At 37.7% G+C, this 72,089-nt stretch overlaps 3 protein-coding genes and 1 long non-coding RNA gene across 4 annotated transcripts; all 4 read left to right on the top strand.

Annotated features, from left to right (window-relative positions):
• The first annotated feature begins 1,208 nt into the window (after positions 1 to 1,208).
• On the top strand, positions 1,209 to 11,915 carry LOC145782456 (uncharacterized). The gene is made up of 16 exons (XM_082594247.1): positions 1,209 to 1,393; positions 2,646 to 2,743; positions 2,900 to 3,010; positions 4,630 to 4,845; positions 5,625 to 5,723; positions 5,934 to 6,045; positions 6,378 to 6,543; positions 6,902 to 7,077; positions 7,439 to 7,521; positions 8,199 to 8,418; positions 8,793 to 8,958; positions 9,334 to 9,531; positions 9,923 to 10,046; positions 10,212 to 10,345; positions 10,938 to 11,118; positions 11,574 to 11,915. The coding sequence occupies exons 1-16, from the start codon at positions 1,213 to 1,215 to the stop codon at positions 11,799 to 11,801; spliced, it is 2,493 nt and encodes an 830-aa protein (XP_082450373.1). The 5' UTR covers positions 1,209 to 1,212; the 3' UTR covers positions 11,802 to 11,915.
• Positions 11,916 to 27,930: 16,015 nt separating this feature from the next.
• On the top strand, positions 27,931 to 30,120 carry LOC145782281 (uncharacterized). Its single transcript, XR_014290824.1, has 2 exons — positions 27,931 to 28,974; positions 29,507 to 30,120. It is a non-coding gene; the product is annotated as an uncharacterized LOC145782281 (long non-coding RNA).
• Positions 30,121 to 35,632: 5,512 nt separating this feature from the next.
• LOC145782042 (arrestin domain-containing protein 2-like) lies at positions 35,633 to 43,483 on the top strand. The gene is made up of 10 exons (XM_082593774.1): positions 35,633 to 35,799; positions 36,339 to 36,461; positions 36,664 to 36,756; positions 37,192 to 37,319; positions 37,624 to 37,800; positions 38,250 to 38,343; positions 39,346 to 39,446; positions 39,908 to 39,998; positions 40,682 to 40,805; positions 42,037 to 43,483. Exons 1-10 carry the CDS (start codon positions 35,685 to 35,687, stop codon positions 42,053 to 42,055), a joined length of 1,065 nt encoding a protein of 354 aa, XP_082449900.1. The 5' UTR covers positions 35,633 to 35,684; the 3' UTR covers positions 42,056 to 43,483.
• A 3,664-nt stretch (positions 43,484 to 47,147) lies between these two features.
• LOC145782481 (uncharacterized) lies at positions 47,148 to 56,728 on the top strand. The gene is made up of 3 exons (XM_082594277.1): positions 47,148 to 47,373; positions 48,644 to 48,818; positions 53,954 to 56,728. The coding sequence occupies exons 1-3, from the start codon at positions 47,192 to 47,194 to the stop codon at positions 55,415 to 55,417; spliced, it is 1,821 nt and encodes a 606-aa protein (XP_082450403.1). The 5' UTR covers positions 47,148 to 47,191; the 3' UTR covers positions 55,418 to 56,728.
• Positions 56,729 to 72,089: the final 15,361 nt, after the last annotated feature.

Raw genomic sequence — 72,089 nt, 5'->3', positions numbered from 1 at the left:
ATTTGAATAAGCTTAACTGAAGATGATCTAGCTACTAGCTGATCGAAATCGATTTTTAGCTATTTATGATTGAACTGACTCGTGTGAGAATAAATTCCTTTGCAAATCAAAAAAATCAATTTATTAATATTTGGAGCTTTCGCCACAAAGTGTCTTACGACTAGCGGGAGTCCCAGTGGCGGGAAATTCCCTTTCTTCATTCCCTGAGGCCTGAGCCCTGAATCCCTGGCTTGTTTCAAATTTTGGAAACATTTTGAGTATGAAAAACTTGTTGGATTGCACTTTGCTGTTTAGGCCAGTGGTTTTCAAACTTTTTTGATCTAGGCACACCAAACACTTCGGAATCTACCGCGGCATAATGGCTTATGATATTTCACATTTCAAAAAACAAAAATTCGGTAGTAAAGTATTTGCCAACCTTGGTCACTTCTAAATTGCAGTAACTTCTGGACCGCTACACCAGGCCCAAATTATCCTTACAATGGCCCTGTCCTTCACAAACTCTTCATTTTGCATTATCTTGTGTTCATTAATAATTTTGGTATTTTGTATTTGGTATCTTGTATTTCGCTTCTACCTTTTTCTCGATCTTTGCTATGTTGATGTGTATTGTTTTTGATATGATGGTCAGAAATAAAAACAACTGAACTGAACTGGTATACATACGGTAATTTAGTTGACTTCATGATTTAGGCTATCATGAAAAAGCCCATAGGTGTAGATGTGTTGGCAAATAAAAAAAATAATTAAGGTTTAATCACCAGTAAGCTGGGTTTTTTTTCGGTCATTTATCGGTCATTGACCGATTTTATAGCAAAATGTCAGAAAAAAATATAGTCAATTCGGTCAAAATGTCCGAAAAAATATATAGTCAATTGACTATATATGACCAAAAATGACTAAAAATGACCGAAATAAATAAAATTGACTGAATTTTTTCAAGTCATTTCGGACAAATGATCGAAAAGTCTCAGCGAAAAAAAAAAACCCAGCCAGTAAGTGTAGGTTTATTTTATAGCCTACTTGAATGAGTAATCTAGGGTTAAACGTAACAGCTGCCAAATGCTCTTTTAAACTGTTTAAAAAACATCACTGCAGTGAGTATAAATAGAGGCTGATTAATCATTTAGGAAATTACCGCACTAGCCTATGTTTATTTTGAAATGTCAGGTTTTTGTAGACCTCGGCTTGACAATATAATTAAGCTATACCATGACTGATGTTTCACCTAGACGTCCCAAAACATGGAGTAAAACCCGAAGGGGAAATGTTTCTTCATACGAATACAAAAGCATAGATGATGTGCAAAAAATGAAAAGCAATTGTAAAAAAATTATCAATATATATGGAGTTGTCAGTGATTATCGTCCAATAGAAAAATCAAAAGGATTAGGTAAGTACATATCTGTCACAATAATCTTTATCACAGCAAACAGTGTTTTTACTTTTAGAATTAACAATTGCAAAATCAGTGAGTGCAGCCCTCGAAATTAGCTTCCATCTACTATGGCAAAAACATTGCTGTTGCTAAATCAACAAACTTTGGATTGCGGCGGCAATTGCTGTATGCTTTGCGTCTGATCATGCTTCCTGCACTTTAGTGTCATTGATCCAGTTCTCTAAGCTTGTTTTTTAACGTTACCTCTTAAGATGTTTTGTTCAGATTGATTGATTGAATCTTTATTCTCGGACTCGGAAAGCTTCTTGCAGAGCTTAATCCTGGCCGTTTTGCATACTTGTAGAGGCTTTGAATCACTGACGCAGGCCCGGTCACCAAGATTGACAGAGTGAAGTTTCCGATTGTTGAAGTCTTATTGCCGGGAAATTATTCCATCCATTAGATGCCGCTGAATGGAGAGCAGTTCTTACGTGCGTTGCTCAAGCGCACGCCCCAAGAGTCGAACCAGCGCCGCTTGATCTTGAAGCTTCTTCATTCCAGAAGTGACGCGCTAACCAATTGAGCTATCGGGGCGGATGGATTACTTCCATAAAATTCTATGCATGCTTTACAGAAGATATTTGTAACTTTTCCTTCCTCAACTGTGTGTAACTTACAGCAGGCAAATTTCAACCTTTTTCTATCTTCTCTTTCACCATACTTAAACTTCCTCGCATACATTAAGCATTCAATAAGAAATGGCTTGGATACCGTATGCGTCGGTTTATAAACGTTAGCCACGCAAACTTCATCTACTACTATACAAAAGGCATTGTGGCGTATTCATTAGAATTGTTATATATTTGTTTGTAATGGAAATTTTAGGGAGTGATAAATTTTGGTTAGTCATTAGTTATTTAGAAGTTTGGACAGTTTGCTAATTTTATATCAATGCGACATTGTCATACGTTGAGTCGTTGATTTAACATGAAAATGAAGTAGTTACGTGTCTGGGGCACGTGAGTGTTCAAAGCAAGTGAAACAGTTTGAGCTGACGTCTTGGTGCGATGTTTCTGCTGATTAAAATTCCACTGTGAGTAAATAACACAGGAAGAAATTTTGATCAATTTTTGTTCTAATTAAGTGCTCAGTTTGTGACAGCATTTTTATTGCCTTAGCAAAATGGCCATTATGACGTTTGTGGCAGCATTTACCACGGCAATTGCTGTGTGCCACCGCTAACTGATGAGTGTGTTTTGTTTTATAGATTTCTTCTGTATTCTTCGTATTGTTGACCCTTCGCATTGTCAAGGGAAAGGTTTAAAAGTTGCCCTTTTTCATCGTGATGAAAATATGCTTCCAAAGGTATGTCATGTTAAAAAAGTTTGGTAGGAAGTGTTCATTTCTTAGACCTTACATTTATCTGCACACTTATTAACGTGTGAAAAGTCATTTTACATACCTAAGTAGCTTCAAAATATTGTAGTTTTGCCATTGATTTGAATATTTATATTTTTGAAGGTGAATCAATGGGACATCATTCGATTACATCGTGTTTGTCCAAGTATTTTTGAAGATGATGTATCATTGCTGAGTTCCCATGGTTGGTCATGGGTGTCTTGGCCGGCTGAGGTACTACAATGCCACATTGGTGCTTTGTTTCTGTGTGCAACTATGCATGTCAATTTAATTTTGAACACATCCGTTTGTCATATCATAAACATAAGACGCTACATATCATTTCATCTAGGGCAGGGGTTCCCAACCGGGGGTACTCGTACCCCTTGGGGGTACGAGATTAAACATCAAGGGGTACGAAGATCCTTGGGCCACAGAGCAGCTTTTCAAACAGATTTCACAGTACAGTTTATTTTGGAATTGTAAATGATATTATGCCATTACGGTCTTTGCTTTGAAAAAAAACAAAACAATTATCTACAAATAATTGTTGTTATTTAGTAGGCTAAGAAGCCTCATTGTCTCATAACGATGTGTTTTTTTACTTGCTGCTGCTGAACATGAAAATCGAAACCTTGCTACTTTTCCTTGTCTTGATCAAATTGCAAATAACTCTTTGCTGCAAAATGTCAAAAATGAAATTAATTCCCATTTAAAGATGCTGGTTGATTCTTTCCATGGTTACTTTTTTGCTGGTGAGTTGAATTATTTCCAGCATTGGATAATAAATCCATTTCTTTTTGATATAACAAAAATATCGGATGATGATAATTTGAAGGAGAACATCATTGAAATAAAAAGCTGCCAAAAATTGAAACTGCTATTTGACAAATCAAAGTTAGAAGACTTTTGGTGTTTTGCTATGAAGCCTTCCCAAGTCTTGCTATGGAAGCCATGATAGTGTTAATTCTCTTAATAACTTACTGTGAAAGTGGCTTTTCGACCATGATGTAACTTATATCAAGAATAAGTACAGGAATTGTCTGCAACTGGAAGATGATTTACGTGTTGTCTTGAGTAAAATCGAACCATCGTTTAAGCGAATTTTATCAATGAAGCAGCATCAAATGTCTCACTGAGAAGTGACAAACAAAATAACTGACATTTAATTTCTTTTGGTAATCTTTGCATTTTTGTGTGAAATATCGGTTTAGCTTTTAGCTATAAAAGCAATTTAATTTAGCACAATATAGCTGAAAAATTCAATCAGAATTTTTTTGGGGGTACGAAGAATGCTCTGACCTGACAAAGGGGTACGAACAGCAAAAAAGGTTGAGAACCCCTGATCTAGGGTGTTTTCATGTTTTGAATTGTATTGAAAAGTTGTTTGTTTGAAGTTTCTGTGGTCCTTGTTTTTGAATTTTAGAAAAATTTAGAAGAACCAGTTGAATTTGTTCATTCACACTAAAGAAATTATTTTTGCGAAAGATTTCTGAGAAAAATCAATGTTTGCTAATTGCACATGAGCAAGAAATTTCATGCTTTTCATATTATGCTACCAATCTCCACTACTGTGTACCGTGCTTCTGAAGAGCTAACATTCTGTGAAATAGTTGCTAATGCTATTTGTAATTTCAGTGATCTTGTGCTATTGTCAATGTTTTTTATGGTGGAGTTTTTCATACAAGGCAATTTTTTTAAAGGGAATATGCAACTCGGTTCCCATAATTTGTGGTTTAATTTTTTCCAGTATTTAGGACTATGCAAAAGTCTGGTGTATATATATAATATGCAAAATTCAATTTCTGGATGATAAATTCCGTAATGCTGCTGTATTTTCCTTGTCTTGTCAGGCATCCCTTGGTCTTGAGATTGAAGAAGAAGGCACTTCCATTTCAAAATCATGTACTATCTTAGATGAAGATAAAAAGAAAATTCAATCACTGCGTGATTGGCTTGCGAAGCGTCCTTACTTAAGCTTAGATCAAGCTCAAAATGGGACTGATGATTCCAAAAATAAAACATTGTCGGATATTGCATCAGGAAGTTTTTTCAATCTGGTTTGTCAGGTATTGAGTGCATCATTTTTATAACCAAAGCAAAAATCTTGTTTTTGCTGTTACTTCTGTAATCTGTGTATTTGCATTCTTATATTTTTCTGCCATATCATCAATTTATATTATAAAAACAAATTGGTTGGTGACAAAAGTTGTAGCATGGCATGTGTACTGGCATAAGTTAATTATGTGTATTATGTGAATGCATATTTGTAAATGTGGTGGTTAAGATATTATTCTGTTGTCGCACACATTTTAAAAGTGCGGTTTTTGAGGTGTAGCCTATGCTTGAGCAACGTATTTTAAGAACTGCTCTCCATTCAACGGAACCTATCGTAGTGAATTGAATAATTCACAAACAACAACACTTCGACAATCGAAAACTTCACTCTATCAATTTCGGTAACCGCCCCTTCGTCAATGGCTTCACATTGTGGTTCACTTGAAAAAGTATTTGCTTACTTGAATGATGTAGTTTACATTTGTCATTTTCCTTTATTATTTATGATCGTTATGCGAGCTGTGTCATTTCATGTTTATCCTTTATGATATTTCACAACAAAATAAACCAATCAACCAAGTGGTTCAAAGCCTTTTTACAAGTATGCGAAACTGCCAGGAATAACCTATCAGAGGCTTTCTCATTCCCAGGATAAAAATTCAAAACCAACCAAGTTTCTGTGTAAGCTCTTAATTAACTACACGATTAACTATTTTCTGTTGCTAAGGGTGTGATCGATCGCATAACTTAAAGCTGTAAACTCATTAACAAATGACCGGGTTTTTCGCAGGTAACTGGCATAGTAAAAGTAAAGCACGACCTCTTAATATTAAAAGTGTGGGATGCAACAATACCGTCACATAACATTGAACCTGGAGCCTATTTGGAGGTAACTGTCACATCCTTCTTTGACCATCATTGCTTAGACCTGTTTGACTGAAATACGGTTGATCGTGATGGTAGTCGGTCTAATTACAGTATTGTCCTGAGGTTGTTTGAACTAGCAGAGTAATTAATCTATTATTACTTTTGAAAAGCATAGGCTACGCTGTCATATGCGTCATTGCACATTTGTACAAATTCATCGATGTCATTTCAGAAAGATGAAATTCGGGTTCTCGAAGGTCTGGATAGCTTAAAAGATTACATTGTTGACGTCAGCATATTCGACAATCACGTGGAAACGATTGAAGATGCTCCGATTGAACTTGGTCAGTGGCAAAATACGGTTGTTATCTACTACCATGCGTTTTGCATGTGATGTTTCGTACACCTGCAATGCATGAAATTTCATTTAATGTATGATGTAAATCAACGAAAGCGTAAACTTGTCTTTGTGGAGTGTTTTTAATTGCAGTTTGTGATCAATGATGCCGAGTTATACGGCAAAGTGTTCTGGTTTATTACGTTGAAAGAAATTGTGTAGTAACCGCAGTGGAATGTGTTTGAATCGGAACCGATGCGATAACGCAACAAAATCTTGAAAACGGCGATAAGTTTACGATCGACACAGTTTATACTTTTAGCTTTCATAAAATTGCAGGTGGTTTTGTTCGATTTTGTAATTTACATGCTTCGCCGATACGTCCAACTGGCAACAGCCAAGGCCAAGAAGACGCCAGTGAGCTGTTCTTGCACAGCGGAACTTTATTCAACCGTGGAGTCGTGACATTGGATAGTGACAGCGAAACAGTCATAAATTTAAAAATGTATGTAAAGATTTCTTCTCTATATTAAAACATTACATTTTCATAACGGACAGCATAGTGGTGTGACTATGTAAGTTTTATTTTTCAAGGCATGTTTAATCAAATGTTGTATTTTAAGCACTTTTGCTGTGACGATGCGGAGACGCCCTTTCTGAGATAACCGCTTCGAAGACGCTTTGTCAAGTAAAATGTTAGTTGTTTCATAGCACAATCCACACACAGACCGCTGCGATAACCCTGCTCTTTTTTAGCATGACAGAGTAAGTCAAGCACCCTGACAGTGATATCCCTTTAAATATATGGAAAATTTTAAGTATGACTTGCTTTGGCGCAGTAATGGTACATTAATCATGGTTAGGGCCATGCGTAAAATTATTTTCGTGGGCAACGAAGTAAATAACGACGAAGAGGAACAAACAGCCGACGACCAAGGAAGTAACTCGAGGGAAAAACGGAAACGGTCATTTGAAGTTGAAGGTTCCCCATCCAGTGATGTGAAGAAGCAGAAATTGAATGATGCCGACACCACTCCAAGTACGAATGTCATTTTTATCTTGTGTTTATTCCTTACATGTCTTGCTTCTTCACATGCAAGTTAGGCTAAGTATTTTATTTTAAACGTTTTCTGTTGAAATTGTTTTTTACTTTGAAAAACAACAACCATAAGCTTAAGTTTTGTAGCCATCAAAAACAGAACTTATTTCAGCGTCGCATTATTTTCACCGATTGTTATCAAATATACTGCATATACTGTACAGAACCACTGTTTCACAACATCTTGTTGTTATAAACCTAATGCTGAACAAACGTGTCAAAACAACAACTTACCATTTCACTTAACCAAATGTAAGAAGCATGCGAGATTGATAAATTACCAATGCTGGATTGCTTTCAGAAAAGACAGCGCCACCGTCCCCAGAAGCAGAGTTCGTGACTCCTCCGCAACACATGACGAGAGGGAATGATATCTACAAACAGGTGATAGTGAACTTCATTCGATCAATTGTGTTTATATCAAGAAAGCAGTAAAACCACGTGAAATGCCAAAAAGTGATTCTAGAAAGTGGCAGTTTGAAATTTTTGTTCACTTCACAAAGATGAGACACTGCGTTTGTATTGTTGCAACTGTGACCTTTTTAAATATAATCTAGTTTTCCGACAGCATACAAAGCTAGATTTTCATTGCGTTAAATAAGTAAACTCCTCATTTGTCACTGGTGACTACTTTTCCCTGCCAGTAGAAATTGCCGCTTTATCGTCGGTTCACGTTTATCGACGATGAAACGACAAGATTTTATGTGAGTTTATTTTTGGCCTGGTCCTGGAACTTGGAAAATTTGATGTGAATTTTGTTGTTAAGTTAAGCGTTTTTTTTGGTTTGTTAAGCGTACTGTAACTAGCACATAATCATGTAAATTGGCATGAAAAGGGGAAGGCTTGCGCTCTGCAGTGGGCTCTCACAGGCTGAAAAAATGATGAAGCGTACTGTGTTTTAATTTCTAATACAACGTGTCATCGCTACTACTACTCTACGTGTGAGACGATAACTAGAAGAAAACTGAAGAGATAACTACGCGTGAGACGTTGGCAAAGTTAAACTAACCTCTCTGCATCAAAAGCATTGGCCTCACTTTACTTTTCTCAATTTCCCTCAGAGTCAAGATACCTTGTGCTTGCTGCATGGGATGGACTCCCCAGCAAAGTCACGCAGAGACCACGTGACACATGACAAGTCTGTCCAAGTAGAATCTGCTGAGTTGGTCCTTCACAACATGGAAAGTTCTAGTCGTGCCTCTGAAGACCCAAACAAGAGCCTTCTCATGGACAGTGAGGAATCGCAGGCCAACCCACGCTGTCACCAAACGTCTGCCACAGGTTGATGCTTTTTTCATAATGCGGTACACATTTTTGAGTCCGACAATTTTGACTTTACGGGTTAATTTCGGTAGATTTAGAAGCTGACATATTGAAAGTGTCAAACGGAAAATCATCATCATCCGAATTCATTTTTGCCTTCACTGGCGGAGGTAGCCGATTCTCGTCTTGCAGCGATTGCCTTCACTCCTATTCTTCATCTCATTCTGCCCATCGTATCTTCTTTTTTCAGTCCGATCATGTATTTCTTATTCCCCACCTGTTCTTTTTAAGCGTCATAATGAGATTTTGACTATTTTTCCAAGATTAAGACTAGGTTCCGGACTCTTTTTTTTGCTTTACTTGTTAACTCCATGAAGTTTACACTCTTCTAGTTGTATTCGGGGAGAATTCTCCTTTGCGGATAACCACCATCCGGGATCTTTTATCTGTTGACGTGGCAGTGGGGCAATCGAAGCTTTTCAGGATAAGAGCAAAGATTTGTAAACACAGCGACCTCGACAACATCGTCTTTCACTTCTGTCCTGCTTCTGGGTTGCGGTGAGATTTTTTTCTTGGCGTGTTTTCACTGTCTTGCAAGACATCTCCGCCCAGCCAGCCAATCAGTCCTTCTTTGCATTAGTTCAACGTTTTCAGACGTTGAATCAATGTAAAAAAGACTGATTTGCTAGCTGGGTGATATCAGGAAGGTTGTGTAACTGTGTATGTAATATGTACCCTGTCTGCATCTCTGCCAGTTGAATTCTTTGGATTTAAAAAAACTTAAGCTACGTGCTTAAGTCAGTTAAAAGATGCTATTTAAGCCAAAGAAGGATTTTAATCCAACAAAGCAGCCTTGAATTTATTTTTTCCGTCGTTTTCTGTGCTGTTCGGAGACAAAATTTATTGGACTACATTGTTCGTTTTTTGTCTCAGCATATCGGCTAAAAACGACGGTGGACGATTGGAATTGACTGACGAGGCATTTGAATTCATACGAGCATTCCGGGAAAAGAATGTTTGTGAAGAACTAGATGGGAATAAAGACCTCAACAACCACGCTGTCAATGAATATGGTGATGATGAAATAGCGGAAACGCAGTGGTTTGTTGTCAATCGCGATGAAGAGGAAACGTAAGTGGACGGTACCTTTAAGGGTATTGGTACAACAGGAGTGCTTTTGTAGTGTGCATGCGTGAACTTGATTTTATTTTGTAGCGTGAACTGTGATTGCCCGTTACGTGTTAACTTCTTCATCATCCGTTCCGTCGATTTCGACTCTCAGTCACCTCACAAACTCATCTCGCTACACGCCGATTCCTAGCAAATGTTTTCAGGTCTACTATGCCCAACTCGCTATCATGCATTATTGTATCGATCCATCTCGTTTTGGGACGAGTCTTCTTCCGCTAACCAAACCAAGCATGATGTCTTTTTCCAGTGACTTAATTTTCTTTTTGTAGCCACATTATGAAAGTTTTGCTTAACTTACTGATACATGTTTGCATCAAACTTGTCCGCACAGGATGAAGGTTGATTGCTACGAAAATCCAAATGATAAAAGCAAATGGGAAACGCTGAAAATGAACGAAAACATTACAAGAAAGCGAAAGCAGAACGACAAGCGATTTGTCATCCTCTACCGCGAGGTAGGCAAGCTCCAAACTTGCAAAAGCATCTTGCATGGTCTGTTTTGCGTCATTGGAACGTCTACAGATGTTAAATCAATGTTCAAGAATATAGAAAAATACGTTGTTTCTTGTGCAAATTTTTGGTACGTTAATGCAAAAATACTTCAATAGAACTTTTTTCAGGACCACGATTGCGTGAGCAACTTAAATGAATTCAAATCAAGCTTCAACCGAGTGATCCGGGTTTGTCCCAAAGAAACACTGATAGGAAAGACTTTACCACCGGTTGCCTTTCAAGACGGGATTTATTATTACTGGTCAGTTACTTCATAATTTAATGCAGTAGTTTCATTTTGTCTATATGCTTTCAAGATGAAACAGCTACTTTGGTGTGATGACAATAGCTAGCTTAAAGCATTCTTCCTCTATGATACAAAGCTTTACTAGCAGGAATCAATTGCTCCTTAAGGGACGCCAGATCAGTCAAAAGGTAGATACCAGACCAATATCAAAATACTCCAACTCTCCAGCGGCGGTACTGTCAAACGAACGCGTTCTTTCAACCGCTGTAAAGGCAGATGAAGACTCCAGCATGTCGCCAGTGGTCTTTTACTTTGCCATTTTTCACTGCTGCTGGCTCATCAACTTCACTTCGCTTTTTTATTGTTTGTCTTTACTCCCATCAAGAGCACACCCAGATGTCTTCGCTAGATTAGTCTTATTTGGTTCCTGCCTTGTCGAAGTCGTGAGCATGGTTGATTGGTTGAGTCATGCTTTCATTGATTTTCGTACTTTACCACATGCTTGCAAAGGTACCGTATGTTTCTTGTAAAGGGCAGGCAGACCTCTGTGTCACAACACGGAGTGTAAGCTACGGATTTTTTATTGCCAACCTTTTTTTTTCTACAGCTCCCCCGCCTGCGTTGGTGACACTGCAGTTCCATCGTTAAAAGCAGAAGCACACTTCTTTAACGCAGAACAACCACACACGGTTCTTGGTTCTCCTATCCTTCCTATTATATTCGATTTAAAATTTGTTGTTGAAGACCACACGGATGCGATGACAGTGACGCTGAGGCGTGAAAATGCGGTTGGTAAAATTAGCTGCAATCTTCGTTGTGAACTTATCTGTCGGTATTAAGGTTTTCAGATTAAAAAAAAGTTTCGAGTTGTAGATTACTGTTATCAGACCACGCTGCAATCAGGAACGGATTAACCCGCCGTTAATTTCGGAACTTCACCGTTGGGTTGTAGTAGTTGAGATGTATCGACTTTTTTTAGAGATGCAAACAGTCTCAATCAAAACATACCAAGTTTTATCGTTTAAAAGAGAGATGAAGAAAGTCTTTGTGTTAAAAAAGTCTGGTTTGAGATAAGTGTGGTTGCCTTTATTTCTAAATTTCCTGGCTGATCTACTTTTCTAACACACCCCTTTGCTGTCACAACCCATGAAACTCATAACTGCAAGCTGGTCATTGAAATTCTACCATTACATATAATACCTACAGAAAAACATGCTAATACCGTGATTATCTAACTGTTTAGGTGGTTTTCTTCAATGGTGTTACTCCAACGCGTTATTTGTTGAACAAAGATGGGTGCTACGATTCAATTTGTGATGATCTGAAGCGAATAACCTGCAGATCCGGCGTTGAAAACTCCGATATTTCCTGGGTGGAAATGGTGATTGAAAAGAAATCCCGTCATCCGTTGCCTGGCAACACAGAATCTGTGACGTTATTTGAACTACTCAACACTAGATTAGCTGAATAGGCTGAGGTTTTCTGGTGGTTGTTTTTGTGTATTCAGACTAACCTACAAAGCCACATTAAAGTACTTTACCGAATGTTTAAAACTTTAAAGGTTTCAATTCTGTGAAGTTGCGATAATATTTTTGTCAAAAGTAAATTATGATTGTAAAAAAGTGATTGTGGTCATATTTTAAGTTGTGGTGGTCATATTTTAGGTTAAAAGCAAGATAACAGAGCATGGATAAATTGTAGGCAGTGGCCTACGCAGGGAGGGCATTGGGCCATGCCCCCCAACTCTTCTAAAAATATATAAGCTTATTTGTTTAGCGTTGTTATGATTGTGTAGTGCAAACATGTTATTGTTTAAGAGTGGTCTTGGATAATAGGGCCGTATTAACCGCCCCTTGTACCTACCGGGGGAGGGGGCACAGCCGTTTAGGGGTCCACTCATTTCAGTTTTGTTTAAAGTCTTTTTGGCTACTTGAAATGAAAAAAATGTTGCAAATATTTAGTAAGCTCGATATTCAATATCACGCTAGACTATTTACCGCTTCCAAAATGCCGGTTAGTAAGCCTAGGCCCACATCTCTGTTTAGGAGCCCACCCATAGGCTATTCATATTTGGTTGGTGCAGCGTTTTTCGGCAATTTTATATAAAAAAAAAAGTGACAATATTGCTACAAAATCTCGACATTTTATATATAGCTTAGGCTGCATCAATAGGTGTTGTATTGCTGGTCATCATTAGGAATGACTAACTTATTTTATATCAGCGAAACCAGTAAATCTATGCTATTTTGTTGGAGTTTACAGAAGAAATAATACTACCCTCTCGCTTTCGTGGAAAACGTCTTTCAATGGTTGATAGCATAAGACTTGTCCAAACTTAAATGCTCGTAAAACGACGAATAGACTATGTTCAACAATGGCATCCAGAAGCGTTGACAAAGAATATCCAGCGTATACTTTTGCATTCGAGATGCTTTTTAGGAGGTGAGTCGGCTTAGGCAACATACGGAAGGAAACTTCCACGTCGCCAAATGTTTTGTGCAGGCAACTGCCTTGTTGAAGTGGCTTGTTTTTCATTCAACTCAGCGTCTCATTTTTTTTTTCAAGACAAGCCCTGTGTAGCCTAATTCTTTTCCTAAGTTTTTACTCTGTGGAACAATAAACTGGTATAAAGACACACGATTGATTAGGTTGGCAAGAAAAGGGGAAGGCCTTCAATCAGCAGAAGGCTACCACAGGCTAAAAATAATGATGATAAAAATCTTAGTTAAAACTCCATAGCCATTTGCATTGTAAGGCTATGGAGTCCCAACAGATTGTGGAGTCGGTGTGACGTTTTTGATTCGATTTACAACCTATATTTTGAAAAATATTTAGGCACCTTTATTTAGAAGTAAAGTTTGGAGGGGGAGGGATTGATTTTTTTAAATTTTACTTGCATTCAGGCTGTTCCCATAGGTCCACCGCAAAAAATTTCGCCCCGGTCCCACCATACCTAAATCTATCATCGGTTATAGGCTCAGGCTACCTCCACTTTTTCTGCATAAATCATTTATCGTAAACTGACATAGAAAATACAATATTTGTGTGTCCCCGTTTTATCCTGCAGTGAGCAAGCATCACAGCGGCCTGGTGTGATCCAGAAATTTATTACGTTTGGGGCAAGGAGCTTGTAGTGATTTTGTTCCTCTTTTGTCGTATTGCTTTCATTCTTCTTTCGGTTTCATTAACAGTAATTTGACAAAAATCAATGATCCAAATCAGGGTGGTCCAACTGCAGGCTCGCGGGCCAAGTTTGGCCCGCGAGCTCCATTTTTTTTGGCGCTTGAACTGATAGTCAGCTTTGCTTTAATCTAGCAATTATCACTTCAATTTTTGTTCTTGTAATTGACAAAAAAACTTTGTAAATGATCTGTTGTGATGCATACCTAACAATACCACTTTGTTCAAAAATATTTCCTATGGGCGTGAGAGTAGGTAGGCTACACAGCCCCCAGAGCTTCAACTCCAATTATGTGAACTTCAGAACGATCCGTTTTTGCTGTCAAAGAAAATGGAAAATCCTACCAGCTTTTAGAAGTTATTGTCAAAGGAGAAGTTTCCCCTTTTAAAAGATGCTCTTCTGAACCTGTAGGCCACTCGATGTTTGGAAGTAGGCCTACGGTACCGTAAGCTACATACATTTGCGAATGTACGCTTTCGGCAATGAACAATATTAAAATCGAAACCAGCTTGGAAACGAGGCTCTTTACGCTTGCGTTCGCATGGCCACAACTACGATTCTCGTGGATACCAACGCTATTGTCTAAAATTAAAATCTAAAGTTGATAAATTTAAAGATAATCCCCCTTTTAGGGTGAAACAAGCTGTAAAGGTTTTAGAACTATATGCCATAGGCTATGTACTGTATAAGAGAGAGAGAAAACTTTTATTTTGTCTGTTGCAAGAATAGCACGGTACAATTACACACAACATGAATAGAATAGCACCATCATAGCCATCTAGATACCACAACAGACAGGAAGCAGCGAAAGACTATATCAGTCATCGAGTCAACTGCTTTCCTGTTCTTAATGTGACAAATGTCAAGCATCGGTAAATTACGTTTTAGTTATTTTTCCAGTTTCCCTTATAATTTTCCATTATAATTTATAGTTTTCCCGTTAATTTGCTAGCAATAAGCCTACGAATCGCTATTTAAAAACATTGGCCCGCAAGATAAAAAAAAAAATGTTTTTGACCCGCGACGAAAAGAAGCTGGACCACGCCAGTGGCGTAGCTAGGTGGGGCGGGGGGGGGCGGACTGCCCCGGGCGGCACGTCTGGGAGGCGGCACTTTCAGACATGACGTTTTTTTTTTTGTTGATAATGCAAAAGTACACGGCAAATAAAAGCAAACAGAATGGCAACGTTCAAAACAGTGGCGTAGCCAAGGGGGAGGAGGGGTTTGGGGGTTACAACCCAACTTTTGGCACGCATGTGACGTCACGATATTGAGAATGATACTTTCAGTCTCTATGTCTCTAAAACAAAGTTTGCCTAATTTTAAACGAAACTCCATTAAAAGAGCGAGTTTTGCCAATACCAAACATTCAAATACCTCAGCCAGGAATTAGCAACAAGAAAACATAGAGACTTAGCTTTATTTCCGAAAAATTCCCAAGAAAACATGATCTTATCCTTTTGCTATGCTACCGGACAGCACCATTTTACAGGAATATTTATACTAGGGGATTTATACCCACATTTTTCTTGAAAATGCTCTCAGATTGCACCAAATTCAAAGTAATTTTTCAAAATTGTCTGGGGGAGGCCCCCAGACCCCCACCGCTGGGTGTCGTTTTTGGCGAGGACGCCGTCGGGCTTCGCCCGCCGGCCCTTAAAACCCCCCCTTTCAAAATTACTGGCTACGCTACTGGTTTAAAACATACAATAATTCCACTTTAAGTCAATTAAAAAAATTTCATGTTCACATGCTTTTTCTTGAAGGGAAAGCAAAATCTGAATCCGCCCCGGGCGGCACATTCCCTAGCTACGCCACTGGACAGCGCTGATCCAAAATTCCAAATAAAAGCAAATGTTAATCCTCTTTTCTGAAATTTCAACCTATGTATCTTGAGTGCCTCGAGTGGCCGATCTCCAGTTTTGAAGAGTGTCTTTATTAAATTCGCAAACCCCTAAAACTATATACAGCAGGGTTACCAGATTGGCCTTTTTAAGGCCAAATTTCTCGAATTTGGCTTTTTTTAAAGCCGTTTGGCCTTAGAAATTATACGTTTGGCCTTTTTCTAGATTTGGCCTTAAATTTGGCCTTTTTTTAATTTAATCTTCAAAATGCATAATAATCAATATTTCTCATATATCGTAACTTTACCAGATGAAAACCGTATTCACCATTGTTCAATACATGTTCTATACTTGTTAAATACTTGTAATGTGACGCCGAGTCAGACTGCGCTCCCCTCTAAGCCAGCCAGTGGTGCCAGATGTCACCACTGTAGCGGATTAAAACTCATCTGCTACAGTCCTTTTATTATATACCGTATATCCTACTTGCTACTTTTAGAATTATTTTTGCTATAATTTATTAAAATCCGCTACAAGTCATAAGATATCGATAAATATGAATGTTATAGACATTATTTTGGAATTACAATGTTAACGCTCAAAAGTAGGTAGCCTATACAGAAATGTAACGACTAACGTGTTCACTTTTCAGTTCAATTTCTTTTTGTTTTGTTGACGAAAAAGAAAGAAAAAAACAAAAATATGCAAAAACACAATAAACACAAATAAATGGCACAACAAGGATGGCAGCAAAAGACCAAAAGGTCACTAAAGTCAGCTGCATTTTCGATCGATCGGTAGTCCAACACAACCGCTGGCTTGCCAGCAGAGCATGCTTTCAGAAATTCAGTTGTTGAGCAATACAAGTGATTCGTGGTTGTGCAATTGAGTGCGTTTCAAATTACCATTATTGTGATGCTTTGTGATGTTATAAATAAATTTGTGATGAGCAAATAAATTATTGATCATAGACTTGTTACAAAAGAATCTCTTTTTAATAATTACTGTAGTAATGTTCACTTAAATGATACATAGCCTACATCATTCATTCATTTATTTTTAGTCATTAACGCGTCCGGGACGAAAAAGATACTAACTAAGTATAGTAACTACAATAGTCGATATAGGCCTACCAGGACATTAATGAACGGGAAATGGTGGCAAAACCTTGAAAGGTTTAAAACGTGCCTGAATAGTAAATCATGTAGAAGCCTGTATGTCTGTAGTTAGCACGGCCACAAAACCCAAAAAACAAACAGAAGCACACATGTAGCAATAAATGATAGCCTAATAAAAAGTGTTGTGGTTCGCATTTGCCAGTTCCAATATTGATGTGGATGAGCAGTCATCATAATAAAAATAGGATGGAGAAAGAAAACCGGACATAAAAGAAACCCATCCTTAGGCAAAAGCCCGTTTCGATGCGGCCCAGGAGAGCAAAGTGTTGAGCTCTTCCCATGGTCAGACTGCACATCACGCAGTAGCCTACGACGATTGAGGAATTTAGACGACATGAATTTGACGACATGAACATAAATTATTCAATTATGACGATATGAATTTAGCTTTATTCACTGACGACATTTTAATATTGATTGCCTTCATATTTGACCTTCTTATGAAAAGTGTTCAGCTCTGTTCGACACTACAGTAAGACTCTTTCCTGTTGGACCATTCCTTTCAGACCTTGCTAAGGTATTGCCTTTGTAGCGGACGTCGAGTGGTCTGAACATCCGCCCATACCTAGCTGTAGCTGCTACAGCAACATCCCGGGTACTAGCGTGTAGTGGGGATGATCTTGAGAACAATACCTTGCTTCTTTTGCGAGTAGGAGTTTATTACAAAGAAATGAATGAACTTCCACGTCGGAACGTTGTAGCCAAATAATGCCTTGAATTCAAATAGAACGCGCTAAACTAATTCAGAACATAAAAAACTACACTACAACCATAATCAGTGTTGGGCGCGATAACTCATTTTTCAGTTAAGCGATAACGATAATCGATAAACGAAAAATGCCTAAAGCGATAACGATAAGCGATAAATCAAAAAAAAGTTAAGCGATAACGATAAACGATAAATTATCGCCGATAATGTCCGATAACGATAATTTTTTTTTTCTTGATTAGCGCTGCCCCATCCCATGCAGCACGAACTGTTTTCATCAACATGACGAAAAATCGAACATAATATAGCCTACTGTAAAGGGACAAAACTTTTTGTAAGTTATGCATGAAAAGAATCGCAACAGCGGCAGTAGGTATCGAATCTTCAACCTCTTGATCCAGAATCAAACCACTGAGGTAACCGCCGTGCTTATAATTATACCTTCAGATACCAGTTGGATGCTTTTATCAATTGAGTTACACTGCCGCTTACGTGCAGTAGGCAAAATAATTAAATCAAATGAAAATACCATAAAAAATTCCAAACTTTGTAGGCTGTATCGCTTTCTATTTAGGCCTACAGCAAAGTCAGCAATAATTAAAAAAATTCCAAAAAACGCAAAATGCTTGAAAATTTATCACTAATCTTAAGCGTTATTGGCAGTAAAAGTGTGCATACTGTGAAATCCATCAAGCTTGTCAAATTAGTCGTGTTTGTTTAAAAACAATAACATAATTATCGTACCGGTAATTTACAGATAATTTCAGATAATTTTTTTTTTCTTTCTTTGTGAACACTATCATTAAAGCAATGGTAGAATGATGAGTTGTTGAGATAAGATATACAATGCAGGCACTGTATTAGTGGGAATAAAAATATTTGATTGAGGTAGGCTATGTCGCATAGGTAAATGAGAAAAGTTACTTTCGAATTTGGTTATTATTTTTGGATTAAAGTTATATCGCCAAGCTAGAAAAAAATCGATCTTACAGACTATAACCGATCTTGTGTTGTTATTGTGTGTGAATTTTGTCTTTTAAACTGAGTTTGTGACGTAACCGCACGTCTCAAGGCAAGTTCTTGCAATTTTAGTTAATCTACTCATCTAAAGATTTAACGCGCTTAAAACAGTAAGTTTCATGCTTTGACGAGAGAGATTTTATTTTTTTACGACAATTACTAAAAACACTTCCAACGAAAAAAGAAAACACAAGAATAAAATAGTTGATCGTGAGGTGGCGCGAAAGACCATGTTTCCGATGTACAGGCGGCCTCGTATTGCGACAGTTTCACAAACCACTTGCCAATTTCTTTCGCTTCGCTTCAAAGGAATCTGTACCGCCTGTGCGCTTACATTTTGTAAAATTCACTTGCGATTGCCGATTGCAGCAAAACAACAAGAGACTTGTTGCATGCATTTCATTGCATTGCAATTTGCAACTTTAAAAACTATTGTGTTGTCAGGGCCGTCGCTGCAGGGGGGCGTGCCCCCTCCCCTGACAACGACCTGTGGACACACACTTCAGGCACTGAAGAAGAAGAGGTTTTAATTTTAGTTTCATTAACTAGGTGGCTAGTCAAAGTATTACTTTTCATGGCCTTTCCACTTGTGTGTTGATCCGAAATAAAATTTATCGGCGATTAATTATCGGCGATAATCAAATATTGCCTTTGGCGATAACGATAAACGATAACTGAAAAAATAATTGAGCGATAACGATAAGCGATAAAAATTTATCGCCGATAATTATCGCCGATAAATTATCGCCGATAATGCCCATCACTGACCATAATTAAACTAACACCGTGACTTCCAAGAAAGGCATCCGTGACAAACTGACTGAGAAAATAAGGCACCACACAACTGGCCGACAGAAACCATACTGGAAACTCACAAACTGACTGTGTTTAACGCTGAACGATTGATTTAAAGGGGCTTATTGCTTCAAGCAATGCAGCATGCAGGGCCGTAGCCAGACCGTAGAGCAAGGGGGTCCAACTGTTTTTAGGGAGGGCCGAAAAAATTTAAATGGGCAAAATCATTATAATTGTGGCTGTTGCTCGAGAATGTTGGGATTTTGCCAGGGGGGGGGGCGAAATTTTTTTCAGGGGGGCGAGGCCCCCTGGCCCCCGGCTGGCTACGGGCCTGGCAGCATGTGTCAAATGCGCAACACCTACAACAACGTAAAACTACGTATGTAAAATCAAACCCTGATAGGTGGTGAAAATTCCGAGGAAACGCCCTAATTTTCAGCCAGCGTTTCAAATTCCTACCAAGCACAAATTTCACAACGGCAATTAGACTGTCTAAACTCTAAAGCAAACATGAAAAAAGACCGCAGGCGCTAGGCCTACACCCCCTAAGAAAATTTTCCATCGGATTTTTCTTGTATTATTTTGGCATTAAGACCTTTTCACAGTCTGACAACCCTGATTACAATGCTTATTTTATTTTGTTTAAGTTTGGCTTATTTTTGGCCTTTTTTCTACCTATTTGGCCTCAATTTGGCCTTTTTTCTTGTTGAGTTTGGCCTTTTTTTCAAATTTCAGTCTGGCAACCCTGATATACAGTACATACTAGGGTAAGCACTTTAACGGCAAAATTTCATTAACTGTCGAGAAAACCTCGAGCCAATCAGAAGCTACGTTCTCTGTGACGTGAAATCATAAAAAACGCGCGAAAACCCAAATGGAAGACCCAAATTGCAAAATTGCATTAGTTTCATAGCTGGCGGTGTGACGACATTTGCATTAGCTGACATTTGCATTATTAGCTTCATAGCAGGCAGCTTAGTGCAGGAAAACGCAAGTAGCCCACATCATCCTGAAACTCAGGTAAGGTTTGTTGCAATTTGATTTAGATCTTACAGTATGAGTACTGAGTAGGCTATATATTTTTACTAAAGTAGTGGTATTTGAAGTTCAACAGTTGTCTGCTACATGGCAAGTGGTTGCACTGTGTTTATTTGCCAGCGCATACAATTATTATTATTGTTGTTGTAGCGGTTCACTTCTGTGGAAGATGGCATGAAGTTCATTGAAGAGTATGCAGAGAAAACAGCAACAAAACTTCTTGTTGCACAGAAACGAGCATATGGTGTGTATGTTGTTTGTTACATAACATCCTACAAAATTCATACTGAACTGTAGAGGTTTACCTTTGTTGACAGTAGAAATTTTGGGTGCAACCTAGTTCGTACCCTGAACAGTTCATACCCTGAAAAGATCGAGAGAAAAAATAAAAAAGCTGAAGCCACTGATCGCAGTGATCGCAAAGATCAAGAGAAAAATTACCACAAAGCCGAAGTTGCTGATCGGAGTTTTCTTTTTTCCGCAAACATTTTAAAATATCCGGTAATGATCCTTAGAGTTCGCCGAAGTCGCTGATTGCAGTTTCAGCAAACATTTTAAAAGGGTTAGGGTTAGGAAAAGATCAAGAAGAAAAAATTAAAAATAGATGAAGTCGCTGATCGGAGTTTCCGCAAACATTTTAAAAGGGTTATGGTTAATCGGAGTTTTCGCAAACATTTTAAAATTTCCGGTAAGGATCCTAAGAGTTTTTGTTTGTTTGCGGAAACTGCGATCAGCAACTTCGGCTTTGTGCTAATTTTTTTTTGATTTTTTCAGGGTACGAACTAGGTTGCATCCAAAATTTTAAAGTTTATTTAGCCAGGCTATAATGTTATCATAACTTGTGTAAATGTTATCTTTTTACGGCAATTCGATGTTTTGATTTTGAAGTAACGTTTTTAGAAGTACTCAATTTTTTTAAAAAGTGGTATCTTCACTTTCAAGTGGCATAAAAATGTAGGCTAATATGTCAACGAGAAGTGCTTTTATCAGGATTTGAGTGTTGCTACTATCACCGCATTATGTATATACCACGAGTTTTTTGCAGATTGTTTTATGAAGTAGATTGTGCAGCATCCACTAGGTTCTGCTGAATGGACAGTTGTCCTTTCGATGTGTTGCTCAAGAACACATCTCAATAGTCGAATCAGCGCCGCTTGGTCTTAGTAGGGTGCTTAACCACTGAGCAAATGGGGCGGACAGATTTTTGTGGCCACTGGCCATGTCACCTTTTCATTTACATACTGGGGTATTGACTACGGTACCTCAACTAATGGTATCGTTTTCATTCCGGATGCATTAATGACAAAAAATAAATTGATATGATAATTAAAAAAGCACTACCGGGTGTATTGATAAGCAACATTTTGATGTTGCATATTGTTTAACATGCAAAACACACGTGTGTGGACATTTTGCCGAAAGAACTGATCTGTTTGCGAATGATATTTATGTGTTAATGATAATACATTTGTATAATTTCAGCAATTTGTCTTTTCGGCAAAATGAGTTTCGGCAAAATGTCCTGGTACCCAAACACATTACTACAATTATTGCAGAAATCTCAAACAGCATGATTTATTGGCGAAAGGATACACCATATATTAAGCTGGAATATGTCCAGTTCAAATGTCGACCAAAAGAAGCTTTACAGCAAAGTACTCAGGTATGTAGCAAAATTATGTAGTGCCTCACGCTTACATTACTTCAGGTAAAATCAACTTATCCTATGGATTTTATAACGATTCATGACAGATTGTTTAACAGGTCATGGTGACGGATCAGTGCAATGCCAAAGTTAAACTTCTGAAAATTGCTGAATTTCCCGAATATAAGGTAACTTATACTATTGTGTGATTTCACCAGTAGGCCTATCTTTAAATTCTTACATTTTTTGTATCATTGCAAAGTGTCTTCAACTTATGCACTCAATGATATTGGTTTTCTACAGCTTAAATGATCATGTTAACACGAAGGAAATTTTTTTTAAAATTTACCATCCAGTTTTTCTAGTGTGTTCTACCTTCTTTACTTTTTTAAGGTATCCACACAAACTTCCACAACCAAAAAGGACTTAAACAAACAACTCCGAGTGGCTTTAAAATCAAACAAAGCAAGTTTAAGTACGACTAGATGTTGCATCACCTTTCCTAAACTAGATGCACAGAGCCATCCCTGTCAGGTGAATGTCCATAGTAAGATTAAAAAAGAGCATAATTAAAAAGTTTAAAAAGATATTGTGTCATTACAAATGTTCTTTGTGATTTTCAGAGCTCTGCAGAAGTAGAGGAAAGTGATGACACTGAAAGTCATGGACTGGTACAGGTTTGTAATGTAGTTGCTGCAATATACTAGGGCCCAACAAGACCTTCAACAGTTCACCAACCAATATTCAACTATTTTACTGTTTCCAACTTCACACAATTGGTAGCCTATACGTTGAACTCTTCTATAATAGTAAATGGTAGTACAGAACTTGAAAATAGCAAGTAAAAGGTAGCTCGAAGCTGCAGTTTTTTTTTTACTGACTCATCAGGAGCTGTCATCAGAATAAAACAAACCTAAATGTGGTGAAATAGTCTATTTATACTGGAAGGAAAGAAGAAAAACTGGAGCTTCAAACTATCAGCTACCTTATACTCGCTAAATCCAGATTTGTTGCATGTGTGTAGTATTTGCATTTCTTCACTGTTAGGCTATGGCATAAATGCTTTGATTGCTTATAAAAAATAAATTATTTTTTGTTGTAGTGGTTGCCTTCAGTGGAAGATGCCATGAGATCCATTGAAGAGTACGAAGCAAAAGCAGGAACAAAACTTCTTGTTGTTCAGAAACAAGCATACGGTGCCATGTTAATGTTGATTTTTAATATCTTGCCATTGCAATTCATTAGTGTACTAAGTGTTGATATTCATACTACAATAATAAGCCTTTTCCTTGTTGACAAAGATTCTAAAAAGGTTTCTGCAAAGCACAGTGTTTTCACCAAAGTGGAGGTTAGGCATCACAAAAGAGGAAACGGTTTACTAACTGCAATAAAAAGAAAGCTATAAAGATTTGCAAATGTGTTCTGTTTCATCAACTTTTCATCTTGTTTCTCAAAGACACGCGATTTTCAGGTGTAAAAGCTTTTCCGTTGATGCAAAGTAGCCTAGCCTACTTCACTGACCTCTTTTGTATTTTTTCCATCTAGTGTGCCAAATCCATACGCCTATGTGGTGTTATTGATTGGACCAAGTGACATGTCCAGCGGTAACCAAAGGCAGGGTTTGGGTCACAACCAATCTATGTTTTGAGTTGAAAATGTAGTTGATTGCAACTCTTCTTAGATCCAGAGAATAGGCCTATATTGACTATATTGTGAATGTCCACAGTGAGGTTGAAAAGGAGCGTATCGGGAGATTACTTTGTGTCATAACAAATGTTCTTTGTAACTTTTAGAACTCCGCAGAAGTTGACGGAGGCTACGATACTCCTGAACGTGATACGTTTGTTCGGGTTTGTATTTACAATGATGTATCGTGTACATAAAACTCAGTGATTCAATGTGATTGGTTTTGTATATGATTTTGTATTGTTCCTCACGTAGCTACTTTAATTGTGTATTATGTTGTGTCGGTGTGTCTACTGTAGGTTAGCATTGTCAATTCCTATTAAATATCTTCCAGCAGAACTTACCTTCATTTGATGAGGTTCAATCTTCAGTGCTGCAGTTTGAAACTTCCACATCCACCAAGTTCATCACGCATACAGCAAAACTACTTGTGGTAAAACTTGACATGACTGTGTAGTTTTTTAGTTTATTTTTGGCAGAAAGAAAGCAGTACAATTTACACCACTTTTTCCATATTTTATTACAACAAATTCTTTAAATGTTGTGTATGTACTATGTATTGATAGATTTTGCAAAGAGTCGTATTCATTGGGATCTTTCATCTGATACACCGTACATCAATTCCAGAAGTGTTGCATTGATGTGTCAGCATGGGAAAGACTACAACAAAGTGCGGAATGATAGAAAACGAGAGTTGGCTGTTTCCCGAGCAGTACGTTACTTTTCTGGATACTTGTGTTCAATAATTCACTTCAGATATGGCTTTGCATTAATTTAAGAGAATAAAGCACCGTAGCGTTATTTCCTTATTCCATATCATTTATTACTCACCTGTCAAGCTTTATTGTGATTCCTTTATGTATTGTATGAGTTGTTCAACTTACCTGTGAAAGTAATAACAATTGAGTGGAGAGTTCTTTAAATGTCGTATAAAGAAGTGAGAACTATAAGGTTCGTTGAAGTGAGAACACTTATGCGACTCATGTTTTCACAGCTATCAGATCACAACATTTCCCGTAGGAACCTGTGCCCGCAAGGTTCAAAGAAGTTCAATTGCTCAGCACGCATTCATGCTAAGGAAGTTACAAAGTTTCCTGAGTTTGCGGTAAGTGACATCATACAGTAGGCTCATCGCTAATGTTGGCGATGCTTATTCTTCACATTTTGTTAGGCTTATAACAATCATTGTTTATGTTTAAAGATTGCGGTTGCAATGAGGGCTGCTTATGGTGCAACAACTCTGGACGCGATGAGGAAAGCAACTACATAGAATTGACTTGTTTGCAATCAAACCAGGCGACAATGAGCGATTGGCAAACGCGATACCCCCCAATTCAGGGATAATATGCGTGTCTGTGACCGCAGGGGACCTGGAGCCGAGTTGTTTTGCACGTTGATAACACCGTGCAGTTGCAAGCACAGTTCTGTGATCTTCACACCAAGGTTTTTTTCAGTTGCTAACACGGTCACAAATCGCAGCACATATGCGTGCTTAACTTAACGTGCTAGTGTTAAATAACAGCCTAATGGAAAGGGTTGTGGACTGAATTTGTTAGTTCAAATATATTGATTTCGATGACCAAAGCCTCAAATGAATTCACAAATGTCGCAATTGTTAACGACGACATATAATTGAGGATGTTAATGCACACACAAACTAGGGAAAGTATTGCTTGAAGAGTTAATTCCTGGGACAAAAATTGAAAACTGTAGGCTATGTTGAGCAGAAGCTGGTTTAGTGTGTTAAGGTGGTCAAAACTGTTAGCATGCGTCTACTTACATCCAACAAATAACGAAACTCTAAACTTCTCAGTTTGGTCGGGAAAAAAAGGGTTGCGAGGACAAATGGCAGGTCTCATCTAGGCAAGGGGAGGAGAGACACATGGATGATGATCTGGCCTAACAATAGTGGAAGTGCCATAGTGCATTGGCTATTTACAAAAAGTTAATACCGCACATGTTAAACAAAAATTATACATTTTGGGTACCGCAGCGGCAGAAAAAGTTGAGAAAAGATTTAGACAAAGGCAGTTGGAGCTAATTGAGCTAAACTTTTAAATGTGGCAGAGTGCAGACTTACACATTTCAGCTAGAAGTATGTTTGATTAAAGTAATTTCACAAAGTTATTGGGATTCATAGTACCGAAGATGAAGAGCAGTTTTTTTGTCGTATCCAGGCTCACGCCAGGTGGTTGAAGATTTAGATCAGAGGTGACGAACCTGCGGCCCGTCAAAGAGTTTTGTGAGGCCCGCAAAACTCTTTAACAATCGCTCATGCATTAAAGACATCTCAAAGCTGTTTTATGCATTCACTGGTACACCTTTCCTTTGCTATTTTCTTGCCCTAAACACTAACTTTCAAGGTATAAAGTTAGAAAAAGGAAAGCTATAAAGCAAAGTTGTTAAAACACTATTCACCAACTTCACCTTGTATTTTTGGTCGATTCCAATATGTGACGTCATAGAATTTTGACAAGCGCTAAGTTGTGTGGCCCGATAACCATGTGTAATTGACAAAGTGGCCCGCGACCGCAAAAAGGTTCGTCACCCCTGATTTAGATTAAGTGAACGGGAAGACTTATACGACCATATGCTCGTTTCTATGCAACAAGAAGTTTTGTTGCTGTTTTCTCTGCATAGTCTTAAGTGGACTTCATGCCATTTTTCACAGAAGTGAACCACTACAACAACAATAATAATAATTGTATGCGCTGGCAAGTAAACACCGTGCAACCACACGCCATGTAGCTGACAAAACAAGTAGGCTAAATTATTGAGTTTCATGATGATCATTCATGATTTTGACGTTCTTACGTCACAGACAACGTAGCTTCTGATTGGCTGAGGTTTTCTCGACAGTTAATGAAATTTTGCCGTTAAAGTGCTTACCACATACTAGTGATGCAAGCCGCGCCGCGCCGCGTACGCGGCCGCTTTTGACTTTTTCGCCGCGTGCCGCGCCGCGTGGAAGGTTGAAATGACAAAGCCGCGCCGCTTGCCGCGTAAACTTTCAAGAAATTAATTTTTCGTAAACGTAAACTTTCAAGAAATTAAACTTTCGTAAACGTAAACTTTCAACTTTTCAAGAATCAGCTATGAAACTTCAAATTTAAATTGGAAACACGGATCAGTTATTTTTCCCTTCGGAAACCCTAAGATGGAAAGCTATGCAAATGCAAATTGCAAATGGCTTGCAGTTGACAGGGTTTTAGGGCTTGCTTGTCAGGGAAGCTGTACGAATGTTTTTGGTTAGTAGCCTAGCTGATAAGCTCAGTTACCAGGCTATAGGCCTAGCGCAACTACCGCATTATTTACTATATCAGTTAGCCCAGTGAGTTCAGGCTATAAGTTTTACTCTTGTGTGTGTAGTTCATATAGCCACTGGCATTATAATTGCATTATTGCTTACAAAAAGTGTTCAAAAGTCCTGATACTGGATCCAGGAACATTCTATTTGTCTTAGTTTGTATTATGTCTTAGAACTTAGATGCATTGCTGATAAGAGAATATGATCTGGTTAGCCTGGCCAATTAGTGCACAACTGTATTGGTACTAGGTTACCAGTTATATGCCATGGATGCTTTTTCCTACAATTGACTTTCTAAACAATAACTCGTTAAAATATTTTTTTTTAATTTTGTAATTTGCGGTGTGCGGTGCGGTGCAGTGTCAAAGTTCCAGATAAATTGCGGTGTGCGGTGCGGTGCGCGGATAGATGAGTCAGTTGCGGTGCGGTGTGCGGATAAAAATTTTGGGTTCGCTGCATCTCTAGTACATACCCCACAGGCAGTGCTTCCACTTTGAAGGATTTTATCCCGAAATCGGGATTTTTTAACGCTTCGAAGGATAAAAAAGGGATTTGAAGAAAAGAAGGATTTTTTAGGGATTTTTAACAATTTTACAAGGAAACTTTGTCTTAAAAAGGGATTTGTTCTTTTTAGCAATTTTAAAGAAAATTTTTTTCATATTCCCTTTCAAAAGTTCTAAAAACGACTGGAATAACGATGATCAGCTGGTTTCCGTCGCCACTCCGGAAACCCTCTCATTCTCTCTTCTTTCACCCATTCTCGCCTTTCCGTCGCTTCTCGCTTGGTTGATTTCAATGATTTCTATTCTTGGCATTTTGGGAATTGGAGTTTAGGCGTAAGTTCAGTGAGTGAGTTAGTTTTAATTCTTTTAGTTAAAATTTGGTAGTCCGTTGATTTACGGTTGAATTTGAATAGCAATGACAAAGTTTAGTCAATCAATCAATCAATCAATCGTTTATTTATCAAAAAACAAAACACAAAAGTGACATAAAACAATAATACATACAATGTTGAGGTTTTGTTATTGATAGGGAGACAACGAAACGACCATACGGTCAACTAGTCAGTTGCCACCCTGGAAAGAATAATTTGAGTTATGAAACTAATCAACAATTTAACCAAATTAGTTACAATCAAAAAAGAAAACACAAACAAGACTAATACTTCGACTAGTAGCTTACAATTAATTGTCAGCTTCATAAAATTGTGTGCGAGATTTTCCAACAAATAGTAATTATGAAAATCAGTGGACACTGGACACCATGACAATAGACATTGTTGAATGTAAGAGCTTAGGCCAAATGAAGACCCACTTATCAAGTATCATAACTTTGCAAGGCTGATGCTTTGCTATGTTTTTTGAAATCATAAAAAGATAACTTTTTGAGATTGCTTGGAACCTCTGACCACACCACTGGTCCAAATACTTGTATGGATTTTTTGCCAAATTCTGTATTAGTGCGTTTAACAAAATAATTATTGTTTGCTTGATATCTAGTGTTATGGTTGTGGATGAGTGAAGAACTTGTGAACAATGCACAGTAGGCAGAAGGGTACAAGTTCATGCAGACTCTGAACATGTGTTTTTTTACTTCCAGTGTACATATGTCTTCCAGCTTTAAGATATTCATTTTAAAAAATAATGGACTGGTATGGGCTCTATAATCGCTTTTTGTGATTATTCTTATTATTCTTTTTTGCATTTTTCTGAGAGGGTCTAGAACTTTGTTGCAAGCTTTACCCCAGCTAGTAATGCAATATTGAAGGTGGGAGTAAATTAAAGTATAATAAACGGTTGTCAATGTGTCTGAATTCACATAATCTGTCAGTTTTAATAGTGCCCAAGAACCCTTTGCAACTTTCCCACAGACTTGTTCTATGTGGTGTTTCCACGTTAACTTATTATCAATATAGACACCAAGGTACTTGATTTGATCTTTTTGCTGAATTGGTTTACTCCCAATCTTAATGTTAACATTTCTTATTTGTTTTTTGTTTGTAATAAGCATGTATTCTGTTTTTGTAAAATTTATTGATAACCTGTTAAGTTTCATCCAAGTGAGAACCTTTTCGAGTTCTGTGTTTACATTTTGTTGTAAGTCATTCTCACATTTGTCTGCCATCATTAGATTTGTGTCGTCAGCAAATAATTTAACAGTCATTTTTGTTGAGTTTGGCAGATCATTTACATACAACAAAAAGAGGAGAGGTCCTAATGTTGAACCCTGGGGAACTCCACAGGTAACTTTTCTAGAAGTGGACGGAACACCATTAACAACTGTGTATTGTTGACGGTTGCTGATGTAACTTTTTAACAACTGTTGGGAATGGCCTCGAAATCCATATTTTTCTATTTTTTTAATGAGAATAGTATGGTCGACTGTATCAAAAGCCTTAGCAAGATCAAGAAATACCGAACAGGTGGTTTTTTTGTTATCAAGATTTGCTAAAATGTCATCACAAATGTTTGAAACAGCAAGTGAAGTGGAATACTCTGGCCTAAAACCAAATTGGTGAGGTGTAATAAGGTCTTTTTTTGCTAGATATTTGTGCATTTGGTCAAACAGGCATTTTTCAAATACTTTTGTAAAAGGTGACAGGATTGATATTGGTCGGTAGTTGCTGCAGCTTTTTTTAGATCCATTTTTATGTATAGGAGTCACTTGAGCAATTTTTAGGATGTCAGGATATTCACCTTGATTAATACATTCATTGAATAGATTAGTGAGGATGGGTGCTATTACTAATGAGGATAACTTTATAAATTTCATAGGTATTCCATTGAAGCCGGTACTTTTAGAGCACGACAAATTGTTCAGATGTTTAAGCACTTCTTCTTCAGTAATGGGTGACAGAAAAAAGGAATATGGAACACTTCGAAAATTTAGTGGAGACCCAGTGGTTGACAAAGGAATCTTCGATGCCATTGAAGGACCAATTTCAGTGAAATAATCATTGAAACAATTGCTCACTTGTGTTGGTTCAGATAAGATTTCATTATTAAGATTGATTATTTCTTTTGGTATTTTTGCATTTTTCTTTTTGTGTTTAATAATATCATTTATGGTTTCCCATGTCTTTCCAGTGTTGTGTTTGCTCTCTGAAATTAAAAAGTTGTAATGCATCTTTTTTGCTCGTTCCCTAATATGAGTGAGCAAATTTCTATATTTTTTGTAGGCATCATGAGCAGATGTATCAGTTGGTGTTTTTATTTTTAGGGAATATAATTTGTTTTTGGTTTTGATAGAGTTTAAGATTGCTTTTGTTATCCATGGTTTAGCCTTGAGCTTTTTTTCTTTTCTTGTCAAGATTCGAGGTGGTGCATGTTTATTAAGTATGTCGTTATATGTATCTATAAAGTCATTAAATTGATTATGGATTGATTGATCTAATGTACAGTGATTTGTAAGAGAATTCTCAAGATCACATAAGAACGTTTCTGCCGAAAAATTTCTTGTATCTCTAATTTAGTGAGCTTCGACGTACAGTGGCATGATAAGCTTGGGTCCCACGAATTACCCATAAGCCCCATAAGTACCCATAAGCACCATAAGTCGCGTCGAATTACCCATAAGTCGCGTCGAATTACCCATAAGCCCCATAAGTCGCGTCGAATTACCCATAAGCCCCATAAGTAGCGTCAAATTACCCATACGCCCCATAAGTCGCGTCGAATTACCCATAAGCCCCATAAGTCGCGTCGAATTACCCATAAGCCCCGTAAGTCGCGTCGAATTACCCATAAGCCCCGTAAGTCGCGTCGAATTACCCATAAGCCCCATAAGTCGCGTCGAATTACCCATAGGCACCATAAGTAGCATTGAATTACATAGAAGTAACGTCGAATTACCCATAAGCCTGTATAGTGTAGTCTATAGCCGTCTAGAAGCCTAGTAGTCGGCTGCATAGCCGAGTGGTGAGGAGCACGGGCTGGACGTTCCAAAATATAGTTCGACACCGCTCAGAGCAGGACACTTGAAGGCATGCCTAAAGGTGGACACAAAGATTGGCTTCGTTGCCTTCCCGTCCGCTTATGTGTAATCTGCAGTTTGCTGCAGCAGATGGAGTGTTTTGTCCGATAAAATACCTTAACATTGGACAATTTTCCCTATGAACCAGGTGACTGCAGCATAGCAATCGTTCTCGCACTCAGCCAAAGACTTAATTCTTGCTTTAAACTTGATAATTAAAGAAAAAAAAGAATAATGACAAGGGTGGGAATCAAACCCGTGTCACCAAATTCAATAGCCTTTGCCTTAACCACTCAGCCACGCAAGAGCTCGTGAAATCTTCGCTTAATTTGTTTATATGGGTAATGTTTCGAGAACGCTCACAATATTATCAGTTTAGTTTGTAAGAAACTGTACCTAAATTGTTAAAATTTGTCCAGTATACAATGTCTATCCCTGTATTTAATGCCAATGTTGAGAGAATTTTCAGTGTTATGGGTAACATATGGACAGATGAGCGCAGTGGCGTAGCCAAGGGGAAGTGTTTTGGGGGTTACTACCCCCCCCCCCCCCTTTGTCACGCGTGTGACATACTGAGAATGATGCTTTCAGTCTCTATGCCTCAAAACAAAGTTTGCCTAATTTTAAACGAAACTGCATTAAAAGAGCGAGTTTTGCCAATACCAAACATTTAAATATCTCAGCTGGGAATTAGCAACAAGAAAACATAGAGACATAGCTCTATTACCGAAAAATGCCCAAGAAATAATGATCTTATCCTTTTGCTATGCCACCAGACAGCACCATTTTACAGGAATATTTATACCCACATTTTGGTTGAAAATGCTCTCAGAATGCACCAAATTCAAAGTCATTTTTCAAAATTTTCTGGGGGAGGCCCCCAGACCTCCCGCCACTGGGTGTCGCCTTTGGCGAAGACGCCGTCGGGCCTCGCCCGCCGGCCGTCAACCCCTCCCTCTTTCACAATTCCTGGCTACGCCACTGCTTTGAGAACATTGAGGATGCGGTCACGCGCTTTCAAAATGTTCACTATTTTGAGGAAAAATATCTGGCAACCCTACTTATGGGGCATTTGGGTAATTCGACGCGACTTATGGAGCTTATGGGTAATTCGACTCGGGTCGAATTACCCATAAGTCGCGTCGAATTACCCATAAGCAACGTGGAATTACTTACGCTTTCATGTCAGCGTATATGTAATCTGCAAGTCGCTGTTGCGACTTGCGATCGTGTCACTTGTTTGTTTGTTTGTTTGTCTTAAACTGATTGTCCTGCTTTGGTATCATGCACGTTATAACGTCCGCGTTTTGTCGCTTCTACCATTTATAGACCTATGAACCAGGTGACTGCAGCATAGCAATCGTTCTCGCACTCAGCTAGAGACTTAATTCTTGCTTTGAACTTGATAATTAAAGAAAAAAAGAATAATGGCAAGGGTGGGAATCAAACCCGTGTCACCAAATTTAATAGCCTTTGCCTTAACCACTCAGCCACGCAAGAGCTCGTGAAATCTTCGCTTAATTTGTTTATATGGGTAATGTTTCGAGAACGTTCACAATATTATCAGTTTAGTTTGTTTTTATTTCTGACCATCACAACGAAAAAACAATATACGACAAACTTAGCAGAGGTCTATAAAAGGTAGAAGCGACAAAACGCGGACGTTATAACGTGCATGATACCAAAGCAGGACAATCAGTTTAAGTGACACGATCGCAAGTCGCAACAGCGACTTGCAGATTGCATATACGCTGACATGAAGGCGTAAGTAATTCCACGTTGCTTATGGGTAATTCGACGCGACTTATGGGTAATTCGACGCGAGTCGAATTACCCATAAGCCCCATAAGTCGTGTCGAATTACCCATAAGCAACGTGGAATTACTTACGCCTCATGTCAGCGTATATGTAATCTGCAGGCTTTGGTATTGTGCACGTTATAACGTCCGCGTTTTGTCGCTTCTACCTTTTATAGATCTGTGCTAAGTTTGTCGTGTATTGTTTTTTCGTTGTGATGGTCAGAAATAAAAACAAACTAAACTGATAATATTGTGAGCGTTCTCGAAACATTACCCATATAAACAAATTAAGCGAAGATTTCACGAGCTCTTGCGTGGCTGAGTGGTTAAGGCAAAGGCTATTGAATTTGGTGACACGGGTTTGATTCCCACCCTTGCCATTATTCTTTTTTTTCTTTAATTATCAAGTTTAAAGCAAGAATTAAGTCTTTGGCTGAGTGCGAGAACGATTGCTATGCTGCAGTCACCTGGTTCATAGGGAAAATTGTCCAATGTTAAGGTATTTTATCGGACAAAACACTCCATCTGCTGCAGCAAACTGCAGATTACACATAAGCGGACGGGAAGGCAACGAAGCCAATCTTTGTGTCCACCTTTAGGCATGCCTTCAAGTGTCCTGCTCTTGAGCGGTGTAGAACTATATTTTGGAACGCCCAGCCAGTGCTCCTCACCACTCGGCTATGCAACCGACTACTAGGCTTCTAGACGGCTATAGACTACACTCTACACTATACAGGCTTATGGGTAATTCGACGTTACTTCTAGGTAATTCAATGCTACTTATGGTGCCTATGGGTAATTCGACGCGACTTATGGGGCTTATGGGTAATTCGACGCGACTTACGGGGCTTATGGGTAATTCGACGCGACTTATGGGGCTTATGGGTAATTCGACGCGACTTATGGGGCGTATGGGTAATTCGACGCGACTTATGGGTACTTATGGGTAATTCGACGCGACTTATGGGGCTTATGGGTACTTATGGTGCTTATGGGTACTTATGGGTAATTCGTGGGACCGATAAGCTTAGGCTAGTGGTATCCTTCCGGTTTAGAAAAGTTAGTTATAGCCTATGCTAATCTATTATGGTGTCATAATACTAGAGCTAGCTAGGCTGTGTGTAGGATATGTATAGTGTACACAGTCAGACCGAGTCAGTATCATGAATAGGCCTAGTATCTTAAAGTTTTTCATCAGTCTCAGATGATTGTGAAGATGTTACTGACAAGGAGAAAAAAGAGATAGCCTAGCCTATAGAGTTGAACAAGTTAGCACATCAAGGAAAACCAAACTAGACACAAAAAATAAATTTATTAATGGATGGATATTGGATACGGTAATTCGTTACTGGACATTTACCACCTGTACATTTTCAGTGTTAGGGAGAAGTTAGGAGTGTGGGTGGGAAAGATTTGAGTGGTACCGCCACCGTAATTGGTAAATGATGTCCAGGACTCCAGGTGGTAAATGTCCCAGAACCGACTAACTGACAAGCAGTTTTTTGGCTGGACAGTGAACAAAGGAAGTAAACCATGTTATTTGTAAAATATGTGTAGCCTACTATTCTAGTAAAACAACGTTGCTTCGACATATTGAGCTATAAACAATAGGCATGAATAGGCCTAGGCCTGAATTTTCATTAGCTTCAGATGATTGTGAATATGTTACTGATGAAGACAGAGAAAAAAGATGTAGAGTTGATAAAGTTAGTGCATCAAATAAAACCAAAACTGCATACAAAAATAAATTTGTTAAAGGATGGCAAACTGACAAGCGGTTTTCAGGCTGGATATTGAATAAAGACAGCAAACCATATTGCAAAGTATGTGGCACTTTTGTGTACTGTACCAAAACAGGGTTAATTCGGTACGCTGCTACAGAAAAGCATCAAGCTAACTTTAATTCGGCAAGAAACACTGTAGGGGTCTCGGCAATGTTCGAAAGAAATAATGACACTAAATCTAATGACATTGAAATAAAATGATGCTCAGATTCCATCCTATAGCAGGCCTACTCAACAGTATGTTCTGATTCATAAAGTTATGAAATATGTGTAATTTCTTGTAATAACTAAAATGACAACCTTTATTCAGATCATACTTTTGAAGTACCAGTCGGTAATAAATTTCATGAACAGCAAGGGCAACGCTGATGCAGAGTCAGTCTTAGAAATTTAATTTTGTATCAAGATTATCACCTATTCAGTCTGTTCCAATGACTATTGTTCCTCTGTAGCCTGAATGAGTGTAATTTGGCTCATTTTACCTTTTTTTTTCACCACTTAGGCTACATATGCAGTGCCAGTGTTCACTGTTCACAATTAGTAGGCTAATGTTTTTAATAACTGAGTCTGAGTGTTAAGAGTATTAACTGAGTGTTACTGTGCTCCTATGATGTAATCATGTGGTGTTTATACTACTACAGCAGGTGTGAATGTGTTGAGATACTTCTTGTGTGGTGTATTATTTATATTTCCTGCCATAATGCCACTGGACATTAATATGTCAAATTTATGGTATTAGATTGGGTTTGTCAACTAAATCAGCCATGCTACTGCCTGCAAGGTGTTGTTTTTTTGTAGCAATTTGAATAGCCTACCGTACCACTTCTTCAATTCACTGTTTTTCTGTTCTTTCAGATTAAAACTTAACTTAGGTGAGATTAAAAACTTTAAAGTTGTATTGGCACCTCTTTTAACTTAAATAACGTCAAAAATAACCTCGCCTATCAAGGAAATTTTGAAGGATTTTCGACTGAGAAAAAAGGGATTTTTCAGGACAAAAAAGGAAATTGAAGAGGATTTATCAATTGTCAGAAGTGGAAGCACTGCCCACAGGCCACAAGGCTAGGCTTGAATAACTTACTTAGTAGGATGGTAATTAGGCTATGACCCTGGGGAAGGTTTGCACATTGTCAATTGGTAGCTATGAGGTTTTTCTTAGCCTTCCTAGTATACGGTACTTAGACAAGGCTAGTGCTAGCTTACTGAGATTGGATGAAACTGACTTTGGTGTCTGCTGGTAAAAGAACACTAGGCACTAAACGCCGAAATAACTTTTATTGATTATTCTATTGATGAAAATCATTGATATTTTTTGTTTTGTACCTGAATCAAACAATCTAGGTAACCTGCTATCTTTGTGCAAGTATATATGTCGGGTAGGTTGCTTACAATTACATATGGCTCTAAAATTATCTGTTGAACTTAGTAGTGGTGGGCAATCAGTTTATGCTCCTGGTGATAAAGTTACTGGAAATGTAATACTTGAAAATCAAATCTCTTCACCAGTAGAAGGTAAGTGCTTTTTAGCCCTAGGGAAATATATAGACTAGCCTACTCAAATCTTTTTGATTAATACGGTACGGTATGTGTTTCAATTAATAGCCTATACATGATATTATCTAAAATAGTTCGATTTAAAAAATGGAGTATCATTTACTGGTTTTCATGCAAATATTATTAACAATAAAAGCACAATGTATTGTATAGTGAAGCACCGGATGCAACATTTCGGCCAGAAACATGATGTTCTGTCATGCATAGTATAGCCTATTCACACCTGCTTTCAAGGAAGTCTGTCGGTTTTTTCAACCTTGAGTTGCTGCATATTAAGATTTTTACTCAACACTACATGAATTACCGTATACCTTTTTCTAGTTTTTGACCTTGGCAGATTAATGTAGAGTTGTTGTAGGTTTTACAAGTTTAAATTTTGTTTACATTTGTTTGTTGGGACTATACATTATCAGTGACTAAATTCAGCAAGGGTTAACTAATTTACTTAGCTGAATGTATCCAACAGATGTAACATGGAACATATTATAATGATTTAGGAGGCATTAAACTTCGATTTCGAGGAAAAAGTCACAACCAATGGTATGATCCTGCCACAAAGTCGACTGCAGACAAGCAAGAATATTACATTGACAACACTGATGTTTTGTGGCCTAGACCAGGTTTGTTTCGTATTGTCCACTGATTGTGTATTTAACCTTTAAATAATTGCCCTGAAAATCAATGTTGCCTGTCTGTCTCTACACTTGAACAAGCTTTTATCATTCATTTTGCAGTATTTAAAGGTATTTTGAATTTCGACTATTATTTATAGGCTAGAGTTTAGAACCTGTGTCAATATTTGTTAAATGAACCTTTCTTCAGGTACTGTGCCTAGTGGAGATGCTTTGCCAATGGGAACCTGCCGTTTGCCATTTTCTTTTCAGATACCTGAGAATGCTCCTTGTAGTTTCGAAGGTTTGTTCTAATGAAATATTATGTAATGCAACTTTTGTTACTGTTTAATTCTGCTTTAACTGTCCTTTTTACTTGTACTTGTAGTAGTAATTTTGTTGCTTTTATGATTATATAGTCTTATTTAATATTTGTACGTTTTTGTTTACTTTAATAAATTAAGTTTCCATTGATATGTATTATAAGTCTTTGATTTTGGAAACTTAGCCCTGACGCTTATTAGAGTGTAACATTTCAGAAAATATATTCCTTCCAATATTATTAATCATGTGCTACATGTTAATTGCTCATTGTTATTAGCACTGTACCATTGCTTCTAAAAACTAGCTTCAGATAGGAGTTAAACCAGTGCAAGATTAGAAAGCCAGTGCCTTATCTTCTGTGTCATCCCACTTTCAGCAGCACTGTGCAAAATAATTAAACAGCTCTTGTTTTCAGGAAAAGTTGGTTGGTTGAGATACGCATTGTATGCAAAGCTTGACATGCCACAGCACGTTAACAAGGAACAGAAAGCTTTTATTACAGTGTTGCCTAAAGCTGATCTAAACACTGATCCTAGAGCAAAGGTATATTTACAAACTTTTAATAAACATTTGCAACTGTTTTGATAATGACAACATAATTAACAATGTGTTTTAAACAGCAAGGGTTTGCATTAGTACTGGAGCTGGGATAATTAATATAATTTATTACCTGTATAATGTAAAAATGATCTATAGATGACAACAGTGATTTTTTATATATTGGATATAAATTTTTCATGATTTTATACCCTGCTTTGCTTCAAAAGAAGACAAAACAATGGCACACCAACATAGATTGCATCATGTTTTACTTATATATCTTTAACTGATCCATTTTTTTATGCAGATTACTCCACAACTTGATGTGCGAGAAGAAGTGGGTATTATCAATTCAAAGCAAATATTAATAAAAGCGTCATGTAACAAGGGAGGTTATGTTCCAGGAGAAACAATTTCTGTCAATTTATCGATAGAAAACAATTCAACTAAAGATATCTCTTGCATTCGAGTTGCCCTTGAACAAGTTAGTAAGCAAAATATTACACTTGCTCTGTAGATTGGAATAGTACCGGTAGCCTATCTAATCTGTAATTGATTTGTTGCATAATGTTCAAAAGCTGTGGAAATACCACTGAACAGAGCGTTCTTGGCATTGCTGGAAGTAATTGACAATTTGTGTTTAATCCAAACAACCTATTTCTCATTCTTGCTTGTTAGGTATCAATGGTGAAGTGTCTTTTCTTGATTCATGGATTTCCATCTAGCGTGTGTAGTGTATGCTAGCATAAATTCATATACGACCACCCTAAAGGTGGAAATTTTGAGATACCAGCCTCACACCTACTGATAAATACTACTAATGTTTTAATACCTAGTTAACTGGTCACTTCAGCACATAGTAGAAAAAGTCTACGCATTATAATACACATGTATATAAATTAAAACTTTGATAAAATATTTTTTCTTACGCAGAAAGCCAAGTTTTATGCTTCAGTATTTTCTTGCTCCAAGCGTTACGTCAATAAGAGTAACGCTGCCAAAGTTAAAGAGAATCGTCTCATCAAAGGTATGTGAGACTATAGACTATAGAGTTGCTATGGATTGGGCAATATGGGCATAGCTTTGAAATGATTTTTTTTAATCGGTTTTCATTTGTATCAAACTATGATGCTATCTTGGGTGCTGCAAATCTAATGTCTGGCATCACTTCGCTGTTGGTTTTGAATCTTTATCCTCGGATTGACAGAAGTTTGATACTTGATAGGTTCTTTCCGGTAGTTTCGCATACTTGAAAAGGTTTTTGACACTATTAACGTCAAGATAGTTGTTTTGGCTTATTAGTGCATGATTGTCCGGTTCTGTATAATCTCTAGTAGTAAACATATAAAAAACATGTAGTTTTTAGTAGGACTGCACAGTGCACACATAAGGAATGTTGTTACGCAGTAGGATTTGTTATACATTGGGTTTGAAAAATGCTGTAGCTTTCATATTTTTCGAAACTCATAAGTAGAGTGCCCGTGGTATGCCTAGGCCACGGAGTGACTGACAATAAATGTAGTTAATGTCGTCATTTCTTATATTCACCACTCATCATCGTTTCCGCTGTCATATCAACAATCTGTATCTCAGAAGCCAAACTTTCCAACGCTTTTCCCCAAAGCCTCTCGGTCATTTAGTCCTCCAAGAATAATTTTATTTCTTGACTCAGAATATCGTAGATTGAAAGCAAAAAAACAGTTTTTTTCCCATTTTTTCCGAGGTCAAACGCTTTTTCGTTTTGGAATAAAACTGGTTTGAATTAATGAGAAAAACAAAGCAACCCACCCGGCCACAATTGTGCACGTTTTCTTGATTTAAGTTCACCTTACCTTGACGCAAAAATGATCGCTCCATTCCGTTGCTCCATTCTTTGTTGAGTCAATAAGTGTTAACTAGCCTACTGTGCTGTACAATCCCGTACAGCTTCTCAGTTCCAATCTCGCATTGCGATATTGCAAAGCATTTTTCTGTTGAGTTTATTTTAATGTCGTGTTCACTTAGTCACTTTGCTTCTATGGTTGCACAGGTCAAAGCCAAGATAGGTTTGTGTTGAAATTGGTAGTTCCGAGCCTACCTCCATCTGACTTGCCTGGCTGCAGTATCATCGACCTGCAATTTCGCCTCCAGGTAAGTTCTTAGATCTCCAACCGTTGATGCTGACTACCAGCGTCCATGGCATTGATTTGTTTACACGTGCTTACTTGGTTTATTTGCTGTCATTTGTCTTGTACGGCTGGCTGAGGAGTTTTGTTTTCTGCGATTTGATGCTGCTTGCTCTTGCTTGGAGATCTGGTGCTGCTTGTTTTAGGTTTTCAATTTGAAAGAAGCTTTGAAGTCCAGCATGATAGGCAGTTTAAAGATTCGGTTTGCAGGTAACATACGGTTCCAGCTGTGTAAGTGCGCCATTTCTAGTACTATTTTGTCTAGTACGTGATTTGCCGTACACGCTGAAACTTGAATCATTGTCGCTCAATTCGCCATTTTACCATTCATACGTTTCAACTCGTATATCGTGGCAGATAAGAAAGAAATTAAAACTTTTTTGCATGCAAAGTGTATCATGATTTAACATTGTATTTTTTTTTCAGTTCAGAGTCAAGTATGGAACATTTCGCTCCTCCACCTTCAAACTTCCCATCGTGATTGGAACAATACCATTGGCCACCGATGGAAGCTACAGTAAGTTCAAAATCCAAGTGAAATATATTAGTTTTTTTATTATAGTTCCAACTTGTCCATGTGAGATTTGTGGGTTGTTAAATGTGTTTTTGTACATGCAAGATGTGAATTGAATCATCAAACTGAGATGTTGGCTTCATGTCTTCAGACTGAGCCTCCGGATATGGTAACTCAAAGTTTTAGCTGTACTACAGTACAAAGCTTATTGCACTACTTGAGTGAGTGGGTGTACTTCTTGGACTCTACACATACTCGCTTCATCACCTGTCTCGTTTGCACTTCAAGCGCGGGTATGTGAACGCTCAGAAATGACATCATAAAAGCTCAATGTCTTTCACGGAATATCTTGAAATAAGTCTTTATCACTGCAGAAATAGCACTCAGTTTCACGAAAACAAAACGAAGCAGAGCGAATTAAACATACTTACTACTATCTAAAAAAAACTTGGGAGAGGAACCTTATGTTTTTCTGAAAATATACTGTAAATCGGTAATAAAATATCCCAGGCAGCAAATCAGTCGTTTTTTACATCGATTCAACGTCTACAGTGTAGGATAGCTTGCTGTATGTCCACTTTAGAAAAGCCAATAGAGCAGCAGACAGTTAGGATTTGTGAAGATTAGTGACTGTGTTTGATTTAACTATGTATTAAGATCTACAAAACCGTTTGTATGTTGTTTAGTTTCGGATAACCCACCCTCGTACATGGCAAGTGTGTTTGGGTCGGTGGACGGGCAGGAAAACGACAATGAAGAAGTGATGGGCGGGAATGAATACGCTCCTCTCTACTCATACTATTCAATGAAGTAACAGCAACTTAAGTTCAAAATGTGCTTCAAACATAAGTAGATTCATATTGCACCGTCGAAGATGAGATTAGTTCTAATTTCCATATAACGTTTGCACTTATTGTAAACAAACGTAATTTTTTCAGAACAGTTGAAGTTGAAAGACAAAAATAGTTTTTAGTGTTTTTACATATCTGTATCACTGTATTGTGCTACGCGTTTTTTTACTGATTATATTATTATTGCAAAAATAATGTTGAAACTAATCATACTTGATGTGTTGCGTGATCAAATTTGTTGACTTGACAAACCTCATTTCGATTACTAATTTGTAACGAATGTAATCATACCACAATGCGAGCACAACGACGAAACTGGATAGCGGTTGCTCTGCAGTTCATGGATGCGTTGTGGTCGCTTTTGCTTGTATTTAAAGGCTTGATCATGGTGCAAAACGAGTTGTGTTGATCCTGTTGAGTTGTCTGTCCATTCATTGACGTGAAGACACGTTGGAAGCTCTACTTATGATGAAAACAACATGGGTTAATTTGAATCTTTATCCTCGGATTGACAAAGCCTTGATGGTTATTCCTGGTAGTTTCGCATACTTTTAGAAGCTTTTGACGCAGGGCCGGTTACCGAGATTGACAGAGTAAAGTTTTCCGATTGTTAAAGTGTTGTTGCCGAGGAATTATTCCATCTATTAGGTGCCGTGATTGGAGAGCAGTCCTTAGTATTTGTTGCTCAAGCGCTCACCCCGAGAGTCGAACCTGGGATTTGTAGATATGTCCAAAACCATTCACCATTTAGTCTCCCTCATAAATTGTTGATGTAGGCTACTTGCAGAGGTGGGCAAAGTTACTTTCAAAAGTAACTGAGTTACAGTTACTTGGCCAAAATAGTAACTGAGTTACCGTTACAGTTACCGATTTCAAAAATGTAACTAGTTACAGTTACTAGTTACTTTCAGTTACTCATAAATCTCAACATAAACGCTGTAATCTAAATTTAAACAAACAATTGTTTGCGGGAGGAGTATCCATTCTCCTCAACATTTATTAGATGTATCACGCACCCTGTGGTGCAAATTCTTTTCTAGTTACGCAGTTGCCTTTTCCTAATGTAATTTGTTTTCCGTCTGTCTGTTTTCCACACTATTGCTTATAATCGTTGCGTGTTTCTTGATGCTTATAGTCAGTTAGTTACTTTCAAAAAGTTTAAATTTATTGCAATTTATACATATTTTCAGATTCCTGATGAGGGCTTAAGTTAAGCCGAAAACGTTTGACTGTTAAACTACTTGTAAATATGTAAAATATATTGTTGTAATGCTCAACCCTGTGGTATTGTTGTGTTTTGCCTGTCTTTGGTACAAAAAAGCAAACTCTCTCCCGAAACTATATTCTCTTTAAATGCTCGAAACAAAGGAAATAATTTGTTTTCCCTGCTATGACTCGAAGTTACTTAGACATCAACTTCCGATTTTGAATCGAGAAAACAATGATGTAATAAGGTTGCGAACAGTGAACGTAACACCGAGACTCCGGGTCCTAAATACTCCAAAACTACGGCTCCTGTACACCTCTGGCAGCTATACGACAAGCATGAACTGAGCTACCAAGTGTTGCCAAACACTTTTCCTAAACATTGCATAGAAAGTCACATATTGATCGGTAGCCACTTTAACAAGTCGAAATTCTGCCACTGCGAATGACTACAATGCAACCACCAACCAATCAGAACATGTTATAAGAGGCTACCGTCCAATTGTGACCCTTCTAGCACTCATGCAGAGAGTTAATGCTTGTTTTGAACTTTATTTGGTAACTACAGAAGAAAAAGAGCAATTGCAGTGGTGGGAATCGAACCCGCGTCAATGAAATGACTACTTTCTAGCCCTAACCCCTAAGCCAACCAGCTGACAAAAAATCCATCACTTAATTTGCTTTGTATCATCTTCTTTTCGCCATTTTTTACGTCACTTAAACCGTAGCTTATGATTGGTTGGCGGTTTCATTCTAGTCATTTTTAGTGGCAGAATTTCGACTTGTTAAAGTGGCTACCATATTGATCAATCACCAAAAGCAATTAAGTTAGCCAAATCAGTTCTCAAAAAGAGCCAAATCGCCAAACCATAAATATGAAGCCAAACATCTTAAAAAATCGCCAGATTTCTGGATTTTGGCGATGAATTCGCCAATATGGCAATCCTGCTCCATAAGATCACAAAACAAGAGCGCCGCGCATGGGCAGTGCTGCTCCGATACAGCTGCGAGAAGAATGCATTATTGCGCAACGCGCAGCAAACACGCATAAAGCATGACACAAACATGTGCAGAGAAATGGACGACAATTAGAAACAGAAATTTCAATACAAAAGTAACTTGTAACTGTTGAAAAAGTGCTAAAATAGGAACTAGTTACCGCGTTTCGTTACTTTTGAAAATTAGTAACGAAGTTACAGTTACTCAAAAAGTAACTAGTTACTTTTGTAACTAGTTACTGCCCACCTCTCGCTACTTGATATATCGGAATATTTTAATGTCTAACAGGCTTAATGCTGCGTTCGAACTACATTATAATGGCCGGTTCGTGATGTTGATGTATGGAATTATTATTTTATTATGTGATTATGATAATTAACAGAAGCGTGAATATATTCAAAAGGTTGCTAATACAACCTATTGACAGTGTAACATACTTTTACCGTCTCGAACACAGTCATTGGAAATTTCACGATATTTTCGATAGGAAATCTTTTCCATAATTTTGGTAGAGAGTTCACCGTGTGGTAAATCTTCACCAGCCTGAAGAATTTCGTACAGTATTTGTTTAATTGTTACTGTTTGTACGTTAAATTAAAGAACGTGTTTCGCATGTTAGCTCAGTCGCATACGTTTCGTTGAGCCACAATTACAATTTTCCCACGAAGAGATTATGGTTTACCGTTGTGACCAGTAGGCTACCCATTCTTTGTTATGCACAGCGTGCAAAAATTACATTTGTGCGCACAATCATAAATTGGAAAAGAGAATGGATCATGGATGTTGCTTGTTTGCAGACTTCCGACTGACAGATAGAGAAACATCAAGTATGTAATTAATTTGAAACAAAAAATAAGTTAACATATTTTTAATCTGATAAATCAAAAGTTTAATTAAACTGTTCAGTGAAATATCTTGATGTATTAAAAAAAAAAAACTAGTCTGGCCTATCGACTACACAGGTTGTATGTTGTTGATGATCTGCGTTAGGTTTTGTATAGTAGTCTAGTAGGCCCATCAAATGTGGGCAACACCACAAGATAACAGGCTATCAAGAAACACATGGTGTGATTGCATTAATGCTTCAATCTAAACTAGAATGGAATCACTATTCACTGACATGGATAGGTCTTAGGATAGACGTAGCGTAGATTTCGCTAGTGATTAGCGGTAGACCAAGTGACTAAAAAAAATAAACACAAGTGAATTTGTAAATTTAATGAGCATTCCGTCTAAGTGGGTGGATTTTTCTATCAATTTTGGAAAGATTTTAGTTGTAGGCTATTTGTGTATTGGCGCGTGGCTCTTCTCTAGCATTATTATTTATCTAAATAGAAGACGAATGATCGTTATGAGTTATGACCAACGAAAAAAGACACATTTTATTTTTTTTATAGTAGGCTAGCCTACAGTAGCCTAGTAGTTTTGTGTGATATTTTCATGCATTTAGCTCTTGATTTTTAGGTCAGTTTTTAAATTATATCAGCAGTGGTAGGCTACTATGTTGCTACCACTGATAGTGTAGCCTGGTTCAACATCAAATGATCTACTGGTTTAGTACTCAATCAGGGAGTTTTGGAGACTAGCGATAGCTCATGAATTCAGCATGCAGGCCTATTGTACACGTTGGCTATATTAAATTTTACAAATGAGAGCTTGAAAAGTTGAAAGACCTATTGTACCCGTTGGCTTGGCTATATTAAATTTTACGAATGAGAGCTTGAAACGTTGTGGTAGGCTATTGTTATTAACGAACACAAAGGTGGTGCTGCATCGTCTTTGCAGATTGAAACAGCATTCTGTAACAATTATTGCATCCAACACTGAGGCGATTAGTTACTGCTGAACGAAAGATACTTAGGCTACACCACGTACATTTTAACGGCAATAGAAGGTTTAGAAAATCTTGCTCTACTGTGGAACCTAGAACCAATCAGAAGCTACGTTGTCTGTGACGTCAACCAATCAGAACATGTTATAAGAGGCTACCGTCCAATTGTGACCCTTCTAGCACTCAGCCAGAGAGTTGGTTATTACTTTGAACTTTATTTTGTAATTACAGAAGAAAAAAGAGCAATAGCAGTGGTGGGAATCAAACCCACGTCAATGAAATGACTACTTTCAAGCCATAAACCAACCAGCTGACACAGAATGCATCACTTGATTTGCTTTGCTTTGTATCACTTTCTTTTCCCTTTTTCACGTCACGGAAAACGTAGCTTATGATGGGTTCGAGGTTTCGGATGCAGTGGCAGATTTTTTTTCTTGTTAAAGTGCATGGCTACCTTGTTGCAGCTGCCGATTTTCTCAGTAGTGCTGTTTTCAAACACTATTTACAGTTTTTAATTGCAAATCACTTTTCCTGTTTTTGGTATCAAAGCGCAGTGCGAAAAATTTTCATCGGAAGCAATTAGCTCTACTCAATTAGCTCTACATCTTTGTGTGAAATACTTGCGCTGGGATTTGTGAGAGTGCTTCAAATGGCGATCAAGTTGCATTGTTTTGAAACGCTTTCATTGACGTAGTTATAAAGCTTTTAACGAGTTCTACTGAAAGGTTTTGTTTAGTATTTATTTCAGCTTGTCAGCATGTCATGTGCACCCTTATGTAGTTTATATGTGCACTTGTTTAAATGAGCAAATCTTTTTTTCCTTATTACCTTGTAGGCCCATAGTAATGTCACACTTGTACCTTGAAGAAATGCATCATTCAAACTATTGTTTGAATTGATTAATGGAAAGATATCTCTTGTTTGATTGATTTTTTTTCAAACTGAACTGCTTCCACTTCAGGGCAACCGATGAGTGCCGATTACTTCTCCAACTACGTCGCAGTTTCAAGTGCCTTTTTTCTGCCTGGCTCAAAGAATCAGTTCAAGTGACACCAATATACGTTTTGTCAGTTATCACAAGTAGCACCAACCGATTTAGTCAAGTCAAGTAATAATCACAGGCTTGCTTCTGTAAAACTGAAACGTGGTCGACTTTGAGAAGACAAATACTCAAAGAGAGAACAGAGAATTTGACAGATAGTTTTCAACTACAAATTTGTAAACACATGAAATATGATAGGCCTATAGCTACTACAGAATTGAATAAATGTAAAGACAGATTCTGAAAGGTCTTATGTAGCATACTACATTGTGAATCGCGAGATCAACAAACTATTGCTCATTAGACTAACTTCCACACTCCAGTCTAGAGTATAGCGGGACAAGCAGGGCCGGATTTAGCTGATGGGGGGCCCGGGGCACTTTTAGATCGGGGGGCCCCCTGCAAAAAAATTTTTCGCGCCTACGGCGCGAAAATCCACCTCTACGTCTACAATAGCATTAATTCAGCACTGCACAGCAATTTGCAGAAACTTTAAAGGCTGAAAGGAAAAAAAATAACAAAAAATCACATCTTTTCCACCTAGGGGGGCCCTTCAAAAGTCGGGGGGCCCGGGGCACCTGCCCCCTCTGCCCCCCCCTAAATCCGGGCCTGGGGACAAGCCTTTGTCCCAAAAACATCCATCGGAGTGTTTTGAATCTAGCACGATTAATGCTGTGTGAAAAAGGCATTTCAATTTTTTTTTAAGTTATTTCTAGTGGTATTTACTTTGATCAAGTTATTCTTGAGAAACTTTAATAAAGCAGACATGAAAAAAAATCGATATAAAAATAAAAATACATTTTCAGTCAGATAAATACGCACCCTTGCGTTTGTAAGGCCTACGACTTTTCGTGCAATGTTCTTTGATGAGTCTACGCTGCTCTTACGCTTATAGGTCTTCGACTTGTGTTCTTTTTTAAAACAACCAGAATTTGTTTTCTAATCTTCTCATTTCTTGTTTAAGAAATAACCACTAATTTTGGAAGACTTTTTATGCTGTCAGTAAACTACATTTACTTGAGCAGGCATTTTTGTCTTCATTGTAAAAACCTTTTAGGCTACTGTAGTTTACCTTTTTGGCTTTTATGTTGTTGAGACGGAGTTTTGAAAGATCAAACTCAATATGAAAAAGTACATTTACAATTACTTTCATTACAATTACTTTCAGGAAGAGATTCAGAAAATAATTTGTAGTTGTTAAGCCTACTGAGTTAGGTAAAAAGTTTACAAATATATTTGTTAATACAACGTCTTATTGGAAAAGAAGATGGATAGACTGAAAAGTCGAATCTCAGCAGAATATTTTGTATCTTCACCTTTTGATGATGCAGTGACAGATACAGAAATAAAAGCTACAGCCATTACCATCACTGCAGTGTTTTGTCTTATCTTAGTCACTGGACTAATTGGGCATTGCTGCGTCTATATGTTTATTTATTGCACCAAAAGGTAAGTGAACCGACCACAACTACATTATAGAGTTATAACTAGAAAGTGGCGTTTTACTCAGATAACAAAATTTGTCATTTTACATTGATTCAACGTCTGCAGAAGTTCAATCGATGTAAGGCTGACGGATTTGCTGTTTGGGTATCGTGCACATTGTGGTAGCAAAAACGTAGCATTTTTTTAACAGTACATTAGGTTGTTTACTTATTTTAACAATAGACTGCTTGATTGGTTGCATATGTAAACAGTGGCGTACGCCTATTTTCGCTTTTGTTCTCATGTTGAGAAACAGTGTTGTTGAAGTACCGTTATCAAATACTGGTTTTGGTTTAAAGTTGAAACAGCCTGTCATGTCCCAAAATTGGCAACACAGCAGGCCGTTTTGGGGCATTATGACATTAGAGGACGGCTAATAACTTTACAATATCACAAGCTATCTCGTAGTTGGCACCTTATAACCTACATTACCAATTCAACAAATATAATGTGAGAAATGCAACAAAATGTATCAACAGCTGTGAGTTGCATGATTTTAAATTGGGTAAATCAGAGATTCCCTGCACTTTCTTCAAACCAGGGATGAATCCCTGCTTCAAACTCCGTAATTTTTTTAACGTGTTTCGCACAATTGCAGTTTCGCATTTATTTTTTGACTTCAATGTGTTTTTAAATGATTATACTTGCTGATATTCATTTCCTTAATAGGTGGTTAATGTTTAATGTAGCTCCTTGTAAAAGTCGCTCATGTCTGATTGACAACATATTAGAATAATTACAAATTACCCCGTAAATGACTTGACTTTATTTAAATGAACTTGGCTAATCTGATATGCAGCAGAATTTTTAGTCTTTTCCTCCAGTAGGCTACTTCATTAAATATCAGCAAAATTTGTAATTGATTAACATAATTAATTTTGTTCGACTTAAAATTGATGTTGGAAATAATAATTGATGTTGGAAATAATAAACAGTAGCGCCCAAAGGGCGGATCCAGCAAGTAGCCTTAGGGGGAGGGGTCGATTTCAACAAACTGCAATAATGTGTAAGCCTACAGGCCTACAGCATATCGACCAAGATATTTTCCTATGTCCTAAAGGGGGGTCTCTCCAATCGCCCCCCTCCTGGATTCGCCACTGGTAGCACTGCCAAATATTACAATTTCAAAATAATAAATTAAAAATACTAGAATAATAAAACCTTGCTTTGTCTTTTAAAAACGCGGAGTCAAAGTACTATTGTTTCAACCTATGTTTTTACATTATTGTTTCAGCCTATCAAGACCACCTTGCTCTTTTTCTTACGTCATCATAGGAAATATCACCACAGCTCATACCTTGTATTTGATCATGTGTCTGCCAATCCATGCTTATGATTCGCTGATGGATCTTGTTACGTCAGAGTGGTTGTTTGGAGAAGAAACCTGTCATCTTGCTTCATTCGTAGAAGTAAGAAAAATAATTTCTTTTTGAATATTTGTTTCTACTCATTTAAGCTACCTTAAAATAATCATGAATATCACAAAATTTCATTTCGAAAGGGCGGGGTATCCAGTGATGGGTTTAGGTTGGTGTGGGGGAGGACTTTGACAACCGCCTATTACATATTACCGCTAAAATCTCATATTTTTGTGAAGTTAAACTTGTACCACAGAACATGGATTTAGAAGAAAGTGATTTTTAACTAGACCGCGTTGCCTGCAGACAAAATTGTATGCTGAGACAAAATAATGGTATATAGGCTACTTTTCAAACTTCAAACAGAAGTGCTATTCAAAAGCAATGGTGCCAAAACACGTCTGTTCAAAACTAGCCCAAAATTTGAGGTTTGACAGAATTAATACAAACCTATTCATAATCAAGTCATCCTGCAATGAAGTTTGTAATCTTTTTTAGAAAACAACTCAAACGAAACTATAAGTCACTTAACATTACAAAATTAAGAAAAGTTGCATAAACTCTAAAGCAACTAGATAAGGATATACAGCATCTTGTGTCAAATGACACAGTAATATAAATCCTATACGCGAATTCTTTTCTGATGTTTGCAAGCACTTTCATGCTTTGATGAGTAGCAGGTTTGTCTGCGTGTAATGAAAGTTTTAATAAAAACTGCTTGGCCTTTTTTGGGGTCTGTTTATCAGTTTACACTTTTACATTTCATATTATCGATCAGCTTATGCGTTTTCTTATGAAGAGAATTTGCAAATGTTTCCTGCCACACAACTTTGAAAAAAATAGTAGCCTAATTATAGAATTAAACCCACTTATGCTATAAAATATCAAGTATGTAAAATAACTGGGCTCTCCAGATGTAGGATCAGCTTCAGCATGGTTACCATGGGTCGTGCTTCATTTGCCTCTACACAAATATGCTACTGATACTGATTGTTTTTAGATGATAGTCTACTGTATGAGAGATAACGTAGTCAAATTTGCTTTTTTTGATTAATTTAGAGAAAAACAGCAACTTTTTACCACAATTGGCTTGAAAACTTTTATTTAACGTTGTTTTTGGCTTGATTTAGATACGTATTCATTAAAAATTATTTTGAAAGAAAAATTTTGTTACGCAAAGTTGTGCAAATAGCCTGAATGTGTTTCCTCGCAGTAGTCACACATGAATTCAAATCGAACATTTTATCTGGAAAAGCACATTTAATCTCAAGCGAATTGTCGAAAGAAGCCAACAAGCTACAGAACGGCTTTTCAAAGATAAGAACGTTGATTAATTCACGTTCGGACTGAGCATATTTGAAGCTTTTTTATTGCTGAATGTCAAAACAGTATTCGGATTATGTTTGGATCTTTTTCGCCTGACCAGCACATAAGTTCAGTATTGTGGTTAATTAGAACACGATTCGAGCGCAAAATGATAAATCGCATAAGCAGCTTACAAACCATGTTGCACATTGAAGATTTAGTTGCTTACTTTAAGAAAAAACACCTTTAAATATCTTGTGATTAAATCCCATGATGCAGCTTGTGATATTTGCTGTTTGGTCTTAAACATAACTATTTTACATTTTCAATGTGTTTTTGCCTTTTACATTACATATACTGTATCTGTAGGCTATGTTATAGAGTTGAAACTTTTGCATTAAAAATTATTAATTTTTTTTTATGGCTCATCAATTAAGCTTTTACAGCTTGCTACTGAAAATATTTCACAGCTTGCAAAAGAATGAACGCTTTAATTGTTTTAAAATTTCAAGCTAAAATTTCCAAGTAATCATAAGATGGATACATGTGCCTTACAAGGGCTCAATTAACTTAAATGCTTGAATAGTCGAAGTTAGGAGGGTAAATGACTGTGAGGCAAGCTGGCAATGACTTATTTGCTTTCTTACCTCCTTTCGTTTTAACCTACGCCAAAAACGTGACATTTGCACTAAAATGTAGTGAGCGTGCGTCATTTTAATCGTATTTTTCACACTCCTTGTCACAATGTTAATCGTAGTCTACTCTTTTCAAAAAGATAAAGATTTTCAAAGCTTTTCAAACAGCTCAAAATAAATATTTTCTTGTACATTGCTGTTGATCGAAAGTGGTTGAAATAATGGGTAATATAATGGGTATGGAAATATAATGGGTTGACCAAGGGAAATATTAAAGGGTTTGGTACCTCAATTTTTTTCATATAAAAATGACTGATGTGTTCCAACATGATTTTTAAAAGCGTAGTAGCCTAATTACTGACTGCTGAATGCAGTTAGCGGAGAACAGTCTTCTAACACCGATTTTCACAGCATCCAAGTTAAATTTCTAGAACATAAAAATTAAGAGGCCTATTAGACTCAAACGTTGTTTGATTGTGCTATAGGCCTATTGCATGTACTATTACTGTGGGCTTCACAGAATAAAACACATAAACAGTACAGTGTTGAAATATCTAGCCTATTATCTTGCTCATGGCCGAACACATTGATTTTCTACGTAATCTGCTTGCGTTAGACAGTTGTGCTTGTGAAAAACAAAAACCGGTAAATTACTGGCTACAGTTTTCGTCTTAAATTTTCTTTATTAAAACCTTAGGTGTCAATCTTTGTTCCCACATTCACATTTCACACGGCATTTTGTTTCTTTCGTCGCGTCGAAACACAAAAGTCGCGTTCCCGAAATTGAAATCTGATCTGGGTGACTCAATGATACATTGTATCTACATTTACGTTTTAGAAGCAACTGGATTTCTTTTAGAAAACTTGTATTTTTGTTACGTGTAGCTATGAATTGATGTCATCATTTTCCGTGTGAAGTCAAACGCAAAGCATGCTGTTAAAAGTGTGTTTCATGTGTTACATCAAGTTTCTTTTTCATAAAAGAAACAAAGAATTTCGGTGAAAACTTTCCAGAAAGAAAAGAACGCCATTTGTGTTTCATGACATACAGCCTACCAAAAGTTTTGCATCATTGAAATACCGGTATACAATAATACAAAATGAAGATTTATAACAGACAATCAGTTCTTGGTTATCACGGAACAGCTCACATGTGGTATTTGATTTCTAAGCCCCGAAGTCCTTCTGTTGATGAAAAGGTTTTCTTCGAGAAATCAGGTTGTCATTTGTCGTCAAAAGCGATTATCTTTCTCGCTTTATTCGTCTTAAGTCCAACTCTTCGAGTATTAACTCTCCCAGTAGCTTTGTGACTAATCATGTACATTTAATCCCTATTGTGCTTACTTTCCACTTCAGTGGTGTTTCGTAATCTTCAAAAATCCATTATCATCTTCCCAATAAATAAAAAAAGTGGTTGTTGTAATTTTGAAGTAAATTAAACCAAAAGGCGACTTCATGTCTTGAAAAGTTAATACCAGTAAGCTACACTAAATCTAAAAGTTCAGCTTGAATATAAGCTGTGCTGAAACTGACATTTATTAGCTCATTGTTATCATTTTATCATTCACAAGTTGCATGTTCTTCATGATAACAAAAGCGAGCAAACAATATATGTCGCTGTTTAAGGTCGTTGTTAATAAGCATTGTTTTTCATGAACTGTGTTTAGGTATGTTGTAAAAGCTGCAAGGAACAATGTTTGATATTTTTTTTAAACCTCTCCAAACTTCCTGAATTCTGTCAATGCTTATCTTTAGAACGAATGAGGCTCTTAATCTACTTCACTTCCTTTTTGGTTTGATATGTAATATGCTCGTCTTTTTCGCTATAGAAACAAGGATTTTGCTATAAAACTACTTTCGATTTGCTTTTTTTTTATAAATCTGTACGTTTATACCTTCTGGATTCAGAAAACCAAGCAAACAGGCAACAGCAATAGATTATGTGACTTTCTCCAAACATTGCGTACCCCGTGCCAACTTTATTCAAAGGACGTCATAGTCTGTTGGCGCCCTCTATTTTCACTCGCCAGTCATCACTTCACTTAGGCAGTGCAGACACCACATTCAATAATGACTGGCAAAAGGATGTTAAAAAGATTTTTGCACCAGTACAAGGCAGCTCCATCATCTTGTACCTTTTTTTTCAGTAACTGCATAACTTGTATGGACTTCTATATTTCCTCTTGCAGACTAATATATAGCGATAATACTGCCTTATGCCTGTGAATTTACCACTGTACTTCAAATTATTACATGATTCATCTTTTTTAAGACTTTGAAAATATTTGTTATGTAGCCTATCAGTATTAGTGGTTACTATAAAAACTGCCTAAGACTCTTAGTGTCCACGAAAATCGGGTAAGCTAGTGTTCTTGCATGTTAGTATAATGTTTTAGCAGCTTCATATACAAAATAAGACGGAACTTTCCATGATTGCTAGTCTGGCAAGATATATTGACAATATATCTAAAGTGTATTATAGTTCAAATACAGTAACAATATAATATTGTTACTGTATTTGAATTCAGGCCCGGTGCTAGGAACCACGGGGCCCAATTAGAAATGTGATGACGGGGCCCCTACTCTTCATAGTTTCTGTAAATAATCTGAGTTTCTGTAATGAAGCAGAACAGAAAAATTTAATTGCTAATGGTGACATAACGATAATTTACTAAAATTACTGTAGCACCTATCACTTACCGAAATAAAGAGACTATTTCTTTAATACTGTACGACTTAACACAACTAGACCTGCAACTATAACTTAGTTAAACGATTAAGCATACAAAAGAACTACATTTAAGATTAAGCTTGCTTCAAGTCTTAATACGACACACTTTAAAAGAACGAATGATCAGAGCTGCCAGATTTTTGACACAAAAAGTAGCAAAATGGCTTGATAAGTAGCCCAATCTGGCAACTCTGCGAATGATTGCAAGCAAGCAACCATATTCATTATGACGTAACAGGCAGACACAGAAATATAACTTTGATTTAGTTACGATGCATAACAAATTGATGTTATGAGAAAGAATATTATTTCAATTTTTATTTTACGTTTCAGTAGTATTTTAAACCTCGTAATACAGAAAGACCCCCGCTAGCGCGGGGCCCAATTTGATCTAATCGGTCAAATCGGCCTAAAACCGGCCCTGTTTGAATTATAATACACTTTTCAGATTTTATTAGAGGTTTAATAAAATTATTTGTCGCAAGGCAGTCTAAAGTTGATTGTTTTGTTTTTAGACGGTTTTACTTGGAGTGACATCGCTAAGTTTTTTAGCGTATGCTGTCGAGCGTTTTCGAAGTGCTGGGATCGTCAACAAAGGCAAAGAACTGAGAAGAGCTTCTTCGCGAAGTGGTCTTTGTAAAATACTCGTTATATGGGTTTGTGCACTGCTTTTAGCATCACCAGAACTATTCTTACATGGTATTTCCAACGCAGCTGTTCCTGCAGAAAAACTTCTGACAAATTCTCCAACAAAAAATATTTTTTTCCTTTACACTGACGTCACAGAGCTTCCAGTAAACATTCAGATTGTGAATAAAGATGGACACAGAATTAGCGGCAATGAAATTTCACTACAAGTGACCCAAGAACCAAATAAAGACAAAAACACGTTTGGCAAAATTTGGCCCATCGACAAAAACATATCTACAAATGCCAAGCTCTTGGAAAATCAAGAAAAATTGGAAAACTTTGTTTCTAGAGGTGGCTCCAATTTGTTTGTGCAATATCAAGTTTGCTTGAGCGGAGTAGATTCATGGAAAGACAAGTTTCCAGTAGAAATATTCATGTTTTTACAAAATTATTCTTTATTTCGACATTGGTGGATGTTGAGTTTTTATGTTTGCTTTCCTATCTTTTTCGTATTGTTGACTGTTTTACTGGTCTCCCGTCGTCTCACTCTTGCAGTTCGTGGTATCAGTGCCAAACCGTCAATTTCCACAGAAAATAATTATTCTTTGAATGCACTGGATAGTGGCACTTTGGCAAGTCAAAGGGAGATGGAGCAGTTAATGAAGACTTCAAATTACAGGACTGACAGCTTGTCAAGTAATCGGACCCAAACCAGTAATGCTCATTACCAGCAAAGAGGTGGCCATTCGCTTGAGCGTCATTCCTCCTACAACCCATACCAACCTCGCTTGTCTCCTCTGCTGTCATGTGAAGATTTACAGGATGCCGTTCCCACTGTTGTCATGTCAAATGGAAGTATCCGATCGACACGATCTTTCAGGCCTCCCGGAGCAATACCTTCAAGATTCCCGATGTCACCATCACTCACTTGTGGATCAGGTGTGTCTGTGGTGTCATTGGCTATGTCCAATACCGCAGGAAGCGTGGGAGGTACAATAGGAAATGGCTCTTTACCACCTCACGGACATCGACGAAACACAAAACGCTGCAGTCGAGCTTATAAACAAACTTTAAGGACCGTTCACCACGAGCGTGCATTGAATTCTCTTTTGGTGTGGCTTGTACTGGCCTTCACCATTACACAATTGCCTTTGCGTGTTGTTTCTGTTTTGCAAAAAGAAACTGCTTTGTTGTATGACATAGAAGATAATTACATGTTGTTAATATCCGCACTATGCGTATATTTTGCTGCTTTGACTTACATCATCAATCCAATCGTTTTATGTTTATCTTACAAATTGTATCGAAGATTTTTAAGCGATCGGTGTTGTTGCTGTTGTTTTTGTTAGTTTTTTCCAATTCATGTTGGTTGCAAAATGTGATGTGTTATAATGTTATAAGACAAGGTAATCAAATAACGTTAAAACATTTTGCAATGATAACTTGAAGTTGGAGAAATCCAAACAATGCCCAATCCTGAAAGAGTTTCCTTGTTACAGGTAACAGCTCCATACATCACTGACTTGTTTTAGCATAATAAATACAAAGTTATTTTTGATAATGTAGGTCGAAAAATATGGTCTTCCACGTTGCATACGCATCAAGATGATCAAGTGCTGTGTTGGTGAAATCTAAATTTAACAACTTTTTTGTTAAACTGATTTTTATGACATTTTTTTTAATTGTTAATAATACAGTATAGCAGGGCTACTCAACTGGCGGACCGCGATCCGAATTCGGACCTTCTGGGTGTTGAAGGTGGACCTCGGGCTTCTGGAAGATAACCTCATTGCCACATTTTAGGGCCTCTTTAAACAGATTTCCATTAAGGAAAAGTATTTTTTTGTGATTATCCAAGGAGCTGGGGGCTTCGCCCCCAGACCTCTCTACGCTTTGCCGTCTTCTCTGATGTGCGATTCACACAGCTACACTACAAAGAAGTACAATACATTTTTGCTCTTTTATTTCTTTGTTTGTGTCAGACAAAAATCCAAGTCGTGTTACATACTACCTGAAAAGTGTTTCGGTGCTCGTAGGCTACTGGTTGTTTAATTTTCATGGTTGCATATGAAATATTCACCGGACCGCAAAAATATTCAACTTGTCAAAATGGACCTTTGCTAACATTAGTTGAGTAGCCCTGCAGTATTGCATTCATTCAGTACCGCATCAAGAAAAAGAATTGTGGGCACCAGAGTTTCAGCAAAATAAAATTTGAGGTTTGAAAAAAATAGCTTGGTGGGGGCTTGCCCTCAAGCACAATTAAAAATATAATCTTGTTTGGTTGCTTTTTGTGCATTTAGATGTTAAATCATGGGTTTTTGATCAAGACGCACATTTTCCCAAATTCATCAAATGAAATCTGAATGTACATAAAAGTAAGTGTCAATTGACGTTTTAAATATATTTCTTTTACCACCACAGAAAAATTTCAACTTTATTTAAGGCTAATAGCTTACCTTTATTAACATTGAGATAGGTCAATTTAATTGTTAACTAGTTAAGTGAGTAATGGGTTTATTTTTAAATTATTGCAATATTTTTGAATTTTGGACGGCCGTGAAACCTTTCTACCTCTTTTATCTAGCCTACTTCTAAAAACGTGCTTGTCCAATGTCACTGATTAAGTTAGTAAAATGAGCTTGAGCAAGCAAAGCGAGATAAGAAAATTTTACATAAAGAATGAAAAACTACATTATTTCTTGTTGAGAAGCACTTGTCCCTTCCCCCACCTGGATCCACAAAGATGTTCATGCTTCCTCGAATCACTCTTCATACCGTACATCTTCTTTGAGCTGATTCTTTGTGTGTAATTATGTCGGTCGCCTATAAGATTTAGGCTACACATCTTTTGATCACTACAGCTCACAGGTCAACTTTTTTTCGGAAAATATACATAAGCTATCCGTTTGACCGCCACTGACTACATCACTTAGGCTACAGTAAAAAGACAATTTACAACATCCCAATGAAGTTGAAGAGGAGTAGGCTACAATATAAAAATTAGCGTAGAATTGTGACGTGAAAAGTCGGTCTAAAGGGAGAGGTAAATCTCACTTCGATCGGAAAGCAACAGTACAATGTCAGCAGTTTAAGAAGTTCTTTGGAAAGCAACTTTTAGCCTATATACGCTGAAGCTGAAAATGGCCACAAAGCAAAAACAAAATTTCAAATGACTCGTTTAAAAGCTTGTTTATTAGGCACTCAACATCTTATATTAGTTCAGTTTGGTATTTGAATTAACTATATTGGCTTAAATAATATTTATAGGTGTCATACAACAGGCCCATATTTCCGGTTATTCGGGCGGATTTAGGGTGTTGAACAAGAGCAGTCTACATGACTTTTTGTACCTTCGTGTTGCTGGGCATTAAAACAATTTATTTTTTGTGTCATTCCAGGCTTAGAATCCCATCAAAGTGCTTGACGTTATGAAGTTAGCTATAGTATCTTGACGGTGGTAATTTGACGGGGGCTTTGGGGTGGGGCAGCGGATAACACGCTCGCTTTGTAATGATACGACGTGGTGACCTTAGTCCATACTTATTTGCTGTGTATGTGGATGACCTATCGGCTGCGTTAAGTAAAACCAAGGCGGGCTGTTACATAGGAAATACATTTGTCAATCATCTCATGTTTGCTGATGATATTTGTTGTATCTCTCCAAGTGTTCATGGTCTGCAGAATATCTTGAATGTGTGCGAAGATGATGCATTTTGTAATGACGTCATTTTAACTGTAAAAAGTCGTTTGCGATGTATTTTCCAACTAATCATCTAACGTTAAATATGAATCCAAACGGCTAAATGGAAGCCACATCAAATTTGTAGATAGCGTCAAATATCTGGATGTATTTCTTGACACTGCAATGTGTGATGACAAGAATATAAATCGACAAGTGCGATCAATCTACTGTTTTGCCAACAAATTAAAATCAAAATTTTTTCAGTGCTTTAGTGAAGTAAAAATATTCCCTTCCGTTCATATTGTAGGCCTACCTCAATGTATGTACAGTATGTCATCTGTGGGAAAATTATCATCAATGTGACTTCAATCGCTTGCGTGTTGCCTTCAATAACGCATTTAGAATTATTCACAATTTGCCCAAACAATATAGTGTTCGTGAACATCTTAAGTATTGTGTAACATTGTTACAGTTGATGCATTAGTACTGAAATACGTTTTTTTTTTCTTTTGTTGGAAGATGCAAATCGTCGTCTAACTTTATTGTTGCCTCCCTTATGAGGTCTGACTGATATCGGAAATCGAACTAGCCTACTGTCTTTATTACAATAAGACTTTGCATGCTGTCATTTAGCCTTGATGGCTGCCATGGCACAAAGATATCAACAGTCTATCGTTTGATAACGTTAAATCGTACTGGTTGGTTATCTGAACAAATTGAGGTTGTCAGTTCATTTTAATTACTTTTGCGCCGCAGCTGCGTGTAGGCTATAGCCTACTATACTGTAGCCTATGCCTTTCATTTTTGTATTTTTTCCTTATTTTGTATGATTTGATTATGGACATTCTTCTCTGATATAAATAAATAATAATAATAGTATACAATAACAGGCATAAAAAGATTAGTAGATGATGGGTTTTAAGAGTAGTTTTGCATAGGAACCACCTTTACCTTTAATTTAGGCTATAGCCTACTAGGCCCAAAGTTTATACAAAATAGTTTTCTATTTACGGCAATTAAGTTAAGTTGGTGCGTAATCGAGTAAGGCAAATTTAACTCGGTAGCACCTTATAGCGGCTCAATTCATTAAACTGCCAGTTACAGCAGGGGGTCACAGACTCACAGTTCAACTGTTGAAAGATAGCTGTGCTTCACCAATTGTGCTGGACAAAATAGGTCATTTGTTGTGAAGATAGCCACACTACCGTGGTTGTCGAACCCTGGTGAGACTCTTAATCGCTCCTACATGAATGCCACACCCTATAGTCTGCTGCTTCTAGCAGCGCCGCGTTCAGACTACTTGAGCGGCTAGATGCAGAAGAAGTTTGAACGATGGAAAGAATCTATACAGCGACTTCTCACACTTACATTACAAAGCATGGAGCACACAGAATAACCTCATTGTTCAGCAACTCCCTTCCTTCATCAGTTTTTTGTTTTAACATTATAGCCTATTGCCAGGGATGAACGTAATTTTGAGCTAAGATCACATTTTCTTGGGTGATTTTGATCTTGAAAATCAGAAAGATCAAGATATCTTTAAAATTTAAGCTGACTTACTAGATAGAAGCATTTTTTTATAACTTGTAGACTACTGACGTGCAAAGTTTGTAATTAGTGACAACTATTTAACATTAAGCCATTGTTAATATGGTGTGTGTCTAACAAAAGTCTATTTCAAGTCTAATTTTTCAATCAATCTTTTCAAGTATCTGATCAAGAACTAAATTTTTTAAAGTTGCCCATAGATAGGCCACACAAAAATTAATCTTGATTTTCAAGATCTTAATCTTTAAGATATCACGTATTCTTGAAAATCGTGAATCGTAATCACATATTCTTGGAAATCTTAAAATCAAGATCACCGACACGAAGCACCAACAAACCTTACTAATCTCTATGGTCATCGCCTTTACTTAACAAAACGAGGCCTACAAGCAGGGCCGGATTAACCATTAGGCTAATAAGGCTATAGCCTTAGGTCCTGGAAAAATTCGGAGGTTCGCGAGCCTTCGGAGGTTCGCGAGGCGCTTGAAATTCCAATGTATTGTCTCCAATTCTTTTTTGCCAGAAAAGATTAAAAAGTATGTTTTTTTCGCAATCTCCCATTCCTCTACTTGAGGTTATTATATCGTTTAAGCTTTCAGACGTTGCAAAGGCTTTAACTATAGAAAAGCATTCGATATTTTTCACAAAGTTCTTGTATCCTACGTTGTTTTGTGCAGACTAAAGCTAACCAGTAACAACGCTATGGTAAAAAAGCAAAATTATGTAGAATCCTATGCAAAATATAGATTTCTCAGTATCGTTTTCAATGGCATTGGAAAAAATTAGTGTCGGCTATTTTGTTTGAAAGTTATTTCAGCAACAGGTGCAGCACGCATTGACAAACTTAATAGTTAAAAATATGCAGCACCAACCATCACACTGAAATTGATTTAAATAAATCCATAAAAGATTGCAAAAAATTCAACCGGTGAAAGTGCGAAAACGTAGATTATTTTCATTATTTTTTATCCTATTATCCAGCTAAGCTTGATAGAAAATGGAAACAACAATTGGAGGAAATGTAATAAAAGCCGTGATGACATCGCAAAAAACGTTTTTTCGTTTCGTAACTTCACGTTGGAACGGCAAAACTAAACATAACTGGATGTCGGCATGAAATTCATGCTTTAGAATGATGCAGAATCAAATTTGGTTAAATTTTGGATTAAATATGCTTTTTAGTTCAATACTTTTATGGGGGGGCGTGAGACTACATTGATTGCTCTGAGGGGGTCGCGGTGGAAAAAAGGTTGATAACACCTGATCTGCTTCAAATTTGACAATAAAAATTGTGTTTGTTTCCCAAACCAATTAGGCCTATGCGCCATCATCAGTGGCGTAGCCAGGGGGGGAGAGGTTGGGGATTTCAATCCTCTCCATTGGCACGCGTGTGACGTCACGATATTGAGAATGATGCTTTCAATCTCTTCATGTCGATAAAGTTTGCCTAATTTTAAACGAAACTGCATTAAAAGAGCAAGTTTTGCCAATACCAAACATACATTTAAATATCTCAGCCAGGAATTAGCAACAAGAAAACATAGAGACTTAGCTTTATTTCCGAAAAATACCAAAGAAAACATGATCTTATCCTTTTGCTATGCCACCGGACAGCACCATTTTACAGGAATATTTATTTTTATACCCACATTTTTGTTGAAAATGCTCTCAGAATGCACCAAATTCAAAGTAATATTTCAAAAATTTCTGGGGGAGGCCCCCCAAACCCCCACCGCTGAGTCTCGTCTTAGGCGAACACGTCGACGGGCTTTGCCAGCCAGCCGTCAAAAAAAAAAGCATTCAAAAGTTATGGCTACGCCACTGGCCATCATTAGTCAATTTTCTGTTATGTTTATGTTATTTTGCAGTAAATAATTTCAATTTTTTATGTAGGCTACCTATTTTTATTACTTTTTGTAGCTTAGTTTGCAAAAATAGGTCCTTCTCTAGTAAACAGCCTTAGGCCTACAGCACCCTTAATCCGGCCCTGCATACAAGATGAAAAGCTATAAGGCATCCAGCCTTGTCGTAAAGGAAGTGTCTGTCTTGTGGCGAGCAGGGCCGGATTAACCATTAGGCTAATACGGCTATAGCCTTAGGCCCTGGAAAAATTCGGCCCTCAATTTTTTTAAGGTTAAATTATTGTAAGGCTGATAGTGATACAGATCCAGTACCAGCTACCAGTACAGTTTTTGCTTAAAAACGAATGACTGAGTTTTTTTTTTGTTGTATCCAGGCTTCCACCCGGTGGTTGAAGATTTAGATTAAGTGGACGGAAAGGCAAGGAAGCCAATCTTCGTGTCCACCTTCAGGCATGCCTTTAAGTGTCCTGCCACAGACACAGCCGCATGCTCTTGAGCGGTGTCGAACCGGCGCCCTCTCGATTTCCGTTCCAGTGTTGTCACCACTCGGCTATGCAGCCGACAATGACTGAGTTGAGTCTATACATATGAAGAGCCCATTTCCAAAACCACGCCGGCGCCACTTTTACCGAAATTTTGTTTAGAGCAGGGGTTTTTAACCTGGGGGTCGCGAGTCGTTTTTTGGAGGGTCGAATTCCAGTGTATTGTTTTCAATTCTTTTTTGCCAGAAAAGATTAAAAAATGTGTTTTTTTGCAATTGACCATTCCTTTACTTAAGGTTATTATAATTATCGTTTAAGCTTTCAGACGTTGCAAGGCTTCAACTACCGGTATAGGAAAGCATTCGATATTTTTACAAAGTTCTTGTACGTTGCTTTGTGCAGACTGAAGTTAACCAGAAACTACGCTATGGTGAAAAAGCAAAATTATATAGAATCCTATGCAAAATCAGGGATAGGATGTAGATATCCCCAGGCCCGGATTTAGGGGGTGCAGAGGGGGCAGGTGCCCCGGGCCCCCCGACTTTTGAAGGGCCCCCCTACGTGGAAAAAATGTGATTTTGTGTTATTTTTTTTTCCTTTTAGCCTTTGAAGTTTCTGCAAAATGCTGTGCAGTGCTGGATTGATGCTACTGTAGACGCAGAGGTGGTTTTTCGCGCCGTAGGAGCAAAAAATTTTTTTGCAGGGGGGCCCCCCGATCTAAAAGTGCCCCGGGCCCCCCCATCAGCTAAATCCGGCCCTGGATATCCCTGTGCAAAATATAGATTTCTCAGTATCGTTTTCAATGGCATTGAAAAAAATGTGTCGGTTATTTTGTTTGAAAGTTCATTCAGCAACAGGTGCACGCATTGACAAAGTTAATAGTTGAAAATGTGCAGCACCAACCATCTCACTGAAATTGATTTAAATAAATCTATAAAAGATTGCGATAAATTCAACCGGTAAAAGTGCAAAAACGTAGATTATTTTCATTACTTTTTCTCCTATTATCTAGCTAAGCTTGATAGAAGATGGAAATAACAATCGGAGGAAATGTAATAAAAGCCGTAATAATATCGCAAAAAAATGTTTTTCGTTTCAGAAGTTTACGCTGGAACAGCAAAACTAAACATAACTGGATGTTGGCATGAATCAAATTTGGTGAAATTTTGCATTAAGTAGCCTATGCTTTTGTTGAAAAGGAGCGATCTTCCTGGCGTCAGCACTACCTGACTACTCACTATAGAACAGCGAGCATTGTGTTTCGCTAACCATACCGGTGTAGCCTCCACACTAGCCATCAAGACTTTTCCAAAAACATGTGTTTCTCGGCAGTCGTGATGAGCCCAGGCTAATGGGCAAAACACGTGTCTATCGCTGAGTTCCTGCTACACTCGACCGGCGAGAAACACAAGTATGCTTTTGTTGAATACTTTTATAGGGGTCGCGAGACTACATTGATTGCTCTGAGGGAGTCGCGGTGGAAAAAAGGTTGAAAACCCCTGGTTTAGAATGTCATTAGGTAGAGTATTACCCCATAGGTAGCCTACCTACTATCCATTTCTTTCTTTCCAAAATCTTTTCCAAAAATTGCGCCTGTTTCCAAAACCAATTACGCGCTATCATTAGCCATTTATCTGTTATGTTGATTTTATTTTGCAGTAAATAATTTCAATTTTTCATGTAGCCTATGTATTTTTATTACTTTTTGTAGCTTGGTTTGCAAAATTAGGCTCTTCTCTAGTTAACAGCCTTAGGCCTACAGTGCCCTTAATCCGGCCCTGGTGGCGAGGGACAACTACCCAGCTCTGATAATTATTAGTTGGTGTGTAGCCTATGGTCTATGCGTTTAGCTACGGCAAGTCCGCCCCGTTAGCCCAGAGTTTACGCACCGGGCTCAAGATAGCCTACTCTCGAGGTGTGCGCTTGAGCAACGCATTTCAGGACTGCTCTCCATTCAGCGGCACCAGGGATATCTAGAGAAGGGGATATGAAGGCTCGCAGCGATTGCCTTATTCTGATGACACTACCAGGGCGGTAGTTTGTACCGCGTTAAACATGTGGTTCTTTTTTAAATCGTGGAAAGTTTTGTAGTGCAGCTGGTACAATAAGCTACAGAAAACAGTTAGCAAATGTTGCGTAGAGCATATTTAAAGAATACTTGTTTGGAAAGACAGTTTAAAAGTTACCAGTAAGCTGTTTTTCTTAACAAAGCCTTTGGAGTAGGCTAGATGTAAAGCAAGTATATGGGTAGTTGAATTAACGAGCAACTATGAGCATGCAGTGAATATCCAGGCCTGATGCTAATAGCGCAATGCAAGTTATCTTAACAAAATTTATTAAACTACTATCGGTGCCAATTGTCATCTTGCGATAAACACAGATTATTTACAATAAACAAAAGCCCTTCTATTGTCAGTCGTAATAAAAGCCTTCGTATCCCCTTCTTTAGATATCCCTGAGCGGCACTTAGTGAATGGAATAAATCCCCGACAACAACACTTTAATAACAATCGGAAAACTTCACTCTGCCAATCTCGGTAACCGACCCTGCGTCAAGAGCCTCTGCATTCTACAAGTAGCCTATGCGAAACTACCAGGAATAACCTATCAAGGCTTTGTCAAACCGAGAATAAAGATTCAAAACCAACCAACCAAATCCTGCTGACTAGACTTCGTATTGGGGTAGGCCTATCTTATATTACTCTACACTTTACAGCATCCTACTCAGCAAAAAAACATGGGCATAAAATTTAATTCAATTTCTTTGTCCGAATAGGCTACAACAGTAGGTCTAATGATAAAGTCACACATAGTAGGCAGGGATTCCTAAACAAACCGGGATGCGAAACTAACGGATTATCCGCTTAGGATCGTAACAACAGTAGTGCTATCATCAATCATCATGTCGCGGAGTGCGCGCGTGGCGATGACATGTGATTTTGCCAATAGTAAGCATATGCTAGACAACAGTTCACGTTTCGTTGTTCTTATTCACTGCTGTACTGGAAGATTACAAGAATAAATTAAAAGCCATAGCAGGTTAGGTAGAACAAGCTAGTTAGTACTTGACCAGCACAAAATCAATACCCTAGCAGGTAGGAGGCCTACTCTGTACAAATAAGACTACTCATTGCAATTTTAGGAACTGTAACTTGGCCAATTTCAGCAGCTTGAGACAAAAGTTGAGTTTAAACTTGATGAAAGTTTAAGCGTTGGTACGTTTTACCGGAAAAATTCACCTCAGATCTCATAGAAGGACTTTTGGATGGTAGGCTACCGCCAAGCCAATGGTGGTAACTTTTTTATGTCAATGAAGCAGCTTGTCGAAGCAGCGAAGAAAATTCGGACATTAAGTGTTTTGCAACAGCACGGTTTGCTGGCAGCTTCAAGGCTGAATAATGAAGAAGTCATGCCATCACGGCATGCTAATGGTGGTAGAGAGAGAAGTGCAGACGACCCAGGAGTAAAGTGGTTGACCGAACATTTGCTGATCGTTGCTGTGCATGGACTGGAAGATTTGTCCCAAAATGATGCAAACGTAGCCAGAGGTGGGCAAAGTTACTTTCAAAAGTAACTGAGTTACAGTTACAGTTACTTGGCCAAAATAGTAACTGAGTTACCGTTACAGTTACCGATTTCAAAAATGTAACTAGTTACAGTTACTAGTTACAGTTACTAGTTACTTTCAGTTACTCATAAATCTCAACATAAACGCTGTAATCCAAATTTAAACAAACAATTATTTGCGGGAGGCGCATCCATTCTCCTCAACATTTATTAGATGTATCACGCACCCTGTGGTGCAAATTCTTTTCTAGTTACGCAGTTGCCTTTTCCTAATGTAGTTTGTTTTCCGTCTGTCTGTTTTCCACACTATTGCTTATAATCGTTGCGTGTTTCTTGATGCTTATAGTCAGTTAGTTATAGTTGCTTTCAAAAAGTTTAAATATATTGGTACAAAAAAGAAAACTCTCTCCCGAAACTATATTCTCTTAATGCTCGAAACAAAGGAAATAATTTGTTTTCTCTGCTATGACTCGAAGTTACTTAGACATCGACTTCCAATTTTGAATCGAGAAAACAATGATGTAATGAGGTTGCGAACAGTGAACGTAACACCGAGACTCCGGGTCCTAAATACTCCAAAAATACGACTCCTGTACACCTCTGGCAGCTATACGACAAGCATGAAATGAGCTATCAAGTGTCGCCAAACACTTTTGCTAAACATTGCATAGAAAGTCACATACTGATCAATCACCAAAAGCAATTAATTTAACCAAATCAGTTCTCAAAAAGCGCTAAAAAAAAGCCAAATCGCCAAACCATAAATATGAAGCCAAACGTCTTAAAAAATCGCCAGATTTCTGGATTTTGGCGATGAATTTGCCAATATGGCAATTCTGCTCCATAAGATCACAAAACAAGAGCGCCGCGCATGAACAGTGCTGCTCCGATACAGCTGCGAGAAGAATGCATTACTGAGCAACGCGCAGCAAACACGCATAAAGCATGACACAAACATGTGCAGAGTAATGGACGGCAATTAGAAACATAAATTTCAATACAAAAGTAACTTGTAACTGTAACTGTTGAAAAAGTGCTAAAATAGGAACTAGTTACCGCGTTTCGTTACTTTTGGAAAATAGTAACGAAGTTACCGTTACAGTTACTCAAAAAGTAACTAGTTACAGTAACTAGTTACTTTTGTAACTAGTTACTGCCCACCTCTGAACGTAGCTTTTTATGTTAGTGGCTACATTGCACGCAGCATTACACGCCAACGGAAGTGTGAATGCTGCAGAGATCTTCTCATCAAAAGCGAGGATGTTGATGTCCCTCCATTTCCTGATTGTGATTCAGACGAAGACCACTACAAATTATTCGAAATGGCAGACCGAGAGGGGTTGTCAGTGCCTTCTGAATTCTGTTTTGCATTAACCACGCTAGCTGTAGGCTACAATGTTATACTGCTATCACATCGGATGAAGGTGCCAAATCCAAAATGAGCCAAATCCAGTTTCTAACCAGTGCTCTGCATGTGTAGCAGCAGTGAAAAATGTTGCACATGAGTCTGTCCATTATTGTGCTATGCTGCGTAGGAGGACATTGTAATTTTGAACTAATTTTGGAGATAGTTTTTAACTTTTTTGCCAAAAACGAACTCAAACGGCTCAACGCACCAAAACATGAAACACCAGCAATGATGGCTAGAAAGCTTCGAAAAGTTAGGTGTGTCAGCTCCAACAAAACTGCTGTTTAAACCTCTAGGTTTTGGTATTCGATTTGTTATTATGTGTTTTTATTATTCTAAGAAGTGGTTTTTCACCCTGATTTGACTTTTGAATTATTGTTTTTGTAATAGTTTTTTGGTGTAAAAAAATTGTAATCAACCAATATTGCTTCCAGTCTATGTAATGCCAATATTAGTGTTTCTAGAATGTTTGAAACAGAAACTGCAGTAAGTTCTGTATCAGACATGCTCAAAAACAGCTGCAGCGCTGTTTCGCGTTAGCCCTACTGTTGTTAAGTGGACAAACGGAGTTTCGCATCCCGATTTGTTTAGGAATCCCTGATAGTAGGCTACCGTAATAGAATACGGCAATAAAACCCAACAAAAGGAAAAGGTGGCAACACCATAAAAGTTTACAACGTGCATACGATGTAGCACGGCCACCAAACGTAAATATTGCATTGGCAAAGTCAAAAGAGTTTAGCTTAGCTTAGGCTACCTTTAGATCTAATTCTCAATTCCGCATTTTAGGTTAGATTAAAGTTATGTTCATCATAAGCCGATTAATCAAAACCAGGGATCAAAACTGTCAAAATTATTGCCCCAAATTAACATCATTAGAATCATCCACAACACCCATACAAGGCCATGTTAACCACCCCCGTGCCCTCCGGCCAGGGGGAAGGAGTCACAGCTGTTTGGGGCTCACTTATGTTTGTTTGTTCTGTTCAAAAAATATAAAAGCTCCTTCAGAAGCTCGATAATAATTAATCAATTCCTTAAATCATGCAAAGCCGTGTTTACTGCTTTTCAAACTCCCTGCTGGGGGCCCACATTTGTCTAGAGGCCCACGTACATTTAGTTCGTGCAGCGTTTTTCGGCTTGTAATTTTACATATAGGCCTAATAACATTTAATATGATTTTTTTCCATTTCTGCAAACTTTTCTCCCTCGCTTTGCTCTCTCTACCACATTTTATTCATTTAGCCAGCAATATTGGGCATGCATAGTTTCAGAAGTGGATTAATGGAGTAAAAACTTTTTTATTTCCCACAAAAAACTAACAACCGCAACCACACCCCTAACAGCACAGATCGAAAAGAATACCGAGAGCAAAGGAGGTGCATGCTAAAACTAACTACCAACGCTGTACCAGTAGTTAGTTTTACCATTGCTACAGTTTTACCATTTGTTACAGTTGTAGTTAGTTTTTACCTGTAGTTAGCTACTAGCATCTGTGCTTGTAAACATTGCTAACACATGACCGCGCCATTCAAATCAGTAGTTTACTACAAGTGACTCTCCACCAAACAAAACAATTTATGAAAAAACATCCACATGTTGATGTAAACATGTTGTTACCAAAACGTAAAAGTCTGTTATCTGTAGGCCCCTGAGATGGTGGGCCCGGGCCCCTCTTGCTCCCCTCCCCTTCACACAACAATGACCCTTCCTTTTCTTGTAATTCGGAACATCAGTAAAGTGTTTTTTATGCCACAGCTGACATAAAAATAATTACTGAAAAAATATTTTGGTTTGGCAACATTGTCCACCAGGAGGAATTGGGAACTGCATTTGCTGGAGTCCTGAGTTTTTGTTGTTTTTTTTCAGTCTCTACGGTACCTTTCTATGAAATCGACCATTCTGATAAAAGTTTCTGATTCTCCACATTCATGGAACAATGGGATGTGAATAGCATTCAATTCTATCCTTGTAATGCTTTAACTAAAAACGATTGTTAAAGGTTTCCTGATCAGTTTGATGAGATGATGATGAATAGACAACAATATGCACTCAGAGTGCATTTCAATGACTACTGTTTAGCCTAGTTATTTTTTTGTTATAACGCTTTTATTTGCGCCCATTGCGATAACATACAGTACACTGCGATCACAGATGTAATACAACAGACGACAGGAAGCAGCGAAGTGACATATAGCCTAGTCTTTGAGTCAGCTACACCCTTAGTTTGGCTTGCCATTAATTGTCTTTGCTGAGACACAGCCGCGTGCTCTGGAGCGGTGTCGAGCTATTACAAGATTCTTTAAGGTAGGTATGGCTTCAATGGAGCAGTTAAGGGCAGTGTCTGCCTACTTCTTGATTGGTCAATTGACACTCGAGTTTGATCGAGTTGACACCCTTCATAAAGTAAGGGTGACAATCTGGGTGAGTCGTAAAGCAATGTTTTCAAAAATTATAAAGTCTTTAGTTGGCTACTGTACCTTTGTCGGTTGGTTGAACAGCTGGAGTTTGTTGCCCAATTATACTTTGATACTGTATAGTATTTGCTGTACAGGTGAAGGGCAGGCCATATTGCTTGCAAATACTGTGGCTAGTATGGCAAACCAAACATTGCCATATTTTTTTCAATGCAGTACATATATATAGGCATAGACGTCGAAATAGGGTGGGCCGGGTGGGCGGAGCCCACCCTGCCGTGAAACGAGGGTGGGCAAAATATGTTTCGCCCACCCTGTTTTCATGACACTAATGAAGTGTTTGTTACAATTATTTCCGTTTTTGTTAAACGCTGAATTATCCAACCAACTGCAGCGCAACTTCTTGTTTTACGCTATGTCTCTCGCTAGGTATCCGACAGAACAAAGCAATTTCGCAACAACGCTGCATTGAAAAAAGGTGGTACTCACTGCATTGTTGTTGCTACGGCAACTGCTACACGCTAGCAATTCCTGGTGAGAGAAAGCCACGTTTGATCTTTTCTTCGAATGGTCTCACTTTCGTTACGTCACAATCACACTTCAGTTCCGTGTCAGTGTAAGGGAATACGAATATGATATCATAATGAACATGATAATAAAATAACCAATATACAAACTAAAGACGTACTGAAACAATCGCTTTTTACACATCTTTCCTCACAAACTTGTTGCTGGGTATAAATTGTGGCACTGCGCGATGTTGTCATTTCATTATTGAAAAGTTAAACATGAAGCAAAGTCAAACATCTATTCGCGCATTCTTCAAACCAGCTTTCAAAAGGCGTCGAGATGATAACGCTGAAGAAGCCACGTCCAGCACGAATGAACGTAGAGATGACATTGATAAAGAAAGCAGTGCTTCAAGGATGGACAGTGATGAAGTCAATGTCTCAGGCAATGCACCGGTAGTTGTAGAAGACATCATGAGCCATGGATCTCTACCTGCTCCATTTGACGGCAGCATGCTGCCGGATCAGCTTCCGGCTCGGGAAGGTTGTGTGTTGCAAAGGAAGCTTTTTTCCGAATTCCAAAGATGATGCGTCTTCACCCTGATGGTACTTGTTACTGTAATCAACTGTCCGAACATTTTGCGGCAAATTCGAAGGCACCACTTTAAAGATAACAGGTCACGACTCACGAGTCACGCGCTTTTTAGGTCGCAAAGGAAAACATAAAAGAAGTTTGTTTAGTTTAGCAGCGTGCATAAGATCGCAAGGCGCAAGAAAGCAAACATCAAACCTATTAAAGCCTAATTGCTGCAGCTTAATCACAACTAGCCAAATGTTGCAAATTTGCGAACATCACATTCAATGAAATCTGTTTGAAATCTCTCGCCCACCCAAAATTCCTCTCTTCTAAGAAAAAATCGATGCCTATGTATATAGCTTATTTATTTGATATAGTAGAGGTAGCTTCTGAAGCTATGGTGCCTTGTTAGCTCAAGCGTAAAGCTTGCTTTTTTAAGCAAGCTCTTTAAAAACAAAAAACAGAGCTGGCTTTGTAACCTTGTAATTTGTCAATTGTCTGTTGTCTTACATAACACAAAGCATAGCCGGCAGCATAGCCGAGTGGTGAGAGCCCTGAAATGGCAATCGAAAGGACACTGCTCAATAGCATGCGACTGTGTGTCTTTGGCAGGACACTTAAATGCATGCCTCAAGGTGGACAGTGGACACGAAGATTGGCTTCCTTGCCTTCCCATTCACTTAATCTAAATCTTCAACCACCAGATGTAAGCTTGGATACGATAAACAAATCACAAAGCATGTAAGCAAAATTACATGGGACATCGGTTCAGTATAATTCATAAGTACTTTTTCTTGACAAACTTGATTCAAATTCAAGGCAACTCTTTCAATGATTGTTTTTTCCCTGCTTTCGGTTGTATTTTAATTTACACTTCATTTTGTCGCAATGGCCATCAAATCATTATAATCTCATTCTATGTTTTATGAATGTAGATTGTTGTGAGTAATAAAGTTGAATTGTTCAAGTTTTTTTCTTGTGTTGAAATTTGAAAGTTTTATTAAGTGAATTTTTGTTTACCAAAAGGAATGTGGCAAGGTTCGCCAAACAAAATTGCATGCAATCTTTATTGAATGTTCCTGTTTGCTTTGTTTTTTCAGTCAAATTTTGTTTTCATTGTATCCTATAATATTTACCTACGGTACTAGTTTAATATGAGGGATTGGTCCAATTTTTACTGTTAGCGATTATGTTTGGTAACTACTAATTAACGACACTGGTAACTACTAATTTTTGAAAACATCGTTTTTAGTTTTTTATTTAAAGCAAATAAGTGAGTTGCATTAGCAGGGAAAATATCGGTGATTGAAACAGAGGAAATAACGTCACGAAACAGACACGTGCAGTCCCAAGCAACTGTAATCTTATGTGCAACACATTGTACAGCACAGATAGATTGTGCTAAGCCCAAAAAACCCAACAAATTGAATCATCATACTTAATGACAGTGAGAGTTGTTATGCAACAGAAATCATTTAAAAAAAGAACTGGTAAAAGGCACCTTCACAACTTTACCTTTGCTTTTCTATTTTCTTGAAACCTTAGCCTTAAACCCTCCAGGTTAGGGATTAGGTTGAGAAAATAGTAAAGCAAAGGTGAAGTACTGAAGTAGTGAAGGCATATAATGGCTTTTGCATGGTTGAATGCTATTCACATCACGCACTTCACCCTATATTTCTTGGTCGATTCTAATTTATGACATACTATTTTGACCAGGGCGGAGACTTGTACACCAGCCCCGAATGAAAAAATGCTTTAATTATACAACATACTTTTCCTTTATTGCACATACGGTACTTCATGTCTGAGTGACAAGGGAATAATAGTCTCTGTCTTATAATTTTATGTGGCTAACGTAGATTGTATTTCTGTTTACATGTTTTTTAAACTTTGACAGTTCTATGATGTTGTAACCAACTAAAATGGCAATTTGCTTGTTAACATCTTTCTTTATCTGCTTGTTTCA

This window comes from Aplidium turbinatum, chromosome 13, assembly GCF_918807975.1.
Source record: "Aplidium turbinatum chromosome 13, kaAplTurb1.1, whole genome shotgun sequence".
Taxonomy (NCBI): domain Eukaryota; kingdom Metazoa; phylum Chordata; class Ascidiacea; order Aplousobranchia; family Polyclinidae; genus Aplidium; species Aplidium turbinatum.
The sequence above is the reverse complement of the archived record's forward strand: the minus strand, read 5'-3'. Positions and strand labels throughout refer to the sequence as shown.

Bases quoted from the DNA above. Each gene is read 5' to 3' on its own strand.
- LOC145782456 (XM_082594247.1), top strand. From the start codon at position 1,213: ATGACTGATGTTTCACCTAGACGTCCCAAAACATGGAGTAAAACCCGA. The intron at 5,724-5,933 runs GTAACTGTCACA...ATGTCATTTCAG, and splicing joins AACCTGGAGCCTATTTGGAG to AAAGATGAAATTCGGGTTCT. The intron at 6,544-6,901 runs GTATGTAAAGAT...AATCATGGTTAG, and splicing joins ACAGTCATAAATTTAAAAAT to GGCCATGCGTAAAATTATTT.
- LOC145782481 (XM_082594277.1), top strand. From the start codon at position 47,192: ATGGATAGACTGAAAAGTCGAATCTCAGCAGAATATTTTGTATCTTCA. The intron at 47,374-48,643 runs GTAAGTGAACCG...TTATTGTTTCAG, and splicing joins TTTATTTATTGCACCAAAAG to CCTATCAAGACCACCTTGCT. The intron at 48,819-53,953 runs GTAAGAAAAATA...TTTTGTTTTTAG, and splicing joins ATCTTGCTTCATTCGTAGAA to ACGGTTTTACTTGGAGTGAC.
- LOC145782042 (XM_082593774.1), top strand. From the start codon at position 35,685: ATGGCTCTAAAATTATCTGTTGAACTTAGTAGTGGTGGGCAATCAGTT. The intron at 35,800-36,338 runs GTAAGTGCTTTT...ATAATGATTTAG, and splicing joins AATCTCTTCACCAGTAGAAG to GAGGCATTAAACTTCGATTT. The intron at 37,801-38,249 runs GTTAGTAAGCAA...TTTCTTACGCAG, and splicing joins TTCGAGTTGCCCTTGAACAA to AAAGCCAAGTTTTATGCTTC.